Source organism: Carassius carassius, chromosome 29, assembly GCF_963082965.1.
Source record: "Carassius carassius chromosome 29, fCarCar2.1, whole genome shotgun sequence".
NCBI classification, from domain to species: domain Eukaryota; kingdom Metazoa; phylum Chordata; class Actinopteri; order Cypriniformes; family Cyprinidae; genus Carassius; species Carassius carassius.
Window position 1 is genome coordinate 19,194,543 of NC_081783.1, and position 72,089 is coordinate 19,266,631.

A 72,089-nucleotide genomic window follows, 5' to 3' on the forward strand; every position below is an offset into this window, starting at 1 on the left:
TGGTGAGGATGTTGTTTTTTGCATGGCCAAAAAATAAGATGCAATTCTGATTGTCATGTAATTCAATGAGATCTTTTTTAGAACAGTATAAAAGACTAATTCAAATATTATAATATGCATATAAAAAACAGCTGTCACTCTATCTCTCCCAATAATACTATACATCTTAATAAGAGTATGTTTAAGTGCTACTCACATTTTAACACACACACACACACACGCATACATATAGATATAATATAAAGTATGGATAATCAAGTAAACCCAGGGTGTTTCAGTCCAGTAAAATATTATCTTAAAATATGAATAACAATATAAATTTAAGTAAAGATTTGAGGAAAAAAAAAACACATTAAACACACTAAATATATAAACTGTCAATCAGATGACAGAAGGCCTGGTAGATGCTGTGCAACAAGTTTTTCAGCAATTTTTTGATTATGTTGATAGTTTAGAAGCTTCATAGGCATATATGACACAGGATAACATGCCTATTTTGCGAATTTGGCGTTATCTGGCTAGTAAAAAAAAATGCATAAAAGAAAAATTCATGTGATCTCAGTGTGTTTAAGTATCCCGCCTCTGCATACTAGATATCAGCAATAAACTTAATTTAAAAAAATAGAAATAAAACCATGTTGATTAACCACAACAGCACGGACTCCCTGTGTCCTTAGGTTAATATATCGGTGTTAAGGCACATTCTTATTTATACTGTTTTATGCAAACTCTTATTATTAAATAGCTTGTCAGAATACAACCAGTTTTCTGTTGGTAAATAGCCCATACCATACTAAAGATGTTTATTAAGTCTGCACCCTCCTTTAGAGGATTTATGAGAAATAATTGTTTATGTGAATATTAACAGGGCCCAGCGACTATAGAAGAGCTCTGTAAAATCCTGAGATCCGACAGGCATGCATGTGTTTTGGGGTGTGTAATCAGACCGGCGTGTCTTTATGTATATACGGGTCACTTACGTTAAAGTGCTGCCGGTTTTGAGCGGTTTTCTTTCAAGTTGGCTGTTTTCACCAAGAGCCTGCATGAAGGGTGGAAGCGATTATCTTCATCCTTTTTTATGGCTGTCACCTCTAACAAAGCAAAAAGCTTTGTTCTTGTTAATGGGAAATCAAGTAAATCTTCTGAAGAGTTTAATAAATAGTCGAAAAGCGACATGCGCTAGTAGTACAAAGCGCCTAGAGTAGCAGGCGCGCGCTCGAAACGAAGCTTCGAAAACGTAATGAATCTTTTGATGTTTCGAATCAATGCTTCGGAGCGCGTTTAACTCACTAAGTGACGTCATTTAAGCTTTGCCGTTCTATTGCGAAATCAAAAATTAACATCAATTTGTAACTGATCTCAAATCAGCTTCACAAGTTATGTTGATAAAAATTAAGGAGAATTTTTTTTATTACGGTCGTAAAACTCGGTTTGTTATTGTGTTTACAAGGTGTTTGGTAGACCAGACATGTTCTAAAAATGAACAAATAACTATTAATAAAGGATCTTTAATGGAACCTGCTGCTGCTATAGCAACTGATCAGTTTTAGAACGTATCTTCATAAACAATTGAATAGAATATTCTATAAAGGTCTTAACATTTAGTTTCTTAGTGTTTTCAAGCTTGCTACAAAACATATTACAAAGACAAATGTATCTTTAATCATATATTACTAATATATTTTATACTTGCAATTATTTTGCTGAACAAAAAATAAATAAATAAAAATGGAAAGACTAATTTTATTGGTATTTCGTTTTAACAATGATTTTAACAATAACAATAATAATAATAATAATAATAATAATAATAATAATAATAATAATAATAATAACAATAATAATAATAATAATAATAAAATGTCTTCCTTTTTATTGGGATAGATGTCAAGTTGCATTAAATCATCAGAATAAAGCATTCGGCTCATTATATTACTATTACATTAAAAAAAAAAAAAGATTACAGAGGACAAACGATTTGGAGAATGCATTGTTGGGTGAAGAAGCAAGCGTACTGAATAGTTATTATATGGCGTCATCTGACGGATACATCTGGTACTGAAAGCAAGAAAAAAACAAACAAAGAGCAGTTTACTTTACCACCAAGGTTGAATGCTATTGGACAACTCGTTCAAAAGCCCGCCCACTCTGCATTCTCATTCGTCCATTCAAATGTCAATCAACACGCCGGAACTACGATTAACAGGACCCTCTGTGGCGCAAAAATGGAGGATAACGTTAAAGATCTCAGCCGACCTCAGATGTATTTGTTTGGTGAGCTGAAAAAAATATCACGTTGCATAATCATATATATATATATATGCAATAATCAGTATTATGCATTCATATGACATGCGTCTGCTGCGGTATTGCAGTTCAATAAAAGAGTTGTTGCTAATGCAGCTAGCCTCGTGCATTGAGTTTGCCTTTGTTTACAGTCTAATCTTGATGTGAGCTCAAATGTTATATTCTTTTTTTATTTTAAAATAAAATGTGTTTATTATAATCTCGTGTCTACAGCCTTTGTAAAGGACGTCGTGTAGTACGTGAATGTTGTTTGAAATGCATCCACGTATACAACATTAATAAATAAAACATAATTTCTGACTTCTTCCTACAGGTTGCTCATTGAAAGCTGATAAGAAAGAGCACAGAGTTGAGGTGGATGAGGATGAGGCTGAACATCAGCTGTCACTCAAGGCGGTGAGGAAGAAGAAATGATGAAATATAATTTAACGAGTCACTATCACAGATGTTCAGTTCTGCATGGAATAGTTTAATCAGTCCTACCTCAAAGATAAATGCAGAAGTTGTGAGGTGCAGTCATAAAATGTATGAAGATTGTATTCTTACCTAATCTATTTTATTTTGATTGTCCTGTATATTTTCCCTTTCTTGTAGCTATTTAAAAATATTTGAATATTTATAATATTATTTCTTGTTCTCTGTAGTTCTATTCTGTTTTTTTTTATCATATATTATATTAAACCCCAATTAATCCTTTACTCCTGAAAAAAATGCATGATTATATATATATTTTTTTTAATGTTTGCTGAAATCAGCATGTGCAGCAAGTTATCAAAATTTTTTTATAACTCCTGTAAATCGCTAAAACTCTAAATCCACTAACCTATTATCTTTTACTTAATAGAATTAATAGTAGCAGACGATATTAGGCGTAAAATTCTAAACTGGTTTAATCACATTCTATTCTATTACATTGCTTTCAGTTCTGTATTAGGAATATTGTTGTCAGTGTTCATCATAACTGTGCTAATGAACGATGTTGTAGATGAATCATTTTAATTGCCCATAAACTCAGGTGTGTTTGGGAGCTGAGGCGGAGGATAAGTTCCACACCGTGGAGATGGAGGGATTGACTTACGACGGTAAAACGTCCAAAATCACTCTTGCTGTACTGAAGCCGTCCGTTCTGCCTTCTGTAAGTGTTGTAGTCTTCATTGTTTACAGTTTTATGTGTTATGAACAGAAACCATGTATCTATATGTCTACCTAATTATAAATATATAATAATTTATATTACAAGGCTTTGGTTGTTAATAGTGCAGTGACTGGTTTTGTTCCCTTGATTTGATTTGATTCAGTAACTCTTTATTTACAGCTGTATATTATGCATTTTCTATATATATAATGTGCCGTTTTATACCTTTATTTATAAAAATAAGGACAGTAGGTTGAAAGAAAGCGAAGTGGGTGCGAGAGAGGTGTGGACGGGATCAGTCAGGCCTGCGAGCCGGGACTCGAACTCGGGACGCCCAAAGCACAACAGCACTACATGTCCTTATTATAACCTTGTTATGCATTGTAGACATTATATTGAATTTAACAGAATTGAAAATAGGGCTGTAAAGGTCTTCACAATAGCACACACTGTACAAAGTTCTTAGATCGTGTAATCTTCAGAACTCACAACTTTCAAAGCTGTTTTATGGAGTTTTCTCTACTGAATGTTTTCAGAAAGAGGTTTAGTCTAAATCAGTGGTTTTCAACCTGCACTCAAAAAATTACTCTTTAAACTTACATAATTTAATTATGGACAGTGGTTCCACACAACCAAATTGTGTTTTGATAACATTAATGGAATTTTTTTAATCTATGCAAACTCCTTGTGTTGTGACAACACAACTGAATGAGGTAGAATCTATGTGAAATAGTAATGTCCAACCAAATCAATTTATTCACTTTGCTTTAACTTAAACCGGTTAAGTTAACTGAACATGTTTTGATTTAATACAGTCTAGCCAATTTTGTTTCACTCTATCAACATAAGGAGGTTTGTTTCAAATTACTCATTTAAATTATGGACAGTGGTTCCACACAATTAGTTTGTTACTTTAACTAAATATTTTCTATTTAAAGTTACTCCCTTTTTTTTTTCTTGTCAAAAGACAAGATGTCACAAATGATCAAAGTGTATTAGTTAAACAAGCAATAATTAATTACACAGTTAAATACACAGTACAAAATTACACAAAACACACTTTTACACACTTTTGAAAGTCATTATGTATTACTAGTACACAATTAATTTATACAAATAAATATATTTTGCACACAAAATGAGATAAGAGAGAAACTCCTATTCGCCCATTTGATTAGTTATAGGAGGAAGTAGCTGAATGACAAATTATTCCGCCTTTTAACATCTCTTATTGTAAGCCATATGTATAATAAAAGTAAAGGTAAGTGATAGGACGTTTTATTTTTGGATAAACATTTTATTAACGGACCTTTTCCATTTTTTATTAATGGACCTTTTTCTGGACTGTGCCCAGCTGGTGGAATGACCTCCCAATCTCAATTCGTACAGCTGAGTCTTTACTCATTTTCAAGAAACATCTAAAGACTCATCTTTTTTGCCTGCACTTAACCAACTAACACTAGCACTTTTCCTTTACTTGTCTTTTCATTTTATAAAAAAAAACAAACATAAAAAAAACCCTGCCTATGCGTTCTATACCAGCTTAACTGAGACTTGTCATGGCACTTGTATACTGTAGTTGTTCTCTTGTTGACCTGACTGCTTCTATTGTTCTCATTTTTAAGTCGCTTTGGATAAAAGCGTCTGCTAAATGATTAAATGTAAATGTAAATAAATACAATCTCTCTTAAAATACCTTATTGGGTTATGATAATCAAAACAGTTTGGTTTGATCTAGCGCAGAACTAAAACTTTAATTAAATATTTCCCGCAATTATAAAATGATTTTATCATTAGCTAGCTCCACACTGGAGAGCTGCTTTATAACAGGAAATCAAGTTATAATTCTAGTGACACTGACTCTGTATTTTCATGTTTAATATTGAAAAGCTATCTGTTGCATAAAGGACTGTTATATAAATAAACGTGACTGGACTTTTCTTTACTGGAGTGCCTAGAAAACCTCAGAGTTCATGCAAACATCCACATCGCTGTAATCAAATGTGTTCTTAAGAGCTGCTTTTACATCGCGGTCAGTTTTTGTTGTGTTTATGCAGTTATTGAGAGGAAGGCGTGCAGTATATATTTACATATTCATCCAAGGTTCGGATCGGCTCGGTTTCCTCAAACTGAAGTGCTATCTTCTTCTTTTGAATTGAATCAGGAGAGTGTATTACAATTTTGCGCTACAGCGCCACACTGGTCAAACTGCATTATTGCAGGCTTTCACATTAGGCAGATACGAGATCAAACTACTAATGTTACTCAAAAACATTTGCCGACAATTTTTTTTTTCCGTCAACGTTGTCGATAATGTCGACTAATTGTTTCAGCACTAGTGTATATATATACTAAAGTCAATACGTTACAGAGAGTCGTACGCTTTCACATCTCCCAACCATTCAAAATCATCTATTAACGGTGCAATAAACCGATTACACAATACTAGACTGCAAAACAAAAGCACCCAAAACAGAAACTCGAAGAGAAATTAAAGACTTTGACGTAACACAAGAAAAACTTTAGATTTTCTTACCTGACTAGTACCTCTGCTCTCCCCCGCGCCGTCATCAAATGCGTTGGAAATTGTCACTTCCGGTTTTTTTTTTGAATGACGAAATTAAACCCTTTACATTAGTTTAACGATTGATAATTAAGTAAAATTGAAAATGAAACAGTTTAAGTTGATTAAGCACAATACAATTGTGTTTTGGGGGAAAACTAAATATATTTGTGTTGTTTTAACAAAACATATCTGTGTAAAACGAACAGTGCCACAAATCAATTTTTTTTGAGTGTGTGGGCCGCGATGGTATTGCAGGTGGGCCGCCAATTACTAATAAAAGAAATAATAATATATTTCATATATATAATTAAATAACAAAAAATAAATATTAAACTGTAACTATGCTTCCACTATTCGAGCTTGCTGATTGGTTTAAGAATAAAACGCCAATTTATCTTAGATATTTTTGCTGCATATGCTACAGAACAACAAATTCAAACATGCATAAATGGCTGTCAACATGTTTCCTCCTGACTGCTTGCTCCGCTGTCTACCCGCTGCCGAGCTCTGCCTGGATCTGGTTTTCCCGTTTTGCTGAACGGTGCTAGCCCGAGTTATTTTCTGTTCATTTCCAATTCATTCTAGGGCTGTGCGTTTAATAGAAATCGTCATAAAATCACAATTTGAGCGTGCCCGATTTCTAAATCGCTTTATAGCACGATTTTCCGCGGCCTTGACCTCCCGCATTATGCTATCTGATCCAATCAGAATGCATTGTGCCTAGCGCGAGAACAGAACAGACCGGGCATATGCCTAACTCCAGATTCACACACTGTCTGTGATGCGCCTCTTTTAGCCATATTAACGGATCAGAGCGTTCACACGGCACGCGGTAAAAGGCTAGAAATAAAAACGTGCGAAAATAATTAATATCTAGCACATGAGCATAGAGAGCGTTTTGAATCCACAGGACGCAGTTTAAGTGAGAGGAGACACATTTTAAGTGCGCACATCTGAGCAGCGCTGGTTTTGTGACAGAGCAAAGGAAATCTGCGTGCGAACAGAGAGATTCGTGCTCGCGCATTATTTTAATGTGCTTTCGCATTACATTAATGCGCTCTCTCTGCTGCTTCTGCACCGCACACTCATACTGTATACACACTGCAAATGGAGTACGCCTACGTGTTAACTTGTATAATGTATCTATTTCATCACCTGAGGCACCGCAACAATTAATGAGCTCTATGAACAATGTGTGGCAAAAAAGAAAAAAAGTCCCTGGACAGGGGATTTATATATATTTATATAATATATAATATTTTTTTTTTTTTTTTTGCCAAAAGTCTAAATGTTGTTACACCTTTACTATAGTGATTATTTTGACTTATGTCTGTTCTAGAGACGTTACAACGTTTTGATAAAGCTCTGATTGGTTTTCTTTTGGAAATATGTTTCAAATTCATCCTAAATGCATTTATGACTGTAAAGTATATATGTGTGCGTCAAAATTGTGATTCAATTCGAAATAGCAAAATTGATCAAAGAAATCGCGATATGTTATTATTATTTTTTTGTCCATATCGCACAGCCCTAGTTCATTCAATAAATACAGTTAACAATCCGGCTTCTGAGTGCCAAGTTATTAACCCAACAATAGCGGGGTCAGTTAATTTTTTTTGCAGTGGGCCACGCAAACATATGTGTTTGGTTGTGTGGGCCTCGAGTTGAAAAAGGTTGGGAACCACTGGTCGAAATAATTGGTATTTGTATATTTCACACGACAGTAAAATCCATTAATGCATAATTACAAGGAATTAACCCTAAACCTAACCCTAAGTATATTAAAAGTACACACTGATAATTGACATTAATCTGTATTCAAGTCAACACACTATTTTCTTTGTCTGCCTTCCACTGGTCTGAACAACAACAACAACAAAAAACACGTTATGAGAAGCCAAATAGACCAAAATGCAAACCTGGATGGAAGACAAACAATTTTTTTGCCTGTAGGTTTCCCAAATTTAGAGACTTTCGCTTCAAATTACCTTTTGCGACATAATACGCTTTCAAGTAGTGTGGTAGAAATGCATATTTCATTTGATACTACAGGTGTACTCGAATTCGTTTTGTAAAATAAAAAGAGATTACTAGCAGCCAGTTGTTATTATGCCCTCAATAACATCTTGAATATTGATTTATACTGTGGAGGGATGCTTGTTAAGGGTGTTTTATGGTATTGGAAGAATGTGTCTAATAAAAATTCCAGCTGTGCCGAGACTGGTCAAGTTGTGATTGACAGATTGTTTTTGAAAGGGGCTGGTCCATCGTTGCATCACCAGGACAGCAGGAACAAACTCTCCATGACATCAGCACATATACGCCTCTGTTTTATATCAGCTGTGGAAAATGTGATCATTTCCAAAGAGCTCTGGGAGGAATCTATGTTTTATGGCTGAGAGCGATCAGAACGCAGGGTTCGTAACTCTTTTTGTGTTCTGATACAGTGGGTGGAGTTTTTAATAGTGGCATATTCATTTGACACTTGAGGTCACCTTTTTTTATGGACATAGCTGCTGTTTTGTCCAATTCTGTAAGCCCTTTTTTGTGCTATTTCAACCCTGTCTGTAAGATCCTGGGTTTTATTCAGTTTATTAAATTCCAAAATTAGAAAACGCTCCGGGATATCTGACTCGAGCAATAATTGTACTCTAATTACAAGGTTTGGTCTCGATCGGTCGGGAGACAATCAGCTCATCAGTCAGCATTTGTGTTGAAACAGATCATCTGAGATGATTTTGGATGTGGGGGATTGTTCGCCATTCAACGTAATTACAACAGTTACATAGCTGTCATTTAAAGCATTAAGCAGACCATCGCGCCCTCAGCTGTTTACATCTGGTTGCCATCGATGCAAGTGCCGTTGCTTGGGGCAGTGGAATGTTCATTCAGAATTTTTGGCTGTGGCTTGTATTTCGCGAGTTGCGCAATTGTGCTGATATTTAGCTGAAGGCCTGTCTCAGATGTACTGGCATGAAATGATCAGGACGGATCCCAGTCGTCAATTCTTCCTAAGAAACCAATCTTGTTTAGTTCTCATACCAGAACATTCAAATCTGTGTTTGCGCTGTCACTGACACAGAGAGCAGACATTTATCGTGTTTCATATTATCACAAAATTCTGTTATGAAAGTCTATAGTTTAGATATAAACATTGATGTCTATGGTAGCGATCAAATCCCGTTTTGAAAGTAACTGGTGCTTCAAATAACATTTGTGTTGAATGCAGTGACTGTTAAAAAAATGTCACTGAATAATTCACTCAAGAGATTCGTTCAGAAACGCTGATTGATCCAGTAATGAATCGAGTGAAGTTTTTATGAGGCTTTGAACCATCGATTCAGACCACTTTTTCGTAGTTTTACTATTAAAACTGTGTGTATTAAATATATTATTTTAAATACATCTATATGAAAAATATTAATTATGCATTCAAATTAATTCAAAACTTTTAAATAGACTTTAGCCATAACATGTTGTCACATTATTTTGTGTAGTTCAGAATTATGGGAGATTTGTGATCTCTATTTAGGACAAAAAATAATAATAATAATTGTGATACTCAATTTATCCAGAATCGTGCAGGTCTACCAAAGCTGCATTTATTGATCCAAAATACAGTAATGGTAATATTGTTAAATATTAGTACAATTTGGAATAGCTGTTTTCAATTTGAATATATTTTAAAATGTAATTAATTCCTGTGATGCAAAGTAGAGTTTTCAGCATCATTACTCCAGTCTTCTGTCACATGATCCTTCAGAAATCATTCTTATTTGCTGATTTGCCGCTCAAAAACTTTTTTTTTATTATTATCAGTGTTGAAAAACAGCTGTGCTGCTTTAGTTTTTGTTAAAGGGTACATAACATACACAGTTTCACCTAATCTCATGTTAATCTTGAGTACCTATAGAGTAGTACTGCATCCTTCATATATCCAAAAAGTCTTTAGTGTTATCATATTTATAAAAGAAAATACAGCTTTCCGATTCTCTCCGAGCTCCTGGAGCTATAATACTGATGTTTCCTGTTGTTTCCATTAACATATATTCTTATGTGCTAATTTTCAACAAAAGACAGAAATCTGATGCAGTTGTACTTACATGAATGGGATCTTTTATCACAGGGACCACTCCATTTTTTAATAGCAAACGATGTTTAATATCTCGCTCTCCTCCAGTCGATGTGTGTCGATTGTCTACGTCATTAAATCCACGGTCGAAAAAAAACAGCCGAAAATTGTACCAACCCGGAAGTAAGATTTTCGGCACAAAAATTCTCTGTCATTCTTCCAAATAATGTTTTTACAACTTTGGCCATGCTTAACATGAGAATCCATCTCTTTGACACTGTGAACAACTCTTGAGTACATGAAACACCAGTGTACCCCCCCTGTAATCCGCATTAATTAATTATTTTGGAAATAGCATGTGTTTGAAATATAAATTTTTATAACATTTTACATTTCTGTCCTGTCACTTTTGATCAATATAATGCATCCTTGCTGAATAAAAGAATTACTTTCTTTCAAAAAAAGAAAAAAAAATGTGGCAAGTTCAAGATTTTCGTTTTATAAACTATGTTTTGTGTTCTAAACAGTATCTTTTTTTTTTCTTTTTGTTCTAAAAGTAGACCATGAATAAGATGTTTTGCTTTTGTTGTGTTTGATCGTTCTCACTTAGTTTGGACGTGTGTGTCTGTGTGTTTCCTCTAGCTCAGTCTGGGAGGTTTTGAGGTCACCCCTCCTGTGTCCTTTCGCCTGCAGTCTGGAGGGGGGCCGGTCTACATCAGTGGTCAACATTTCGTCAGTGAGTACCTTTTTGTACCTTTTGAGTACATTTCCCAGATGTGTCTTTTGTCTCTCTTGTTTACTCTCCTCTTCTCTCTGATGAAATGATCCTCTCAACCTGTTGCGACATTCATGGGAGTAATCTGGCCGTCCGGAAGGGCCCTTCACTCTCCATACGGACTCAAAATGAATTAACCAGCACCATGTGACACCACTTTCTCTGATATAATCGCTTCCATATGTTTGCGCATGCTGTTCAGACACTTTCAACACGTCAGCTCTATTCTCCAGACATTTAATGAGTGCAGCATTTAGGCTTCCACTTATATATGTCAGATTGGTTTAGTCACAAAACATGGACATTGTTTTGGTTTTATTTAAAATAAAGTTATTGATTTCTGGAGATCTTTGTGGTTTGCTCAGGTGTGAAGGAATCAGATGATGAGGATGAGGAAGAGGAGGAGAATAATACATCACCAGTGAAGAGACCGTCTAACATGACCCTTGCTAAAGTGGCTCAGGTAATCTCTCACCTCAAACCACTCAACGGATAATGCAGTTTACACACAATTCATTCAAAAACTACTAAATCATGGCTGTTTTTTTGGTGCATTAAACATAAAACTCGATATAATCAGAGATGTATACTTAATGCATTAATGCAAACTTGATAGTATTGTCATGTTTTCCAGTACAATTACAGTACAGTAATTCTTAAATCAAGATACAGTTTCTTGAAAAGACAAATTATTTCAGATGTTAAGTCTTGTTTTTTAAAATTTGTATCAAAGTGAGTTCATGCTTAAAACAAGAAAGAAATCTATTAGTGGGATAAGAAAAATAATCTGTTTTTCACTTTAAAGGAAGTTTATTTCTACACCATTTTCTATTTTAAGCACAAACTCACTAAATGTTGATGAATCTTTCCGAAAACAAGACCTTATATCTCAAATAATTTTGCTTCTCAAGAAAATGTATCTTGATGTTAGTATGTTTTGATATTTGTGCTGGTAAAAAAAAAGAGATACAAATAATAAGGAAGATGATCATCTTTAGTAGTGTATTTATCGCAGACAATGTGTTTCTTTTGTAAATAAGAAAAGAAAAGGGTTTAACTAAGTGTCCAGAAATATTGAAAGAGAAACTGTGAGGTTGCCCTGTTGACTTTTGCGGAATCTCAATAAAGAGACACATTGTTCAATACACACTTAATCCTCTAGATAAGTGTCAGAGACAAGCAACAGCTTGCCATCGATGTGATACACAGAGAGTCTGTTTGAAATCTTTTGTCAGAGTGTTGAAATGATCCCTGAATTCATATTGAAGCAGAAAGCCATGAGAAGCTGTCACAGTGTTTTTACTTGGGTTAAGGGGTGTTGTTGTGATTTACCTATGATAAAATCACTGCAATACATCTTTTTAGTGGCTTAATGCTTTTATAGAATAGCAGCAATGATGAGATAAGACAAATTAATGCATTCATAAGTATAGCATGATTATACTTGTCTCTTGCTTCTCACTTCCATTCAGATTGATAAAAATATAGTTTCCAATGACTGTGTTCTGTCATTTCAGAAAAAGTTGAAAATGGACTCCGATGAAGACGAGGATGAGGATAGTGATGAAGACGATGATGATGATGATGATGATGATGATGAGTGAGAGAACAGCATGAACTTGTGCTCTGTTGAAAGGAGAGGATCATTTATATATAATATATATACATTTTTGTTTGACAAATGCATTTTTCTCTTTCTTTTTTTAGTGACGATGACAAAGAGGTAAAGGCTGTTGGAAAGAGCCCCATCAAAACCCCTCAGAAAGTAAGTCTGGGTGTTTCTTTCCATGTACACAATTAGAAAAGAGGAAATGCTGTTCATACGTTTGGGGTTTGTGAGATTTTTAATGTTTTGGAAAGGAGGGAGTTTCATATGCTCACCAAAGCAGCATTTATTTAAATATAAAGGAAAAGCAGTAATATTGTGAAATTATTATTATTATTATTATTATTATTATATTGTATACTGTTTTCAGTTTTAATATATTTTAAAATGTAATTTATTCCTGATGCAAAACTGAATTTTCAGCTTCGTTACTTCAGTTTTCAGTGACACACGATTCTTCAGAAATCTCAAGACGCATTTCATATTATTATCACAGCTAAAACTGCATTTGTTTAACATTAAATATATATACAGTACAGACCAAAGGTTTGGACACACCTTCTCATTCAAAGAGTTTTCTTTATTTTCATGACTATGAAAATTGTAGATTCACACTGAAGGCATCAAAACTATGAATTTAAACATGTGGAATTATATATGGAATTATATACAGTACAGACCAAAAGTTTGGAAACATTACTATTTTTAATGTTTTTGAAAGAAGTTTCTTCTGCTCATCAAGCCTGCATTTATTTGATCAAAAATACAGAAAAAACTGTAATATTGTGAAATATTATTACAACTTAAAATAACAGTTTTCTATTTGAATATACTTAAGAAAAAAAATAATTTATTTCTGTGATGCAAAGCTGAATTTTCAGCATCATTACTCCAGCCTTCGGTGTCACATGTAACATCCAGTCTATCACATGATCATTTAGAAATCATTCTAATATTCTGATTTATTATCAGTGTTGGAAACAGTTCTGCTGTCTAATATATTTGATGAATAAAAGGGTAAAAAGAACTGCATTTATTCAAAATAAAAAAAAATCTAATAATATATATTCTAATAATATATTTTCTTTACTATCACTTTTTATCAATTTAACACATCCTTGCTGAATAAAAGTATTGATTTTATGTAAAAAAAAAAGAAAGAAAAAAATTACTGACCCCAAATTACTGACCAGTAGTGTATATTGTTATTACAAAATATTTATATTTTAAAAACATAGCTTCTTTTTTTTTTACTTTTTATTCATCAAAGTATCCTAAAAAAGTATCACATATTCTGAAAAAATATTAAGCAGCAGAACTGTTTCCAACTTTGATAATGATTCATCATATTAGTATGATTTCTAAAGGATCATGTGACAATGATCCTAAAAATTCAGCTTTGCATCACAGAAATAAATGATAATTTAAAGTATAATAAATTTAAAAACAATTATTTTAAATTGTAATAATATATCACAATATTAAATTTTTTTCTGTATTTTTGATCAAATAAATGAAGGCTTGATGAGCAGAAGAAACTTCTTTCAAAAACATTAAAAATAGTAATGTTTCCAAACTTTTGGTCTGTACTGTACATAACAAAAAAGTGTGAAACAACTGAAAATATGTCATATTCTAGGTTCTTCAAAGTAGCCACCTTTTGCTTTGATTACTGCTTTGCACACTCTTGGCATTCTCTTGATGAGCTTCAAGAGGTAGTCACCTGAAATGGTCTTGCAAACAGTCTTGAAGGAGTTCCCCGAGAGATGCTTAGCACTTGTTGGCCCTTTTGCCTTCTGTCTGCGGTCCAGCTCACCCCTAAACCATCTCGATTGGGTTCAGGTCCGGTGACTGTGGAGGCCAGGTCATCTGGCGCAGCACCCCATCACTCTCCTTCTTGGTCAAATAGCCCTCGATGCCTTCAGTGTGACTCTACAATTTTCATAGTCATGAAATTAAAGAAAACTCTTTGAATGAGAAGGTGTGTCCAAACTTTTGGTCTGTACTGTATGTATATATATATATATATATATATATATATATATATATATATATATATATATATATATATATATATATATATATATTTACTGAAACCTTTTGTAACATTCTAAAAACCTTTACGGTCACTTTGGATCAATGTACTGCATCCCTGCTAAAAGTATCCATTTGCTCAGGAAAATCATGCTGACCATAATCTTTTGAACAGTTTTATGTTACATTGCTGCACTGTTGTCCTGAATGAAGCCAAGTGACCAGCAGGTGCCAGTCTCTGCCTGAGTCCGAGGATTTTGCATCACATATTCATCACCACTTGTTATTATCCCATACACGTTAAGAGCACATTACATTCTGTCTGTCTCTTCGTATAACACATATTCTTCCTGCCTCATGTCACCTCAGTGACTTCACATCTTTGTCATGTCTTGTTTGTGTCCTCTCTTCATCCGTCTGTATTCATAGACACTTTCTCTCTGTCTGGCTCGTAATGAACACTGGTTAGATGACTTCACCTCTCTACCCATCACTTGCTTGTTTGGGGTCAACAAATGAATGTGAATAAGAAATTAATACTTTTATTTAGCAAGGATATATTAAATTAATCAAAAGTGACAGTAAAGAAATGTTCTAATGTTACATAAACATTTATTTTTCAAATAAACGATCAAATACTTTTTTAACTTTCTTTTCATCAAAGAATCTTGAAAAATGTGTCTTGGTTTCCACAAAAAATATTAAGCAGTACAGCTGTTTTTAACATTGATATTAAGAAATGTTTCTTGAGCAGTAAATCAGCATATTAGAATGATTTCTGAGGGATCATGTGACACTGAAGACTGGAGTAATGATGCTGAAAAGTCAGCTTTGCATCACAGGAATAAATTACATTTTAAAATATATTTAAATAGAAAGTAGTTATTTTAAATTGCAGTAATATTACTATCTTTGCTTTATTTTTGATTAAATAAATGGAGCTTTAGTGAGCATTTGAGATTCTTCCAAAAACATTAAAAAAAAAAATCTTACAGACTCCAAACTTTTAATGGGCAGCGTATTTATCAGCACACACGTGTGTATTTTCAAGAATAATTAGCTGCTTCAGGTGTGTTTTATTAGGGATGTAGCTAAACCTTGCAGGACAGTGGGTCCCGAGGAGCAGGGTCGAAGACATTTGATCTAAAATGTATGTAAATTAATGTAGTTAAACTCAAAAACGCAACTATTTATTCACCATTAAAACTCAGTGGAAATCAAGTGAAATTGACAACCACAATAAAACCTAATAACCCTGCTGTGTGTACATGTATTAAAATGTTTGAGAGCGCGTGACAGTGTGTGTGTTTGTGTGTGTGTTTAGAGATCAAAGCGGGTACATACCTGCTCTGTGAGGACTGATTCCTGCCCTGAGGAGGGACGACAGACGAGCACTTTTGTCACACGCTCCACATGCTCTCTCATCCCCCCATCCTGAATGCTTTCTTCTCTTCTCACAGCTTTTCAGTCTTTTACTCTCTCTTTCTTTAGCCATCCCGAGATCTGTCTTTGAACCAACAGGTCTTTAACTCGTTGATACATTCACTGTTCATTTAGCTGGAAACACTTTCTATGAAGTCTGTTTATGATTATTAATATATACTACCAGTGTTCAAATTACACATTAGATCTTATAATGTCATATAACTTTGTTCCTGAGAAAAAAAGCAACCATATAATTATAATATGGTGATTTACATGATCAGTGTTGTTTATAAAGCCTTATACCATGTGTGTGTGTATATAGATTCATAGAAAGTGCACAGTATTTCTTACTCCCCATTCATATTTCTTTATTTCAGCCTTTTTTACTTGTCTTTCTTCCTCTGTCTGTTTTTCTCTCTGGGGTATAGAGTTGTAGAGCAGTGACGGTGTCCTGTAGTCCCATTAGGTCGTGACTAGACAGGCTACACTTTCTACAAATGACTGCTCTCTTTCATCACGGCTCTCTGACAGCTGTCTGAAATAAACACCTGAGAAGTGTATTGTGTTACATCACTGAAGAGCAAAGCGGTCACAATCACTCAATTCACAAACATTATCCGCTGTTATGATTCTAACACTGAGAATGACGGGTGACTGGAGCGGCTCTATCTTTGACGCGCATTCAATATTTTAACCTGGGATCTCAACGTCTCTCTCTTTTTTTCTGTCCATTTTTCCAGTCCCCAGAGAAGAAGAAGAGTGCAGATAAGCAAAACGGCTCTCCAGACAAGAAAGCCGGGACATCAGAGAAGCCCCAAACACAGGTAAGTTATGATTTATAAAATAAAGTTAACAATAGTTCAGAATAGATGGTATGACATGTTATGAGTAATTTTACTTCATGGTAATGATGTAATATTACAATACAGCCATTTTTGGCTGGTAAAATGGTTTTAATATTAAATATCCATGCCTATAATTAAGTGAAATGTAAAAACGTTTTTATCTTTGTTGGTATTTGATGGATGCAAACCAAAAGATAAGATTAGGTGTGGCAGTAATGCAAAACAGCTTCACATTATGTAACACTTTAGTAAAGAAAACAGACAAGTTCTTATGTACATCGAAATGTTTTTGCAGCAAAATGTGAATTAGACCAGCAGTAACCCTAAAGATAAATGTGTGTAACTGCATTCAAACCTCCAGCTTTGATTAGCTGAAAACCGGCCAGTCTTGGGAGGACACGACGATCACAAACTAATGTGGCGCACTCTGCTAAGGCACTGGTTCCGAACCTCTGAAGTCATGGGTTCGAATCCAGTGTGGTTAATGTTGGGAAGTCGTGGCCTAGTGGTTAGAGAGTTTGACTCCTAACCCTAGGGTTGTGGGTTCGAGTCTCGGGCCGGCAATACCACGACTGAGGTGCCCTTGAGCAAGGCACTGAACCCCCAACTGCTCCCCCAGCGCCGCAGCATAAATGGCTGCCCACTGCACCGGGTGTGTGTTCACAGTGTGTGTGTGTGTTCACTGCTCTGTGTGTGTGCGCTTTGGATGGGTTAAAAGCAGAGCACGAATTCTAAGTATGGGTCACCATACTTGGCTGTATGTCACGTCACTCACTTTTTATCACTTTATGTACTATCATACTGATCAGGTCTGCTTCAGGATAAGTTTATTGGGGTCACGGCAAGATGTAGGAGCCGTCTGGGTTTCAGATTTCGGTATTCAGTCCACGTCCCATTTCCAAGCCGTGCCAACCAAAAGCCAAAGTCTACCAGTGGATGCCAGAGGTAATTCTTACCAAACGTCCAGGTGCAGTTTAGGACGCCGACGACATGGCAGCCTCACAGAGAAAACCACAGGATAATGAGACAGCCTGTCTTTGTTTACGATCAGTCAACACCGCCAAAAGCAAAATGTGAATTAGACCAGCAGTACCCCTAAAGATAAATGTGTGTAACGGTATTCAAAACTCCAGCTGTGATTAGCTGAAAACCGCCCAGTCTTGAGAGGACACGACGATCCCGAAGCCATTATTTCTGTATCTTTTTTTTTCCTTTTAGAGTCAATGCACTTAATACACTTTTAATAATCAAGCATTTTAGAGAGAAACATCTTGACATTCAAAGGTCTTTTAGGTCATGGAAAAGGGCCATTGTATTTTCCCATGCAAGGAAACAGTGAAGCGCTCTTAACTAGCTGCTGGTGGCAACAATCCCAAAACGCCCAATTTGAAGGGTCATTTGTGGTCTGCTTTAAAACAACAAACTACTCACAAAGCCACGGCCTTCTGGCAGGGTGACCGATGTTGGGAATCTGAAATGCATTCACCAGACTTTCTTCTAATCACATATTGTGCACATGCTGTTGTGTGGGGTTGAATTTGCTTTGATGTCGATTTTTTTTTTATTTCGCTGTAATTGCGGTGCTGAATCAGAAAGATACAGTAGGAGTAGGAACGCTACGCACAGTAGTGTTCTTCAAAGACATCCAGAGAAATAGCAGTCATCCACACAAGAATGCAAGAACAGTGTGAACTTGAGAGAGAAGTTGAGTGCACAAATTAGGTTACTGAAGGAAAAAAATCATTTTATTTATTTGTGTGCTTTATTTTTTAATAATTTTTTTCTACACTCCATATGCCATAATGCCAAAGCAAAAGCAAAAGCCAAATTTGTGATGGCTTAAAAGAAAAACGAAAAAACTGAAATATTACTATTACACCCTTTACTATGACAAATGAAATTTTGCTTTGGTGGATCCCATTTTTCTGGATCCTCTTTGAGATGTTTCTACACATTGATTGGAGTAAATCTGTAGCAAATTCAATTGATTGGACCCGATTTCTAACAGCTGAAAATGCATATCGGAGCGAAAATCAAGCCATGGGGTCAAAAGAATTGTCTGCAGAGCTCAGACAGGATTGTGTTCACACAAATTTGGGTAAGGCTGTTGCATTAAAGCTTGCTTCCATAATTATTAAATGGAAGAAGTTAGGAACTACCAGGAGTCTTCCTAGAGCTGGTAGTTCATCCTAACTGAGCCTTCTGGGAGAAGGAAAACAGAAGAAAATCCCCAAATCTAGGAGTGCAAAGCTTGCCCCATCAGAACCAAAAAGACTGTAATTATCAAAACAGCATTATCATCATTAACTAACTAAAATTATAAAATACATTTTTGTTCCTGGAAAAAAAAAATGTTAACTGAAATAAAAGTACAAAAAAGTAAACTTACTTTTGCTAGTTTCCAAGGCATACATTTTCAGTATTAGAATAACTAAAACAAATAAAGAAAAATGGTTTTAAATGATTTTTTAAATATATATTTATGCATAGAGTATATAGAGTATATAGACATTTAAAAAGTAACTAACAAAAATGAAAATTTCAACTTTAAAGTTAAAATACAAAAAAGTAATTTAAATTATTAACAAAAAAATATATAGTATACAAGAGATACTAAAATAATAGTAAGCACCATGTTAAAAGTCTGAATACTTATGCGGTGTAATATTTTAGTGGGAATTATTATTATTATTTTTTTCTCAAGTGATTTTTCTGCAGTTTCTGATTTGATTACATTATTTTGGAGTGTTCCATGAGGGAAGTCCATGACCTTATAAAAAGACACAGCTTTGTCAAATACTTTTTCTCATCAAATAAAAATTTTTTGTGTTGTAATTCATCACAGAGCTCTAAAAACAGAAAATGAATGGAGTCAAAAATCAAACCTATGACAGTTACAAAGGGGGTGGTCACTGTTGCGCTCTATTGAGTGCTTTAGGAATTACCAGATTTAAATATGCCCAAAAATGTCAATCAGGCATTTCACACATCCCAAAGCGATTTCACAAACCAGATGACCAATTACCTAAGTGGGCAAGTTTTTTTTGCAGGTGACAAACAAAGGTGAGACTGAACTTTCACCACTTTAAATTTAAATTTGTCTGACCTCTGACCCCTGGAACACACCCCTGCAGCACAGGTTTAAACCTTTACAGGGTGACCTTTGGTCTTGGCATTCAAACCCGAACCACCTTTAACACGTAAGCACCCACACAATGTGTGAAACATCCCTTAACAATGTCAAAATGAGTTTCCCATCGCTCCCGCTGGCAGTTCACTTGACCTAACAATGTAAGACTCGGTAAGCATGTTATTAGCATCTTAGATGCCTGACGTGAGGAGCACTAATTACCTACTGTTATGGAAACACCCAGGGGGCTGTGTGTGTGTGTGCACCCACATTTGGCTAATTCCATAATGGCCATGTTGTGGTGCAAGACATGGTTGTTAAAACACCTGACAAGATTAGACAGTCAAGTAGACATCCTCCCATCTTTCACAAACTCTGGCACTTTTTACACTTCTGCATCCGGTTGGGGCACTCCTACACGTCCTTCTCTGCACCCTTGTTTCCGGTGGCCACTCCTCTTCCATTAGAAATCATTAGGGATTGGTTGTTAGGTGTCCCTGCAGGCCATGAGGCGAGCGGAAACCAAGTGCTCTGTCATTAGAATATGGCAGACGTTGCATTGCTTAACAATTTGCATTCTCCCAATGGAGAACTGTATATCTGTATGAATGCATAAAGAAAAATCGCTTGCATTTCACACTGACATGCACTAGCAGTTGTGGAATGCTCTGTGAGACTGTATTTGCGTGTAGAAACAAGTTTAGTACAATAATATGGAACTGTAAGATGCCTTCGTCTGTGAATGGCATGTGCACTGTCATAAACTGTACAAGAAAAATCATGCCTAAAGTCCAAATATTTTCATGTAAGTCAGCCACAGCTGAAACGCAAACAGACTGCTCACTGAGCATCTTATGATAAAGGCATCCTCCATCCTCTTGATTTGCTCATTTCTGGCAGTTTTATGCACATTTGTACCATTCACTTTGTGTAATTTCAGATTCACCTGCCGGTTTTGTTAAAAAGTGAATTGTGGTCTATATGTTGATTTAAGTTTGTAACATTTTAAATTAGTCTATATCTGTGGTTCCCAACCTTTTTCAACTCGCGGCCCACACAACCAAGCACATATGTTTGCGTGGCCCACTGCAAAAAAATTAACTGACCCCGCTATTGTTGGGTTAATAACTTAGCACTCAGAAGCTAGATTTTTAACTATATTTATTGAATGAATTGGGCTGTGCGATTAGACAACAAAAAAAATAAATTTGCAATTTCTTTGATCAATTTAGAGATTTCGATTTTAATCACAATTTTGACACACACAGATATGCTTTACAGTCATAAATGCATTCAGGATGATTTTGAAACATAATTCCAAAAGAAAAACAATTAGAGCTTTATCAAAAAGTTGTGAGGTCTCTAGAACCGTCATAAGTCAAAATAATCACTATAGTAAAGGTGTAACAAAATAGACTTATGGCAAAAAAAAATATTAATAAATAAATCCAGTGTCCAGGGACTTTTTTCTTTTTTTGCCATGCATTGTTCATAGAGCTCATTAATTGTAGCGCTGCATCAGGTGTTGAAATAGATTTGTTATACATTATACAGGTTAACACTGCCTACTCCGTCTGCAGTGCGTATACAGTGTGCAGAAGCAGCAGCGAGAGCGCATTATTGTAACGTGAAAGCACATTAAAATAATGCACGAGAGTGAATCTCTCCGCTCCCATGCAGATTTCCTTTGTTCTTGTGCTAGGCGCGCTTCATTCTGATTGGATCTGATAGCATACTGCGGGAGTTCAGAGCCGCTGAAAATCGTGCTATAAAGCCATTTAGAAATTGCGCTCAAATCGTGATTTTATGATGATTTCTATTAATCGCACAGCCCTAAAATTAACTGGCAATGAACAGAATATAACTCGGGCTGCCACCTCTCAGCAAAACAGGAAAACCTGATCCAGGCAGAGCTCGGCAGCGGGTAGACAGTCAGTGGAGCAAGCAGTCAGGAGGGAACATGTTGACAGCCATTTAGGTTGACAGCCATTTATGCATGTTTGAATTTGTTGTTCTGTAGCATATGCAGCAAAAATATAAATTGGTGGTTTATTACTTAGTTACAGTTTAATATTTATTTTTTTGTTATTTAATTCTATGAAATGGTTATTATGTTATGACTTAGACATTTTTACATATATTAACAATATTATTATTTATTTTAATAGTAATTGGCGGCCCACCTGCAATACCACCGCGGACCATCGCGGACCACAGATTGAAAACCACTGGTCTATATGTTAAAGTTCAAAAATTTGGCGTTAGTCGTTTAAAAAAAAACAAAAAAAAACAAGCAAGGATGCATTAAATTGATTAAAACTTACTGTAAACATTTAGAATGTTACAAAAGATTTCCGTTTCACACAAATTATTCTTAAGAATTTTTTTATCAATCCAAAAATCCTTAAATAAGGTTTCCAAATCATGGGTTCCATTTTTAACATTGATAAAAAAAAAGTAAAAAAAAAAAGTAAAAAAAAATATATATTTCTTGAGCAGCAAATCAGCATATTAGGATGATTTATGAAGGATCATGTGACACTGAAGACTGAAGTAATGATGCTAAACAATTCAGCTTTGCATCAGATATAAATTACATTTTAAAATATATAAAAATAGAAAGCAGTTATTTAAAATTGTAATAATATTTTACAATATAAAATTTTTTACTGCATTCTGATCAAATAAATGCAGCCTTGGATAGAAAAAGACACTACTTTGGAAAAAATTAAATGACTCCAGACTTTTGACCACCGGTTGTGTATTTATATTTATGCATTTGACATGTGCTTTAATCAACATTGCATTTAAGTTATGCATTTTATCAGTTAATTCATTCCCTATGCCATAAAATATAATCATTATATTTCAATCAGAATGAGAAAATGTGGTTGTTAACTGAGGGCAGAAATCTGCCAGAGCATGCAAGTATTTGAGAGTAGATGTTCAGAAGAGCCTGAGAAGACAGCTGTCTGGACACTTGTAAAATCAATTCCTTATAGGCAGCTGAGACAGTTACCTGTCCTAACATACATAAAAACTGCATTAGTGTAATAGAGCTGCAAACAATGCACAAGATTATTCGTAATGTCCCCGGTTGTTAAAGGTCAGTAAAGTTTTGAAGTTACAGGCTCGATTATCGCTCAGTGGAGTCCCGTTTTTGTTTGTGTGTATTGAGGACAGCTGATTACATGAAATGCTAGCATGCTAATGATTAAGTGCCGTCCCCTGGCATCTGTAATCAGTGTCTGGCGTAGATTAAAAAGCTCGCTGCACTCTCTGTCTGTCAGCTGTCTTGACTCTACAGCTGTCCTTTCCAAACACACAAAAACGCCCTGCTATATAATGACTGCACCACACCGGGCCTCTCTGGCCTTCTGCCAGTGTGTGTGTGTGTGTGTTTATGTGTGTGTTGTGAGTGCATTTGTCCTTTAATCTGATACCTTTTGATCTATCGCATGCTCGTCAATCACTACAGAGGAAAAGGGGATTATTTATTTTGTTCTTACAAAGAAAGACTAGAAGCCATTGTCCGTTACTTTATGTTCCTCTTGTGTTATGTTCAGTTTCTCCTTTCATCTAGCAGGACCAAATGTTCTGGAGGATTCTTGAGGGATGTTTTGTAACGACTGGGTGAAGGAGTGGCAGGAAGCAAGTGCGAGATTAATGATATTTAATGAAGACAATAATACAGACAGTACTTGAGACACAAACAACGCTGGGAGGAATGCACAGTCCAAGATGGTGGTGATGAGTGACGAATCCGGAAGGTGGAGGTGAGTAGGCAGCAGGAGAGGGTGACACAGGAACTGCGGGAAAGCGAGCCGAAGGTAAGTGGTGTTGCTTGGTGTTGGGTTGCGTAGAGTGGACGGGGTTCCAGGGAGAGATGGACATCCAACACAGAAACACACAAGAAAGCAAAGCATAGGTCATAAACATGAAACAACGCTCTCACGAACACAAGACGCTAGACAAGCCAATATATAGGGATGAGTAATGAGTGACAGCTGTTGCTGATAATTAACGGAGACGCCCACAAACTAATCAGTGCTGACGCGTAACACACAGACTTCACCCACAAAGTGCAAAAACCAGAGATCACGGTTTACCATGACAGTACCCCCCCCCCCCACTCTAAGAACGCCTCCTGGAGTTCCCAGAAGGGCCTACCTGATGATTGTAATCATCAATAAGGTAGTGATCCAGTATGTCCCTAGCAGGTACCCAACTCCTCTCCTTCAGACCGTAACCTTCCTAGTCCACCAAGTACTGGAATCCTCGTCCCCTCTGTCTCGAGTCCAGAATACGATTAACCGAATAGGTCGGTTCCCCATCTACGAGACGCGGCAGCGGGGATCCGGGGTAGGCGGATTAATACGTGAATAAAACACGGGTTTAATTTTGGACACATGGAAGGCGGGATGTATCCTCCTGTACGCTGGAGGTAGTTTGAGGCGGACTGTCACCGGACTAATGATCTTGGTGACCGTAAACGGACCAATGAATTTGGGAGCTAATTTGTTAGAAACGGAACGGAGAGGAATATTGTTAGTAGAAAGCCACACTTTTTGACCCACAAAGTAAACGGGAGGCTTTGACCGGTGGCGATCGGCCTTGGCCTTAGTCCGGAGCAGAGTCTCGCGGGCTCTGGTCCAGGTGCGGTGGCACCTCTGGACAAATGCGTGAGCGGAGGGGACCGCGACTTCAGATTCCAGACTAGGAAAAGCTGGTGGCTGGTAACCTACGCTGCACTGAAACGGAGAGAGGCCCGTGGCTGACACTGGTAATGAATTGTGAGCGTACTCCACCATAGAGAGTTGTTGGCTCCAGGAAGAAGGATTCTTGGAGACCAAACATCGCAACGTTCTCTCTTAATCTTGGTTGGCTCGCTCAGACTGCCCGTTACTCTGGGGATGATAACCTGAAGACAGACTAACCATCGCTCCTAGCAATTTACAAAATTCCTTCCAAAATTTGGATACGAATTGGGATCCCCTGTCAGAAACCACGTCTACGGGGAGGCCATGTAACCGAAAGACGTGATCTAGGACAGTGACCGCTGTCTCCTTGGCTGTAGGTAATTTGGGCAAGGGAATGAAATGTGCCGCCTTCGAGAACCGGTCCACTATGGTCAAAACGACTGTCATGCCATTATAGGGCGGGAGGGCGGTAACAAAATCTAGTGCGATATGTGACCAGGGTCTCGAAGGGACAGTTCTAATGTACTCTAAATTCTTGTGATCGGTCCAAACAATGAAAGGTACCCCTGACCCTTCCAACCAGTGACGCCTCTCCTCTAAAGCTAATTTGACGGCCAACAATTCTCTGTTACCAATGTCATAATTGCGTTCATCAGGAGATAAACAATGTGAGAAAAACGCGCAGGGATGCATTTTATCGTCCGAGGCAGCACGTTGGGAAAGAACTGCTCCTATCCCCACCTCTGATGCGTCGACCTCCACCACGAACTGCCGTGTGGGATCAGGAGCTACAAGGATGGGAGCCGAAACGAAGCGGCTCTTAAGGTTGGTAAATGCAGTTTCGGCTGCATCCGACCACCTGAACGGAGTACTGGGGGAGGTCAAGGCCGTCAGAGGGGAGACTAGTTGGCTGAAATTCCGAATGAAACGTCGATAAAAATTGGTGAACCCCAGAAACCGCTGTAGGGCCTTACGGGAATCTGGAGATGGCCAATTTATCACAGCCTTAACCTTGTCAGGATCCATACGTATTCCCTCGGACAAGACGATATACCCTAGGAAGGGGACAGACTGTGCATGGAATACGCATTTCTCCGCCTTGACAAAAAGCCCATTCTCGAGTAACCTCTGGAGCACTCGTCTGACGTGTTGAACATGTTCCTGGAGAGATGAAGAAAAAATCAGTATGTCATCCAGGTAAACATATATAAACTGATCTACCATGTCTCTCAGCACGTCATTAACGAGTGCTTGGAAAGCCCCTGGCGAGTTGGAGAGCCCGAACAGCATCACCAAATATTCAACGTGCCCTCTAGGGGTGTTAAAGGCAGTTTTCCATTCATCCCCCTTCCTGATGTGGACCAAATGATAAGCGTTACGTAAATCCAATTTTGTGAATACGGATGCTCCCTGTAACCTCTCGAAAGTTGAAGACATCAACGGTAACGGATAGGTGTTCTTTATCATGATGTTGTTCAGCTCTCGGTAGTCAATACAAGGTCGCAGAGAACCATCCTTCTTACCCACAAAAAGAATCCCGCCCCCGCTGGAGAAGAGGAAGGGCGGATGAACCTCGATGCCAAGGAATCAGAAATGTATTTCTCCATGGCCTCCCTCTCTGGAATAGAAAGAGAGTAAAGCTTGCCTTTAGGTGGAGACTTACCTGGCACTAAATCTATAGCACAGTCGTAGGGACGATGCGGAGGAAGAGAAGCAGCATGGGACTTACTGAACTCCTCCTTCAGGTCCAAGTACTCTGCGGGCACATTTGATAACACCATGGTCTTTTTCTGAAAGACAGAAACAGGCACAAAAGGACAAGCAGAAACCAGACAAGACTCATGACAACTTTCAATCCACAAGGTGACTGTGTTGAAACCCCAATCCACTTGTGGATTATGTTTGATTAACCAGGGGTGACCTAAAACAATGGGAGCTACAGGGGAGTCCATGAGGTAAAAGGATATGGTTTCACTGTGGTTGCCTGAGGTGAGCAGAGTTATGGGTTCAGTGTAGTGGGTGACGTGTGGCAGTTCCTGGCCATTGAGTGCGGTGACATGGATGGGATGAAACACAGGAAGGACTGGAAGGTTCAAGTGACGTGCGAGGAGAGAGTCAATGAAATTACCTTTAGGCCCCAGAGTCCAGAAGGGCGTGACAGTCGTGAGTGTGGTTCTCCCAACGCAGTTTCACCGGAAGGAGAGTCGATGATGTGGTTGAGGACTTCCCGGCAGAGACCCCACCCGATAGTAGCCTCAAACTTACTACTGGGTTGGCTCTTTTTACCGGGCAGGAATGGATGGAATGCTCCCGAGCCACCGCAATATAAGCATAGTCCTCGGGACCTCCGCCGCTCTCTCTCCCTCTGGGAAAGCCGAGCTTTACCCACCTGCATGGGTTCGTGATCGTCGACTGGACCGACCATGTTCTCTCGACTCGAGCGGCCCCTTTCCGGAGAGACATAATGGCGTGTAGGACTGACTTGTCTACCCAGGCGGTTAATCTGAGCGTCCACCCGGAGTGCCAGGTCGATTAGGCCGTTGAACGGTGGGGGCAGCTCGAGGAGGTAGATCTCCTTCTGAACACGGTCGGCCAGCCCATGCAGGAATCGATCCCACTGCGCCGCCTCGTTCCACTGGCACGTGGCCTCCAGGGTGCAGAACTGAATGGAATAGTCTGCCACCGATGATTCTTCTTGTTTGAGGTCCGAGAGCTGGTGAGTGGCCTCCCTGCCGGCCGCGGCTCGATCAAACACTCATTTCATCTCTTCGGAGAGGGCGTGGAACGAGGCGCAACACGGATGTTGATTCTCCCACACCGCCGTCCCCCATAAGGCAGCCCTGCCAGAGAGTAGGGTAAGAGCAAACGCAACCTTGGACTCCTCTGTCACGAAGGTGCGGGGCTGCAATGCAAAATGCATGGAACATTTGTTAAGGAAAGTCTTGCAAAAGTTTGGCTCACCGGAGTAACTCTCTGGCGCCGGAAGTCGCGGCTCTGGCCGGAAGTGGTCCTGGGAGGTCTCCCGGGGGACGGGCGGCGCAGGCAGTGCGGTGGGCGCAGTGGGAGAGGTGAGCTGATGAATCCGCTGGGTGAGCTCGGACACCTGTGTCACCAGCGCTTGGATCGCACGTCCAGTGTTCACGATGCTCTCCTGCTGCTGATCCATGCGGTTGATGCTGTGGTGAATGAATTCAGACAGTGAAGTGCTGCTCGCCTGTTCCATGTTTGGTGAGATCGTTCTGTAACGACTGGGTGAACGAGTGGCAGGAAGCAAGTGGGAGATTAATGATATTTAATGAAGACAATGATACAGACAGTACTTGAGACACAAACAACGCTGGGAGGAATGCACAGTCCAAGATGGTGGTGATGAGTGACGAATCCGGAAGGCAGAGGTGAGTAGGCAGCAGGAGAGGGTGACACAGGAAATGCGGCTAAGCGAGACGAAGGTAAGTGGTGTTGCTTGGTGGTGGGTTGCGTAGAGTGGACGGGGTTATGGGGAGAGACGGACATCCAACACCGAAACACACAAGAAAGCAAAGCATAGGTCATAAACATGAAACAACGCTCTCACGAACACAAGACGCTAGACAAGCCAATATATAGGGATGAGTAATGAGTGACAGCTGTTGCTGATGACAATTAACGGAGACGCCCACAAACTAATCAGTGCTGACGCGTAACACACAGACTTCACCCACAAAGTGTAAAACCCAGAGATCACAGTGTGACGAGTGGGGCGGGGCCGAGGGACATGGGAGCGAGGCCGGGGGAGTGATTGGAGATGAACTACACCTGTTCGTCCCACCGGTCTCGAGGCCCATGGAGGAGATGGAAGGATATAAAACTGGAGCGACGACAGTGAAGGACGAGAGAGGACCAGGCCTGGGCTTTTAGTTGTATTTTGGTTTTTATTTTATGCGCACCAGTCGTCCGTGAGGGGCTGGTGCGCTGTTTTGTGTTTATTTTGTTATTAAAATGTTTTTGATTGTCCGCCGGTTCCCGCCTCCTTCTTCCGGATGAATATCAAGGTTGATATCGTTACAGTGGTGCCGAAGCCCGGGAGAGGGAGGGACGCGCTGCTGAAGATCCCTCGCCGCTGTGGTGAATCCGCGGTGCCATCGAGCAGGCGAGGAGTGTGCCGCCATGGACGCTCGAGGCGGTGGGCTGGAGCGAGTTGCCGGGGACGGGCGAGCTCGCTACCGGCCGCCCACGATGTGGAGAGACGGCTGCCGTCCGTGAGGGAGCGGAGGAGTCGGCGCCGTTCGCCAGGTGGCCGGAGCCTGCTGCCATCCGCCGGAACGGGGAGGAGCAGGGAACGGGGGACTCCTGCCGGCTGCCCAAAACCGGAGGAGCCGTCGCCGTCCACCGGGCGGCGGAGGAGTGTCGTGCCGTCCGCCGAGGGCCGTCCAGTGCCACCGCCAGGCACCGCGGAGGAGATCACCCAGCTGGTGGAGGGCCGAGCAGCGGTGCGTCTGGGAACCGGAATTTTTTTTTTTTTTCCTCTCTCCCCTCTCTCGTCTCTGTCGCTCCTCCTTCCATCTCCTTTTCTCTCGCCTCGCCTGTCCTACCCCCAGGTTCCCGCAGGTCCCCGTGAGCGGCCCCCCCGGAGGGAGGGGGGGGGGGGGAGTAGAGCGCAGTCTCGGGAGTACCCCCCGGCCTGCGAGGGGCGATGGGGGTATGTGACGAGTGGGGCGGGGCCGAGGGACATGGGAGCGAGGCCGGGGGAGTGATTGGAGATGAACTACACCTGTTCGTCCCACCGGTCTCGAGGCCCATGGAGGAGATGGAAGGATATAAAACTGGAGCGACGACAGTGGACGAGAGAGGACCAGGCCTGGGCTTTTAGTTGTGTTTTGGTTTTTATTTTATGCGCACCAGTCGTCCGTGAGGGGCTGGTGCACTGTTTTGTGTTTATTTTGTTATTAAAATGTTTTTGATTGTCCGCCGGTTCCCGCCTCCTTCTTCCGGATGAATATGAAGGGTGATATCGTTACACACAGTTTACCAACCGTGACATGTTTACCTGTTCGCCTTGAAGCTGAACTGGTACACAAAGATGCATCTAAAGATGGTTTGGTTTTGTGGTGTTTTTTTTTTTTTACTTTTACTTTTTTGCAAGAACCAAACTCAGACACAAAAAGAAAATTCTCTGTTCTTTTTGTTTTCACACTGCACTTGGCTCTAAAAGTAGACCTTTCAAAATGTTTAAAATGTGTTTGTATGTTGATGTGTATACTGTTATTTTAGAATGATTCATATACTATTGTAGTATTCATTCATATATTTGTTAATATATAATTGTTGAATTAGTTTTATTTTTTTATATTTTTACTTTTAGTTTTAGTAAATATATATATATATTGTCACGGGGTGAAGAATCACACGACCACGAGGAGTACAAAGTAAGGCCCCGGAGGGTGGATTTATTAGGGTGAGAGAGTTTTAGTGGTCAGAAGTGGGAAGTGCTGGTGCGCTGGTCGTGGTGGTATCCCAGGTGCGGCGTGTCCGTTTGTGGGGGTGCTGATCGGTCACGAGCTTTCTGCAAGGGAACACGGAGAACAGCGTTAGCATCCAGCTAGCTTGATTGTCGGCAGCCGTGACCGATCGGCCGGTGATGATATATATATATGTGTGTATGTATGTACAGTCTTGGCCAAAAGTTTTGAGAATTACATAAATATTGGAAATTGGAAAAGTTTTATAATATCAATTTGCATATACTCCAGATTGTTATGAAGAGTGATCAGATGAATTGCATAGTCCTTCTTTGCCATGAAAATTAACTTAATCCCAAAAAACCTTTCCACTGCATTTCATTGCTGTCATTAAAAGACCTACTGAGATCATTTCAGTAATTGCCTTGTTAACTCAGGTGAGAATGTTGACGAGCACAAGGCTGGAGATCATTATGTCAGGCTGATTGGGTTAGAATGGCAGATTTGACATGTTAAAAGGAGGGTGATGCTTGAAATCATTGTTCTTCCATTGTTAACCATGGTGACCTGCAAAGAAACGTGTGCAGCCATCATTGCGTTGAATAAAAATGGCTTCACAGGCAAGGATATTGTGGCTACTAAGATTGCACCTAAATCAACAATTTATAGAATCATCATCAACTTCAAGGAAAGAGGTTCAATTCTTGTAAAGAAGGCTTCAGGGCGTCGGAGAAATTCCAGCAAGTGCCAGGATCGTCTCCTAAAGAGGATTCAGCTGCGGGATCGGAGTGCCACCAGTGCAGAGCTTGCTCAGGAATGGCAGCAGGCAGGTGTGAGCGCATCTGCACGCACAGTGAGGCGAAGATTTTGGAAGATGGCCTGGTGTCAAGAAGGGCAGCAAAGAAGCCACTTCTCTCCAAAAAAAAACATCAGGGACAGATTGATCTTCTGCAGAAAGTGTAGTGAATGGACTGCTGAGGACTGGGGCAAAGTCATATTCTCCGATGAACCCCCTTTCCGATTGTTTGGGGCATCTGGAAAAAGGCTTGTCTGGAGAAGAAAAGGTGAGCGCTACCATCAGTCCTGTGTCATGCCAACAGTAAAGCATCCTGACACCATTCATGTGTGGGGTTGCTTCTCATCCAAGGGAGTGGGCTCGCTCACAATTCTGCCCAAAAACACAGCCATGAATAAAGAATGGTACCAAAACACCCTCCAACACCAACTTCTTCCAACAATCCAACAATAGTTTGGTGAAGAACAATGCATTTTATAGCACGATGGAGAACCGTGCCATAAGGCAAAAGTGATAACTAAGTGGCTCGGGGACCAGAATGTTGAAATTTTGGGTCCATGGCCTGGAAACTCCCCAGATCTTAATCCCATTGAGAACTTGTGGTCAATCCTCAAGAGGCGGGTGGACAAACAAAAACCCACTAATTCTGACAAACTCCAAGAAGTGATTATGAAAGAATGGGTTGCTATCAGTCAGGATTTGGCCCAGAAGTTGATTGAGAGCATGCCCAGTCGAATTGCAGAGGTCCTGAAAAAGAAGGGCCAACACTGCAAATACTGACTCTTTGCATAAATGTCATGTAATTGTCGATAAAAGCCTTTGAAACGTATGAAGTGCTTGTAATTATATTTTTTAGTACATCACAGAAACAACTGAAACAAAGATCTAAAAGCAGTTTAGCAGCAAACTTTTTGAAAACTAATATTTATGTAATTCTCAAAACTTTTGGCCACGACTGTATGTATGTATGTGTATATATGTATATATATGTATATATATATATATATATATATATATATATATATATATATATATATATATACACACATATATATATGTATGTGTGTGTGTGTGTGTATATGTGTGCATATATGTATATGTGTATATGTTCAACCCTCTTGAGTCGGTAAATGCGTATACGCGTTATGAGACATTTTCTCCTGATAACCCCGAAAAGAACTTAAATTACACTTTCAGTTTTGATCAGGTACAGATTAGAGCAAAATGGAATCTGTAAAGTGTCTACTTTTATTTGTATACAGACATAACAACAAAACTGTGCACTAATAAAATAAAGATAACAAACAAGGTGTGCTGTCTGCAGCCTTTGTCTGCGCTGAACTTCTTTTACAAACACGTCATTAAAATGAACTGTAACTCCGTGAATACTCAACGAAGAGACATGAGAGAGATATCTATAGAAAGCTTGACATGTTTACTTTTAAACTAAACAAGTGCCGCCGAAAACAAATATTCTGTGTTAAAGTAATCCATATGAAAACAACGCGATGTCCGTTTTTCTTCTATTGTGACCACGCCCCCGCACTGAACGCCCTATTCAGATTCTAATGTTAAATAAAGTTTTTATTTTTATTTTACTGTTTGCTTCGCAATGAGAAGAATAAGATATAATTCACCCCAAAATGTGATTTGGTTGAGTATTTGAGAATTGGATTTCCTCAGAAAAAAAGAATGAAGCACTTTATTCAGCAGAGATCATAAACATGAGTAAGTCTCTTATTATTTATTTATATACTTGTACTAGTTTTCACATAACGTGTAAACATTTTATTAGTTAGACTTTTTCCAAACTATAATTCCTGACTAAATGTATAATCAAGTGAAACATTATGAAGTTTCAATAACAATATACAATACTATACCATTCAAAAGCTTGATGTAAATAATATAAATGTAACAAACAATGCTGTTCTTTCAATTTATTCCCCTGAAAAAAAATAAATAAAAAAAATAATAATAATATTCTCCGCTCTTTTCAACATTAATAATAATCTATTAATATGAGCACAGAGATGTTTAGTTCTCTGGTGACAAGAAAAGCCATGATTGCCTCCAAAGGCAGCATTTGTTACAAAGAGACTTTCACTGATGCACTACTTAAAAAAGCCAAATCTGCAACCTTTAACAACTTAAACAATGCAAAAGTTTAAACACTATGCATGGAAAATTATATTTAAAAATATTGTTGTTTGTTTTTAGCAAACTGATATTGATATTGATAACTGCTGGTTTTGCACATTTATTTAATGTTTTGATTTATTTATTTAGAAAGAATGTCCTCAGTTTACTTTTATTTCTGACAAGATTTTTAGGTGGAAGGAGTTTCCATGGGCTATGCCTCCTGTACAAAATGTTCGGAGTGATTGCAGTAATTGTATAACATATATGGTCTACTTGTATATGTTATTGAGTAACTAATAAATCTTAATTGGTGAAAGGATATTATGTGTATAATATGTATTATAGTGTTAGGTATCTCATAGGTTTCTCACAGGTGTGTGTGCAACGGTGGAGCATACATTGGCTGTGGGCTGTCAGGTTCTCGCGTGCATGCGGGGGGGGGGGGGGTTGTAGTACTCATAAAATTTCTTCAAGGTTGGCAGGTATGAGATTGTCTCAGTAGGGTTCACTTTAAAGGGCACTGAGGTCATTTGAAGCATTCATATATTCACATTTGCCAGATGTCTTCATGCTTTACATCTCCATTTCTTCCTTCTAGTTCCATTTTGTTTTTACTTACTGTGTAAAACAAGGCTCTGTCCATCAGTGTAACCCTACAATCAGAGTGGATTCCTGGCTGGGCTGCATGCACGGACAGGCCAGTGTGTGTCTGTGTCTGAGAGGGAGAGAGAGAGACTATTTCAGTCTGCAGAGGGATAGTATCGCTCTGCTGAAAGCTGGACACACACCTGTGCCCAATAAGCAGACACAGACACAGACCCACTCTTTTAGAGGGTGGACACCAGATTCTTTAGTGAAGCTGTAATAATACAGACATTTGCCCTCACAATCTCCCAGACCTTCTGTGCTATGACAGAGTATCAGAGAGCACGTAAACATTTTACTTTCAAAGCACCAACACAGACACCGTTTACACCTGGTAAACTTTCCTGGCTTTGAAAGAAAATTACCGTCCGATGTAGTCACGAAATCAGAGATCCGCCCTCCTAAACACGATCACAAGCGGTCACAGGAGACGCTTCTAGCATCTGCTACAGCACCTGTGTGTACTTGAGGTAAACTGACTTCAAACACGAACGGTGTCCAAAACCTTTAAAAGCGTTCACAGGGACACTCATAACCAGCCTACATTTAAATTTATATATTGAAATTGCGCACAAAATTTCTATCCATTTGGAATGCATTAACATGAACAATCGAATAACCTTAATGTGTCTTAATATTAGCCAATCCGTCATAAATGAAAGGGATAAGAAACAGGCAAAATTCATGGCATTGTTTATATTGATAATTTTCATATATTTGTTTTTATATAAATAAGCATATTTAAGCTCAGAATCAGCATAAATCTTTTAAAGGGTTAGTTCACCCCAAAATGAAAGTTTTGTCATTTTTTACTCACCCTTGTGTTGTTCCAAATCTGTAAGACCTGCGACCTCCGTTCTGAACGACATGAGGGTGAGTAATTAATGACAGAATTTTCATTTTGGGGTGAACTAACCCTTTAATCGTAAAAGCAATTACATTTAGATTTAGCATCCTTAAATATGGCTAAAATATATTGGAAAAATATGGAAAAAGCGAGATTTAGTTAAAATGTATGAGATTAAAAAGAAAAACAATATATATGTACACGTATAAACCAGGTTATTGTGTATTTAAAAAAAAAAATCTTACATGATTCTCAACAGTTTAATTAATGTATGATTACATATAAGCACCACAATGTTTGTTAAAACTGTAATCCAAATGGATGAAAATTTTATATGCAACTCGTTCAAATGCTCGTAAACATTTCTGAGTGCATTGTAAGGTGGAAATATGCATCCAATATTTTTGGATTATTTTGTGATGGAAGGATAAAAATGGCATTGGCCACATTTCCTTTTTTTTGTTTTATTATGATTCAATTTTCACCAAGAAATAAGCACTGTACCCAGTTAATATTCACTTTTCTCTAAAGCTCACTTGGATTTGTACTCACTCATTACATTTGATGTTGTGGGCCTCTGAAGTTTCTTACAAAAAAGTCAGTAAAATGCAAACATGACTGTGAAAAGTGAAGTTATGACTAAAAACCTGCAGGGTCCTTCCTTGGTTATATTAATGGATATTAATATAGTTTAAAAGTGTTTTTGTGGCCACAGTGTGTAATCATTTTAATGGTGCTGATACATTAAGTTATTGATCTCTATATAACATGAGAGTGTTTGGAAATGATAGTCTTGTCACTGAAAACCAAGTCATTTATTCTTCCTCTTGGCAGAACGTCCCCCCGCCACATCCAAGAGCTTCGGGCTTGTCTTCTCCTGCATGGAAGCAATAAAAGGATCATTTGTACCGCTTCCAAATTTGTCAAAGGGTGTTGTCATTAGTGCAGAGGTCTGTGGGCCAGACTAGGTCGCTGGTTGTTAAGGCTAAATGGGTCAAGGAGCCTGATGGTGTTAGAGATGTTAAGAATGAGAATAAACTTTTTTGATTGTACTTGGCCTTTTGTTGTCAGTATCTAGCATGATGTGTGAAATCTGATGCTATTAGATGAAAACAGAACTTGGGCTGAATGAAGACAGCTGTAGAGGTGCTTTATACTGAATTGGACTTTTTATACATCAGCAATGTTATTGAACTAAACTGAATCAACATTGAAGAGCAGAATTAGGGTTTGTGTCATATTTGATGAAGTTTCCTCTTAACTTATGTGAACTCCTGTTAAACTACTTGCATTGTATAAAGCGCTATACAAATAAAGGTCAACGTGAACTTTTCTAGATTCAAATAATTAGCATTTTTCTTATTTCAGACACCACAGAAAGTAAAAGACAAGTCTGCAGCAGGGCCTTCTGGGAAGTCTCCCAGCACTCCCACCCTCAGCGAGGTCAAAAGCAAACTTTCATCAGCAGCTAAAGAGGTACATATTCCCTTTCACATTGATATTTGTCTCTCTGCTACATGTGAATGCATTTCTTTTCTGTAATCGCACACATGCTTTAGACCTGACATACATACATACATACAAACAAACACACATGCTGTGTGTTAACAGCAATAAGTACACCGATTTAGCAGATGATGAGGAGGTCAAATGTTAATGAGGTGTCTGAGTTAAAGGCCGGAGGGGGACATATGACATCATCATATGTGGGATTATCCAGTCTTTGAGAGTCCACCTGCTCACTTCCTCAATCAGTTCCCAAATGCACCCCTGACCACTAACCTTCTTCATCCTCAGATCCATAAGAGCCTCCTGATCTTTGTGAGGAGTCTCTCATTACATCCCCATGTTTTTGAAACCAGTACTGATCCTTTAAATGTTAAATGACTGCATGCAAACACACCATGCAGTGAGATGCTTTTTCCATAATGTGAATTTACCGCATGTGTGATCTGCTGTCATTCACTGTTCAGTATGTTAAAACTAACTACACAAGGTATAAACTATGAGTCTATAATAAATATATGCACAACTCTCATTTCATCAGCACCACCTACATTATTGTTCAAAAGTTTGGGGTTGGTAAAATACATTTTTCATGTTTTTGAAAGAAACCTTGTGTTTAAAGAAGTCTTATGCTCACCAAGGCTGCATTCATTTGATCAAAATACAGTAAAAAAAGTAATATTGTGAAATTATTCAAATGTAAAAAAAAATATATATATTTTTTGGAAAGTTGTGCTGCTTCATTTTTCTGGGATCTTTGATACTCTTTGATAAATAAAAGATTAAAAATAACATTGTTTATTCAAAGTAGATTTTTTTTTTAATTAATATTTTTATTCAGCAAGGATGTGTGATAAAAGTGATAGTAAAGTGATAGTTTTCTAATTAAATGCTGTTTATTCGTATAGTTATTTTGATGATCGTTATTTTAAATAAATGCTGTTCTTTTTAAATTTTTATCAAAGAATCAAAAAATTAGCAGATTCCAAAAACATATTAAGCAGCACAACAGTTTCAAAACTGATAATAAATCAGCATATTAGAATGATTTCTGAAGGATCACATGACACTGACGGCTGGAGTAATGATACTGAATATACAGCTTTGATTCACAGAAATAAATGATCTTTTAAAGTATATTAAAAGAGGAAACCAATATTAGAAATTGCAATAAATGTTTCACTAAATCTTGCCATTTTAGTTTTTCTGTATTTTTAATCAAATAAACAGACTTGATGAGCATAAGAGACTCCATTGAAAAACATAAGAATCTGATCCCAACAATTTGTCAGTGTAGATATCTTGGTAAGATTATAAATGTCTTACTGTCACTTTTGGTCAATTTAATGTATCCTTGCTGAATGGAAGTATTAATTTGTTAAAAAAAAATCAAAAATAAATTCTTAATGCTTTTGAATTGTAGTGCACATACTTGGGGACTAGTCGACTATTGTCTGTGACAATCAACAGCAGGCTGAAAAAACTTTCTTATAGACATCTCTATGCTAGCTATACACTTCTTAAAAACGCCAGAAACAGAAGAGCGAGATGAATAGCTTGTTGTGCTGTAATATCTAGTTTAAAACTGGAAGGATAAAGCGGATGGATTGTGTAGAGCAGATATGATGATTTGTGTCCGTGTGATTTCATTCGGTCTGCTGTAGATAAGGGGAACTGGAATTACTGTAAATGCCACAAAAAATGTGAGTTCACTGAAGTGCGTCCAACACCCAACGACTCACCCTGTTCATCACGGCAGCAGCGCTCTGGCTTCGAGTCAGGATGATCTCAACACTTAGCAGAGAGACACAAGTGATGAAAAAGGGCCATTTCATTTCTACAAAAATATGTTTCTCTGAAACAGGGGAAGCCGCTTCCAAAGACGGAACAGAAGTTTGAGAACTACGCTAGAAGCTCTTTCAAGATCTCTGATAAACAAGTGAGTATCGCTGCTTTCATAAAGCACTGTCATCCTCAGGCTGGAGTATTTCTAGTGTCCGCACGTTGTGTAAAAGGCATGTATGGCCCTGACAAAATTTCACTTCTAAGAGGTCTTTTATGTAAGAAATGTCCACTTAAAAGATTAAGACCCTTCAGATCAGAAGATGAGACATTCCTCAGCCGGTGAAGAGATACAAAAGCATAAGGCTTGAAATGTACTCTGTTATGCGAAGGGAAACTTTACTATGTCCAGTTCAACATCGTTATATGCGGTCTTGCATTGCTGGAAAGTAACAACTTCAGGGCAGTGTTGTTTTAGTATCATTGAGATACTAATATAGCTTTTATTTTATATATTTTAGTTTTTTTTCTCAGTGGTATTTATTTGAGTACTTCAGGATAAACTAAATGAAAATAGAAAATGTTAACTTGGTAATTAGCTAAAAACTAATACAATTTGTATTAATTTAGTTGTCTCCTTATCATTTTTATATATTTAATATATATTCGTTTAAAAAGTGAAATAATCACATCTACATTTAACTTGAGTATAATTTAGGCCTTAGCATCTTCTGTCTTCGTGGGTCTGTTGGGGGTGGCATACTGAGATTCTCCTGCCGCTCTCCGGAGGGAGCTGTCATGCCTGACATCTTTAGCTGTGATTTAATTCCCTCCTTCACTCATTCCTCTCTCTCTGTCTTTTAGTCTAGAGTTTAGTCTTTTTTTTTTTTTTTTGCATTCGTTTGTGTCAGGCTGGGTGTTGACCTGAAATATTGCAGTAGTCTAAAGCAGCCCTCACAAATGGCCACGTTTGGCTCAAAAGAGAAAAATCTCTTTTAGCTAAAGCGCACTATCATGTCTGCTGAATCTCCTCCTTTGTCGGGATGAATTACACACGAGAGAGTGTCTGTCTGTGTGTGTGTTAGTGGTACCAACGGGGTGGATCTTACAAAAACACATCCAGGTCTCATTGTACCCTAATTTTTTATTTGTTATCTTATTTTTATGCATTTAAGCATAATTTAAATTCAATTTCATTTATTTGGCAGACTCTTTTATCCAAAGCGGTTTATATATTTCTCAGTTTCCTGGGAATCAAACCCATGACTTCGGTGTCTGCTTTTTGAGCTGCAGGAACACACATTAAAACACATGACCCTTTTTTCATTAGCCCTAAAAATCAGTTTATGTTATACAAGTACTATAACCTGCCATTATTTGTTTTATGGCATTAAAGCAGTGAAAACTTGTTTTCTTTTGCATTTACATTCTCCTGATTTATGGTCCCAGTATTTGCTGTTTCAAAACCTAGTGTGCTGCATATCTAGACAGCATTTAAAAAAGTACTGTAGATAGTTGTAGACCGATATGGATTTCTTTTGTTAGCGAATATCAGTATCATAGCGGATACAGGTTTGTTGGAAATCACGCTTCATTTCACACACATTTCATTTCAAGATGCATAACAGTTTCTATATTTACTTTAATTAGGAACAAATGTAATTAGAAATATGTTTGAAAATGTAATCAAGAATGCATCTGTAAAATAGACTGATTTATGCTTTACATAGCAACTTCTTGATTCTGTAATCCTATTATGCTCTAGTATTTTCCGAAAAATCAAGAAGCTGATGAAAAACACAAATAAAGAAGATCTAACAGCTGGAGTTTGTAGCATTAAATATTTATCAGTTAGATCAAGGTTGTTCAGTATTAAAGTACATGTTCATGAGACCACGAATGCCTGTTAAATATAGCCAACCCAAAACTAATTGTATCTCATGATTAATCACTACAGAGACATCAGAGCCAGCGGGAAACGTCAGAAGGAATGGCTGAGCTTAGGCTGCTCTCAGTGGAAACAAGATCACTGAGCGCCTGGTGAACACCTGGAGCTGCGAAATCAACATGGCAAATTTTCCAATAGGCGCTACCTTTATAAATAAACTGTGGATTTGACTTTTAAACTATTACATTCTTGTCTGAAAAACTCTTAAAACTACATTTCATGTCACTATAACAGTAATATTTAGAAAATTATGCAGGTTTTTGGGTGACGTTTCACAAGTCCGCAAGAACGGACAAGAAATATTGAGAGACGGAGAAACGGTCTGTGTGAAAATATAAAATTATAAAATACAAGGTATATATTTTCGTGTTTGCGAACTCTGATGTAAAGACAAAAACCATGGACTGTATAACACTAATGAACAGCAAAGCGGAACGAGTGAAGGAGAAGCTTTATCCCCTTGTATCACGCAAAAGTGACGATTCTAAGTCAACCAATCAATGTTCTGCAGTGAGTTTAGCTCCACCCTTTTGGTACCCTTTGCTGTGCTAGGTACCCCAACGGAAGGGTACAAAAAAAGTGGTACAGTACGGTTCGCTATTTTGGTACCATTCACAACTTCTGACAGTGGAAACGGACATAATTGCGTACTGTACTGTATCGAACCGTACTGCTCGGTGGAAACTAGCCATTATTAGACAGGACTGCACTCAGACACAGGGTTTTTAGCACCGTCAAAATAGAAGTCCCTCTTCCGACACTTATTATTGTCCTATAAACAGAAAACCTTATTGCCCAATGTTTCCCCTTATTTGAAATGATCAGCATTTGCTTTTCTGCTTGGCTGATGTGTGTCAGGAGCACAGAAACTCCCATTTTCTACATTTTCATTTATTTGCTCTCTAATATTGACCCTGGAAGTCATGGCCTAATGGTTAGAGATTCTGACTCGTAATCTAAATGTTCTGAGTTTGAGTCTCGGGCCGGCAGGAATTGTAAGTGGGGGGAGTGGATGTACAGCGTTCTCTCAACTCTCAATACCACGACTGAGTTGCCCTTGAGCAAGGCACCGAACCCCCAACTGCTCCCTGGACGCCGCGGCATAAATGGCTGCCCACTATACTTACATTTCATTTAATACCTAAAACTTATATTTTTATCCAATTTTTGTTTCTTGTTTTTTATACTCATCATATTGAGTCAAGTCTCCTGTGCACTTCACTCGAGGAGCACCATTTATATGTGTCCCTGCCTATGAAGACGGTTCCAGATCACTTCTGAGGTCCCATTTCAGTTGGGATGCTGCCTTCGAAAGTATGCTGCAAGGCAGCTCACAAGGATTTGGAAGAGAGTTTGGATGTTTTTGTGTTTTGGTCGGTAATGAGTTATGAGCTATTTGATGCATTGCGCCCTGCGAGTCTGTTCTAGAAACAAGGCTGGAGCGTGTCAGACTTTGCAGCGCAGGTGTCCTCTCAGATGTACAACGGGTGGAGCATGTGTGGATGTGTGTGTGACTGAGTTTTCAAGCAAAACGGCTTTGGGAGCACAGCAGGCAAAGAGGTGTGAGACATGTCTTTGTCAGAGAGAGGCACTAGTCATACCCTCTGGTATGTACAACGACTGCACCCCCTTCCTCTGGACTCGGTGCTGTAGTTATACCCCAGACGCACCGCTAATGTGGAGCTTTTCATCCAAACTGACTCACACGGCTCTAATTATTAAGCATCCAAATGAGTCGCTACATCAGAGAAACTCCGTTCCAGCTTCACAAACTCATCATTTTCCCCCTCCTCTCTCTCTCTCTCTCTCCCCTCATTTGTTTTCTTGCAGGTGATCAAAGACCTTTGGAACTTTGTACAATCACTAAAAAAGTAATGGCTGCTCTGCGCTCCCCTTCCCTTCCCTTCCCGTCCCGTCCCGGTGCAGCAGAAGTCTGGGCTGAGCCAGTAACGGCACTTCAGCTGTGCGATCTGGCCTCTTCCCGTCTTAACGCGATCCGCCTGCTCTTCTTTAACTTTAAAGATGGATAGAGCAGAAGGAACCTCAGCAATGGCACAGATATCATGCTTCATGTTTTGTTTTGTTTTAATTATGGATTTTTTTTGTCAAGTCCACAGTGGTTTCTTAGAAGAACAGTTAAGGCAGTTATAATTTTAAAAGCAAACTAAGGGTGAATCTCTCTACATCTTATCAAGAACTTGTGCAGGTCACAAAATAGGACATATAAATAAGGAAATATATTTTGCATGAAATAATTTAAGCCTGTTTTGGACTAAACAAATGTTTTTCATTTGACTTAAACCCATTTCCCCCAGTTATCATAATGCACAAATTTTTTTTTTAAGTATTTCTACATCATGGATTTATTTGTGTTAGAGATTATAATTTATGGTGATTAAAACATATGGTAATCATGGTAATTAAAAAATATACAGTATGAAATAAGTTTAATTGTATTAATCATCTTTAAAAATAATGTGGGGAAAAAAGTGATATTAATGCAATAATGTTAATGGTCATTAAAATAGGCTTTGTTTTTCAAATTCAAAATATAATTTCCTTTATTTTCTTTTGCTTTTTTTGGTAAAATTTGATCCTGTGTGTTTTTGTGAGCAACACTCCTAAATAGAAAACCAATGGTGCTGGTTAATTATAATTGTATTTATTTTATTTTTTTGTGAGGCCATTAAAAAAAAAGAAAGAGAAAAACAACACTTTTTCACTACCAGTCCAATACCAATTTGCTTCTTGTGTATATTTGAAACCATAATCACTGTAAAGCGTCCCCTTAATTTCTTCATATGAAGATGGCAGCTGAAGTTAATAATGTTAAAGATTCAGTCAGATTCTGAGTGTTCCGTCTGATTGAAGATTCCGTCTAGTTCACAGTATTCTGTGCACCCCTCAGGATTCTGCCTTGCAGCAATTCCAAAGACCTTCAACGTTTAAACTTTACAATTATCTTAAGTGCTATAGACTCTCCCATAAAAATCCTCTTGAGAAGCACGGCTAGAATATTATACCTTGTTAAAAAAGATGAATGTTAGTTCATGGTTTAGGTCATAAAATATGTATAATAAAAAAGTTTGTAGTTTAGTTGATTTGACACTTTAAAACCATGTTTTCGCAATTTTATGTTTTTGTCATATCAGTTGTTTTAATTTTATTTTCACTAAGCTATTTTAATTTGTTAGTGCTAATAGATAAACCCTTAAATGTATGTAGGTGTTTTTTGAAAGCAGAAGAATCAGTCCTTGAGCTGTTTTAATTATTTTTGTTCTGTGACATTGGTGATTTTTCTTTCCCTCCACGAAGTATATGCTGCAAAGAAGCAGTGCATTTCAACTAAACTGTATTGTTCCGTTATGATCAACAAAATGGTTTATAATGCATTCGCACAGTGCTGCTTGTTTTTGATGTCAATTTTATTAGGAGCAATTTGATTTTGTTGCATCATTCTGCTCGCTTGCAATTTCAGATTTGTTTCCTTTCTTGGATGGAAATGGAAGTAATCCAGCTTTAGTTAATCTGTGAAATAAATGTGTATTATAACCTTGTGAAGTTGCCTATGCTCCACCTTTGGATGAAGGTAACCAAGTGCACTGATATGGTGGTGTTGTGACTGCTAACATCGAAGGCTGGAGGCGAGAAGTTTAGACTAACACAAGAAGTATATTGTGCACCTTTCTAATCTGAAAATGTTCAGTGTAATGCTTCATGCATATGTATATTGCATCACACAGTTGCGCCATTCAGTATCTTTTTATTTTTGTGTCCAGCTATAATAATTTAATTTACAAATAACGGGGGTGAATTGATTGATTTAATGTTTTAATTGACTATTACACCTACATAACCTCTGAATGTTGAATCAAAAGCAGCTCTGATGAAGTAAATGTTTAATGATGCTCTAAATTAATGTAACGCTCGCCAGCAAAGCAAATACCATACATAGCCCAACTTTACAGTTTTGTTTGACTTCAGCATTCATTTCTCCTGCTCCTAAAAGTCTCTGACCTGTTTTTCCACCTGAAGTGTTCACCTGATTGGCTTGTTTTGTGTTCAATCACTGTCTGAAACAGAAAGAATAAAAGTGTCAGCTGAAACATGGTGTTGCATTTTCTTTTTGCAGTTTGCGCTGCTTCTGCTAGATCTGTTTTTTACTTGTATGATTCTTAATGTCTGTTGTTTGATCCTTCCTTCTAAATTCTTTCCTGAAGTTGCTTTGCTAGTTCAGTTTGAAAATTATTCTTCATGCAATCGCCACATGGTGGCGATAATGGCTTATTATGACATTGTATTTTGATTTATGGAACGTTCGTTCCCTCTATACTGTAAGGGACAATTAATCAGCCTCTCACCTGGATGACACCTCTTCATTATGCCTGCTGACACTTACCTACTTCCTGTTGTCAAGAGTCTACAGCAGGAAGTGAGCTCAGCAGACAGGGTGTGCAAGACTTGAAGTATTACTGTGTGGAATTCCCCGTTTCCCAAGTGTGAGGAATTCCAGATCAGCGCACACTCCAGGCAGAGTCAGGGATGAAGGTGAACATACAGAAATTCCACCTGAAGCTATTCCAATCAGAGGTTGGTAGAAATGAAGAAATCTTTTTTTTTTCTGATTCAGCTGTCTGACTGAAGTGTCCAGTCATGACTGCACAAACAACAGCGTCAGCAAGATCATGTTAGGAACAGAAATCATTTTGATCCCATTTAATAATGGGACAGATGCAGCTGTCCTGTTTGTTGCACGTTAGTGTTTAACTGTGCAATCATCAGCACTTTAACATCGCTATGTTCACTAGAAGATGTATTAGAAGGATTTATCAGACCCTTTTCCATGACCCATGATCTTCGACTATTCTGGTTTTGTGCATTTTAGGACATATATACTGTAAGAAACTGCCATTTCTTTGTAAATATTAGTGAAACTTACTAGAAGTTTCTACACTCTTAAAAATAAAGGTGCTTAAAAGGTTCTTCACGGCGCTGCCATAAAAGAACCATATTTGGTTCCACAAAGAACCATTCAGTCAAATGGTCTTTAAAGAACCATCTCTTTCTTACCTTTTTATAATCTGAAGATGTTAAGGCTCTTTATGGAACCATTTAGACAAAAAGTTTCTTCTATGGCATCATGAAGCACCTTTATTTTTAAGTGTAAGTGTAATTTTTTTCCTAGTTTATTTTTCCCAAGTAAATGATACTCTACTTTTTCAGTATAGGCCAATCCAAGATTCATATAAGCTCATATAAGAGGTCATATAAGCTCAGTGGAATTTAAATGCTAATTTCCTTAAAATTATTTTATGCATGTTTATGAGTGGGTTTTCAGAAATCACCCCAATTCCTCTTGTCCTCTGAAACTCCTATGATTTCTTAATTAAAAAAAAAAATCTGCATGATTGCATATGCATGATAATTATGCATTATAGGTTGGGATTTTAACTCTTGTCCCTTTGTACACTATATTTTTAGTTCACTCTTATGAAAACAATTATAAAGTGTTTTTGTTCTTTGGTTCCGTCTTTTTTTATTTAGGCATTGACTTCCAATGATGCCGCCTTGAAATAAAATTAGTGCATGATGCTCCTGCATTCAGGTATGAAAAACGGGTGTAAAATTGAGATTTTCTTGACATACTGACTATTTCAAAGAAAGCGGTATGGGAACTCTGAACATCATGCTGATTTTTTGTATGTATGTAATACTCTGATGTGCAATATACAACCAGAGCTGCATGGGAAGTCTGTGTTACAATGAAATCCACTCAACTTGACCTTCCATCCATTGTGATGAATGAACTGGAAGCGATGTCATCCGTCATCTTTAACGTCTCCTTCTTGACTCATTATTTGATCAGGCTGCCAAAAATAAGGACATTCTTGCAAAAAATTGGATTAAAATATCAGTATTGACTTCTGAGATGGTAAATAAATTAAGCATGCAACATGATGAGTCATGTGAAATCAATGTAGTGTGCTGCTGTTTGAAATGTTTATGGTTGCATACAGTATACTTTCCAATACTAGTTTCTTTTATGGTTACAGGTGCAGTGGAATCAGTTTAGTCCCTTTCTCAATGGGCAAACATCTCTTCCAAAACCTAGCAAGCTGCTTTTGTAGGCATCATACACGTCACATACACAAAAAGGGGCCTAAATTTAAGATTTGTGTATGTGAATTGCATATAAATGTTCCATCCATTTGGATTACACATTAACATAAACTAATAAACCTAATAGGATGTACTTTTAGTCACAAATATGATGTATGACTGAAGAACAGATACGATTGTGGCAACAGTAATGCACAATAACCAGCTTTACAGTATATATGCATCACCTATAAATCAAATTTGTTTCAATCCCATATAATTTAACTAATTGAATAATGCTGGTATATATTTGCATTTTCTTACATTTTACCTGAATAAATTTAATGATTTGAACAAATGTATGCATTTTGGAAATATGATTATTTAAAATAAACTTAAATATATAAACCATGATTTTGTCAGTGCAAATAAACCATGTTTTTATGGAGATTTTATAGAGTTTCACTGGAGAATGTGCATTGCAATAAGTTTAATTGTTTATGTTAAAACTCTGTAATCCAGATATGGATGTTTGATATGCAATACAAACGCATAAATCAATTTTTTATTTAAATTCCAGTGTGCTTAGGTGCAAAGGTCATGCAATACAAATATCCTACCTTCTAAAGTACTTTCTTTTGACCAAATTACATGTAAATGGAAACTGTATTTTGCCAAGCCCAGGATACCAACCAATTTAATTGTAATGTCAATTCTAAATGTATTTAATTCAATTGAAAATATAACTAAAAATAATTCAGTCTAATTAGAAAAATTGACTATATATTACCCATCAAGAACAATGTTTTTTATTATATATTGTGTAATTGTATAGAATGTCATTTTACGCTTATTAGGACACTGATTTTAGCTTAGCAAAATTAAAAATAAACCTCTATAAAGATAATACATTTTGCATCAGGAAGGCTAATTTTATAATGCAAGTTGTTGCCTGCACAGTGCGTTCCAGTTCAGTTATCATGCTCCCTTAAAAGGTAGCTGTCCATGTAGGCAGTAGATAGCTTAAATCTCACAGTAAGTTGCTCCAGTTAGTGCTCTAAATGGAAAGATGCAATGCTGAACCTCTCTGATATACCTGGGCCAGGTAAAACAAGAATTCATGCTCACGGTGGTAAAAACAGACTGCTGAAGTGCAGAGGAGACAGATTTGTAAACACTGACTGTGAGAGAGTGAAGGAATGGCAACTTGGCATGTTTATTGGGAACCCTCCGGGCAAAAACTGGTTGGATCAAGGCTGATTAAATGTTTGACGTGGCTTTAGTTTCAGCTGTCAGGAGCTTGGCAGTCTCATTTGGGTCCTCAGAGCTGTGATAATGAGTGATTGAGTTAGACCTGGACACATGTATTCATGGGAACATGGGTCAAGCGTTAGTCTATATGCCAATGTATCTGCCTTCACACTGTGTGAAGTATAGACCAAAAATTAAGTTGTTATCCATTGGTACTCGTCCGCTTACAGGTCATGCCAAGTTTGACATCAATGATGCCGAACGCCATTGTGACTTATTGTGTTGGTGCAAGTTTAAAAATGGCAGTGTAAATAAGCTATTCCTGCACCATTCCTGTAGCTCAAAGAGTAGAGCATGGCACTAAAATTGGCAACTCGAACCAAAAGTCATGGGTTTTATTCTCAAGAAATGCATGAACTGATAAAATGAATACTTTCAGTGCAATGTAAGTTGATTTGGATAAAAGTACCTGTCAAATGCATACATGTTGAGATAAAGCATAAGGCAAGATTTTAAGTCAATAAGTGAAAAACCGTCAATGTATTCATGAAACCATATCAATTGGGTTGGATTTCCTTTTATCTAGGGTAGTTTTGTTCTGATTTTTGAGGATGAGGGAATATCATACAACCTGTCCATGCTGGAGGCTGTCAATTGAAAAGATTCAACCAAGATGCAGGTGAATTTACAATAAAACCATATAATTTAATTGAACTGGACCTTTAATGTAACCAACTAAGGTTTCTTTTGCATATTAATAAGAACTAATAGGATTTAACCATTGCTTTTCCGTAATCAAACTAGAATAGAATTTGCATCATACCTATGGAAAACCACATCACCTCATGTGAGAAGTAGCGAGGTGAACTGAAACTTTTTTTTGAACTGGTTTTTCTCTTTCTCACTCTCTTTTGAGACTCTTTTGATTTCTTGATTACTGGCAGCTCTTCATTTTTACAAGGTTTTTGGAGACAAACGCAGTACAACAATACCATACAACATTTTACAGTTCATTCTTTTTTGCTGACCACAAATGTCTAACATAATTTATCATCTCCGCAACATATGTTCCATCTGTTCCATTGGTTCATTAGTAGCAAACTAAGCTCTTAACTGATTCATTAACAGTGCGAGCTTGTGGAACTGTTCACTTTCCCACAGTCTCCGGCTACGCCTGTGCTGGTGTGAACTTTCTCTCAGGTAGCATGGGCCTCTGGAGGAACACATTGCATAATCCTTTCCCCATCGATGGAAAAAAAGAATGCCTGAAGTATGAGATGGAGGGACTAATTATTCTGCAATATCACACTGGAATCTGCACTGAAGCAAGGTCGGCGCGAACGTGGCCTCGATTTCCCAGCAAATGAACAAGGTTGGCTTCAGTGCGTCACTCAGGGGGTAAGCACTCACTTTAGGAATATTTGTATTGTATGCACTGTATGTATGTTTCTGAAAGAAGTCACTTATGCTCACCGCAGTCTTATGTTATTTCTCATTTTAGTGTATATTTTAGTGTACTCTTTTCTTTCAGTGCTGCTCTGTGTGCATTTCGCTGTAAGAGGTCAGGTACATCAAAAACGACATGTTAACACACTGTCTAGATAGAGCCCAAAAAAAGCAAAGAAGCATTTCAAATATTTGTGGAGAGCTTTCAGAATGGAAGTGGAACAATACGATAGCCTGAGGGGAAAATAAGTGATCATGCTGGTATGTTTAGATTAGACAGAGAGGAAGCCATCATTGTCATTGTCAGATTTCAGTTTTTTATACTGCGTGGGGTATTGACATTCTATCCTGTTCTAATCTGTTAGAATGACATCTAAACCATTGCTTCTCTCTCTCAAAGCAGTGCATTTGCTCGATGTTGTGTTTATTGTGAACATTTGCGTAATATAAGCTTGCTTTTAGAATTTTAATTTTAAAAGTTTTTTTTAAGTTCCTCTTTTATATCGTCAAGTCTTAAAGGTGTCTGTATAGGATGGTTGCGATGTGCGCCGCATAATTCATGAAGTGGTAAAGACCGAGCTGCCAGTTTTGAGAGAGGAGGCCAAGTTTTATTAATAAGAGACAAGGTGCGCTTCCCTTAACATGTGCCAACATGTGAGTGCATTACCTTCTCGGCTGGCTATGGCAGAGATGTGAGTTGCATTTCTCTGCCCACAAAAACCCTCAGCTCTGAGCACTGGGAGGCATTAGAAGCAAGGGCCAGTTTGGAAGGGATTTCATTTCAGGTTTTAATAGCTTGTCAGTGGTTTCTTAGAAGCTGCTTTGTGGTTAGTTTGTGGTTTCTCTGTGGTTACTCCTGTAAAACTTTATGAATCATGGGTTTTTGTTAACAACCAAATGACTGTTCCTCAATCTTGATCTACTGATGGCCATTTCAAGCATAGGCTCAACTATAAGGGCGGCTTGATGGCCCAGGGTAGGTGTGAAAGTATTTTAGGTACATCACTCTACACTATTAAAAGTGAAGGGGTTTTTGCAGTGATGCTTTCAGTTACCAGTTTCAGTAACACAGTATGAAATAATCAGATAATAAATCATTTAGAAAGGACTTTTTTGGAATGAAAAGATTCCCTTAATGGTAAATTGTATTTATGGAAACAAAAAGAACATTTGGTCTATACTGATTCTTAACTACATCTTAGGTTTTTTTTTTATGCTTTGCAATGCTTTTTTTTTTTTTTTTTGCAAGAGCATGATACTCGGTGGATTTTTATACGTCACTTGTCAGCTAGCTAACACATTTTTAATGATTTGTGACAGTCTTGCAGTGTAACAAAAAATACTTGAGTAATTTGAGTAATTTTTAAATAAAATACTATATCAGTCTTTCTACTTCAAAAGTCCATGTTTAATGCAATACGTTGCTGCTTCTTTCTAAAGTAAATCATACATATTTTTTTTTCAGTGTGGAAGCATCAAACAAATCAGTAATATTTAGCTGATTATTCCATTTTTTTCTGTGAAAGTTTATAAATTCATTAACTACATTATAGGATGTTTTAAAAATGATTAAAGAAATTAGCTATTGACTATAATAGCAAACGTAGTTAATTTGTCTAATTGTTTGTTTAGTATAATATTAATAATGTTTCTACTTAGTATAATATTAATAATGTTTGTACTATAATTATTGTATTTATATATTTATTTTGTTGTTTATTCATTCATGAAAACAAATTTATATTCAATGCTCAATTGTTTTGTAACAAACAAAGTATATTGTTAAACTAGTGACAATTTTGGAAGAACTGGCCCAATCAGACGAGCAGGAGAAAGAAAGAAAGAAAGAAAGAAAGAAAGAAAGAAAGAAAGAACGAATGTTTTCCCTTGATAAATTTAGATTCATGTAAAGGAACTAAACCTACATGCTAAACCAGATCACTTTCTTAGTAATGTTATCCAGAAGTTTATGTGTGGAAGTACTAAAATATTGGGATGCTAATTGTCAATCTGTTTTGGAGAGTTGGTTTGATTCATTCACTTCTAAAATGAGCAGGACAAAAAGGCTATATATTTACCTACAAAGACCTCTTTAGCTTTTGACGTGTACCATGCATTACTGCAAACTATTTTGTTTTAGCATTTTCCAGATACATTAGCTAGCTTTAGAAACGGTGAAGCTAAAAAGGGCCATTTGTCACTCTCCTGAGTGAAATAAAGTGGGCGATACTTGTGCAGATTGCGGTCCCAGTGGTTTTTTCGGTTCTGCACTTCAAACACGCTCAGCCCCGGGTCACATGGGGCACCTGCAGCTCTCTGAGAATGATGGGATGAGGTTTGGGTTTTTTCCATCTCGAATGAGTTCTGGAGACTCTTATCGAGATGAATTGAACCCATTTGCTGCTAAATGGTGCGTGACACGCCATGTGAATTGCAGGCTTTTTGTTGCGATGCGATGGCCTCTATCTGTCGTTACAACTTGGCCAGGTTGATCCCGACAACCTGAGACTTACCATATAAGCAGTGAAACGAGAAGAGCCCAGAAATACGAATCAGACAAAATAATCATTTTAGGCTTGAAGCGGGAATGAGGTCATTCATAAACACCTGGTATGGATCACCTTTTGTTGAGGAAGAGAATTTGAACTTAATTTACTACAGTATTTGCTAAATGCAAAACTCTTGTTGGAGCTTAGCGATTAGCACACGTTCTGACATGTCATTTCACGACCCCGCTCACCCTGTTTTCTCTATTGAGTTTCCACGGTACCTCTTAATAAAAAAGCAAATAAAGAAATGCAGTACTCTTTACTAGAACGCAAAACAAAAGTGTAACAAAGTCGAATCTGTGAATATATTGCTAAAATAATGTTGCTGTGAAATGAATCCAGAGGAGACAGATTGTGATCCCTAATTACCACAATAAGTCTCGCTGCTTTGGAGAGAGAAGGGTGCTTGTTTGTAATAGTGTACTTACCGTCAAGGCCTTCCCCTTTAGCACACTTTTTAATCGATAAACCATTATATAGACTATTAAAATGAACTTCAGTTAAAGTAGAAGCTTAAATCTAATCACAGCAGCATTTCTGTAGCATCAGAGGCTTCATCTAGTCTCACGCAGCCTGACTTTTGGCTTAACATAAAGCCCAACAGTCGCATTAAAAGCAGGCCTACTCTGAGCTGTTGCCATCAGCCCACATTACTTAAATTTATCTTTTAATAAGTGTTAAACAGCATTTCTGGTGAAAAGAATGAAATGGTGGTCACATTTACCAACACTTTTGGAGTTTTGCGTGAATGCGCAAAAAGGTCTCCACTCAGATGTCCTTCATGTTCAAACTGCTCATGCGTATTTTCCACGATGACTGACAGAAAGATTATTGGTTTGAAAGTGACTTCTTTATGCCACTGACAAAAGATAATAGACCAATGGTCAATATAGCCCCTTTCACACTGCACGTCGGACCCAGAACATTGCCGGGTCGCCTTCTGTGTGAACGCAAACACGTCCCGGGATTGATTCCGTGATCGGTTCCTGGTTGGGGACCTAGTAACATTGCCGGGTTCAGTCCCTGAACGAGCTCTGTGTAAACAAAAGCCAGAACTAATGCCGTAAAGGGTGTGTCGTAGTGATGACGCACGTTATCGCGCGACTCTTTTACCAGGTGTTTGAAGGCAGTTTAGCATTCACAACAAAAAAAAAATTTGCAAACTGTAATGAAGCAGAGATCAGTTAGTTCCTCACTTTCCGCGCTGACGCTGAGATCGTTCGCTAGCTTAAATGAAAGTTAATGTGCCTAGCGTTTTCGACTTGTACATTACATGTAACATCCTGATATCACGTGTCTTTACGGGACCTTTACATGTTGTGTGTGAAAGCACGCACATATTCCGGGTAAACACTGGCAGTGTGAAAGGGGCAAAATCTAGCGACCCAGTAACAATTGCCGGGACACATTACCCGTGCATTTTCTGGAATCGCAGTGTGAAAGGGGCTTAATTCACTGAAATTTCCCTAATGTGATCCCACCGCTGATTCTGAAAGAAATCTATAAACCAGTCAGAAAATTGTATATTGTGACAAGCAAATCCCACCAAAATAAATCTTTAGTGCCCATCCACTTTCATGAAGCATTGTGAATCATGTAATTGATTAAGTCTCCATACGTGCTCTCTCTTTCTCTCTCTTTCTCTCCCCATATATATATATATATATATACAGTACAGACCAAAAGTTTGGACACACCTTCTCATTCAAAGAGTTTTCTTTTTCATGACTATGAAAATTGTAGATTCACACTGAAGGCATCAAAACTATGAATTAACACATGTGGAATTATATATGGAATTAAATACATAACAAAAAAGTGTGAAACAACTGAAAATATGTCATATTCTAGGTTCTTCAAAGTAGCCACCTTTTGCTTTGATTACTGCTTTGCACACAGGTCATCTGGCACAGCACCCCATCACTCTCCTTCTTGGTCAAATAGCCCTTGATGCCTTCAGTGTGACTCTACAATTTTCATAGTCATGAAAATAAAGAAAACTCTTTGAATGAGAAGGTGTGTCCAAACTTTTGGTCTGTACTGTATATATATATATATATATGTACATTTTGCAATAAACTTACAATATATTGTCTCTATATACATAATTTTATGCCATGCAATTGTAGTTGAAGTCATTTTTGGTCTGATTTTCATTTTAATATATATATATATATATATATATATATATATATATATATATATATATATATATATATATATATATAGTTTTTGCTTCAAATCAAATGTTGTGATTTACTTCGTAGCTTTTTTTTATTTATAATTTTTTATTCCTATGGGAAAAAAACAAAACAAAATTAATATGGAAACTAACTTTTCCTTTTCCGTTTCACAAAAGAAAGAAAGTCGTGCAGTTTTTAAACAAGTAAATGATGACATTAGCTATTCCCTTAAAATTTGTGAATCTCTCAGGAAAGTGATGTTTTCATCTGTGACCTCCTCAGAAAACATCTGCAACCGAAAGCCAGACAGGTATTTTAAGAGTTGATTGGTCATGGATGATTTTCTCTCTCTTTCTAACTCTCTCTCTCTCTCTCTCTCTCTCTCTGTTGCTGAAAGCCCAGAGGCTAGTATTTCACTGATTACAGAGTGGCCATATGTGAATGGTTGTTTGTGTATTGACAGAACAAAGGAAACGCAGGCTCTAAGGAGGTGTTAGACAGGGGAATGGATCAGACCAGCCCATAAAGTGCCCGGGAGGGGGGACTTGACTAGTCCATTGAGTTCAAGCTGGTTTCAGCTAGTTGGAGGTACACACACAGTACACCTCCAGCACACTTCTCAGAAGAGTCTTCTAATCTGAGTGTGTATATGTGTGTGTGTGTTTATACATAAGGGTGAGATGGTGTAAGAGAATACACCTGAGACTGCGTGATTTCAAACCGAAGAATATGGCTCGTTTCAGTGTTGTCTGCTTTCCCGAACAAAGCTTCTCTGTCTTAAAACAGTAAAGTGCCCTTAGATGACCTACGCTGGAAGCAAAGGTAGTGTTTACTGTAATCGGAGATACTGTTTTTATATAATTGAGCATTGTGAGGACAAGGCTTCTGTTCGGGACCAGTAGATCACACTACTTCATTGTATTTTATTAAATAGATGATGTAAACAAGGTTATCTGGCCCACATCCAGAGCTGAGTAATTCTCTGACTGACAACGCAAATTTCGTCCGTCAACACTTCAGACGTTTCGACTCTTTATTGCCTCATTGCGAAGATTGAAGGCGTCACGGTGAAATTACAGCAATCGAATCACTTACGGCATCCAATTTAGTACATTTCGCATTTAAGCCAAAGTCTTTCAATTGCAACCCAAGATGTGATTCGCCACCACCGTCCGGCCTCCGCCGAAGTGCCAAAGAAACCTGCTGTTCCCAAACCAATTACTCTCTCTGGTTTGAAACATCTACTCTATCGTGACAAGCTCTGACAGCCCGGCTCTTTAAAATCTATTAAACAGCACTCTGCAAAAACGACTGTGGAATAATTAAGGAGCGCCGAGTTCACCGAGCCATGGAAATTGATGCAGTCATGAAAATAAAAACATATGTTAGCAGCTAGTGGCAAGGGAGCCGTAGTGAGTGTTTATGACGTTGGATGGGGAAATGTAGAACAAGAGGGGAAATATCATCATTAGCGCCATGCTGCGCAGCCTGGTTGCGGGCCGCGCTAATGCCTTATATGCGCGGGCCAGGATTGCACTGACAGAGCAATTATCAACTTCAGTTGCCAAGGCAGTGTCACCTTCTCAGACCCATTGACCACGATATAACCCCCACCACCCCCCCCCCCAACCTTCAAATGCTCCTTACCCCCCACACACACTCCTGTTCCCACCCACACACCTATCCAACATCACACACGCCGCGTCCTGCACTTCAGTGAGCTTCTAAACGGATCCATGCAGTCGACGTGTGACGGGGGACAAATTAGGAATGCGTACACACCCTCAAAGCAACATCAAGGCTTTGATTCCTCCACACACCCTCTCTGTCACCTTCAGAGTCCGACACGACATGACCCTACAGCGACCTACCAGGGGTTTGAAACCTGCGACTGACCATTGCTGTGATAGATAGATAGATAGATAGATAGATAGATAGATAGATAGATAGATAGATAGATAGATAGATAGATTGATTGATTGATTGATTGATTGATTATTTCTACCTAAAGTGTACATATTAGTACCTAATGGTTCATATTATTACCTTTTAAAAAGGTATTGCTCCAGTGACAGCTTTTGTACCTTTTTGTCTGAGAGTGTACACAAATATTTAACCCACAAAGTCATGTTTTGTAGAGAATCCTTTACTCTTTCTAACCTCCAAATGTTTCCTCTAGGTTCTTAGAAGCTTCTGTTACCCCTTTCCTGGAATCTGAGCCCATTCCTCACATGCAAAATGCTTCTAGACCACTGATAATCTTTGGTTTCCGTGTTGCCAATGCTTTGTTCAAATCCCACAAAAGATTTGCATTGAGATTTGAAACTGGAGACTGAACAGGCCACTTAAGATCATTCTAGGACCAATCTCTAAACTAGGTTTTGGTAGATTTGGATGCATACTTGCGATCACTGACCTGGTGCAAGAGTCAGTCTGTACACTGAAGGTATAACATTTTCTGCCAAAATGCCCCGATACTTCTAAGAATGCATGATGTCTTTCAAACAAAAGATTTGCATTTTAACCCATTGTTAAAGGTGTTCTTCTGGTCATAAACCTTGCATAACCGCTGATCCATGGGTTCAGAAATTTCAGTTTGGTCTCACTACTCATTAAAACGTACTCGGGTATATCCAAATATATGAAAATGTTCTTGTAGCCACAGACATTCTAATGTACACTGTAAATAATAATTCAGAATCTTTACCATCCATGGGACAACAAAACATTATATATATATATATATATTTTTTTTTTTTTAACATGCATGTGGTAATTCTATGTATTTGTAGCATCTAGTTGTCAGTTTCCAATTACCTTGCTAATAAGTGATTTAAAAACAGCAATGTTGAATGGAAATTGAATAATTAGGACAAAGCTGTGTTATGGAAAACTCAAAAATACTACATTATATATTGATATCACATTTATTAATGCCACTAAATAAATAAAGATGCATTTTAAATTATTTGGATCTTAAAAGCTTACATTTGTAAATGTTTATAAAAAAGTAATAAAAATATAAGCGTATAAATATAAGAAACTATTAAAAAAATAATTTAAAATGACAGTGGAAATTATTATTATGTGAATGAACAGGAAAAAAATGCAATAAAAACGAACAATAAAATAGAAAAATGTTACAAAATTGTTTACATTTGAGTTATGCATCGTAAAAACAGGTAAGTTATTTTTGCTTTACTTTTGTTTACAGATAAACCTTTTAATGCATTGTGTGAGACACTGATAGAGTTCTTTCTCTTCACAAAAAAGCCCATCAGATATCAATCAGCCAATTAGGTCTCTCCATCACCTTCAAATGCAATAGGACACAGATGCTGTGACTCCCTCCATCTATATGTTTGTGTCAGAGATGAAAGCGGAAGCAGGGAGGAAGCTGGGTGTGTCGGAGGTGTTCTGACACTAATGTGGTATACCGGGCTTTACTTCCAGAACTGTGAAGTTACTCTGTCAGGCTTTAAAAGGTCTTGTAAAGCCTTTGAACAACTGTGCGTGACCTTTTTTGCCTGCTTTATTAAGCTTCAGGGACACAGAAGTTGCACAGTGTTGCTAACTTTCATTACTCCGATGCACCGAGGACACACTGTTTTTATTATTTTTTTAGGCCTTGGTTTTGTGCAGAATGCCTTGATCTGACATATTTATCTTTTTTTAATGCATTCTATCCTGTCATTAAGCCGCTTTGACTAATGATCCTTTGTTGTTTAGTTAAATCACTCCTCAGTCCACTTAGCCGCTGCACATACAAAGTGTGACCCACTTTAAGGTTTAGCAGTTTTTCACAAGTTTAAAGTGTGATGTAGACCTCTCCAGCTCTCCCAGGAATAACTGCTGGAATCTATCGCTCATTCGTTTTGTCTTTATTCTTCCAAGTAGTGCAATTCTAATAAATAACAAAGACAATTTAAACACAACTATGTCTATGCTTCACACTAGACAGATGAATTTGGCCCTCACTGTAGCATAAGTTGCACTTGGAATCCGCCACGTGAATAATTAATACTCTGTAAGACAGAGGTATCCAATGCTTTGAATATTCAGAAAGATCTAGCCACTTCCGAATTTGAGAGAATGCCAGAGTGTAACTTCCTATTCGTTAGATCCGCGCGTCCCAATCTCGGCCTTGTTGCAGGAAATGTTCTGTAGGTTGTCATATTGCCAAAGCCTCCCTTGATCTTTTTTGGATGATGACGGACTAATCTTTGTGTTCGCTTCTACATTGAAACCGCTTTTGTTTTGGTTGTTCCCAAATGGATAATTGTGAGCTTACAGGATGGTCCAGGTGATCCACTTCAAAGGAAATTTGCTTCACTCGACATCAGCCTTATTTATAGGTTAGTGTTTTATTTTGGAGTATAGAAGGAGATTGCATGCATACAAAAGCATGCAAAAAAAGAAAGAGCACATGCTTAAAGGAAGAAAAAAAGAACAATAGGATTTAATTTGTTGTTAATGAAGGTTTATTTTTTTAAATAATTTTTTTACTACCTTCTTAGGGCATGTGCTGTTGTAGGCCAGACTTTAAAGTAATTCACATACACCACATGCTTTGTTAGTTTGTTCGTTTTTTAACCTCATAAATCTTAGCTATGCTTTGGAAGTTAATTCTTTGCAAATGATAGATTACGGTAAAACGTAAAAGCAGTAATGTAAATTAGTAAATGTTACCTTTTTTCTCTGATCACAGCTGAGAAAGGGGCTGTTGAGGGAATAAACTTGCAGCTGGCAGGGGGCATGTTCAGCAGACCTTGTAAACACATTCACACCTCTGATGCATTTCAATGCCTGATGACTTATAGCACAATATTGAAAATTCGAGTTCGACAAGCACTTGCATTTCAATACTGTCTGAGAGGAATCAACAAACTCCACCAATAAAACACTTTCAGGTTTGGGAAGCTGACAAACGAGCTGAATGAGGGTAATCAGTGATTGGCAAGAAATACCTAAATACTTATAAAAATAATACTTACATTTTGTTGCATCATTAATTATCTTAGGGATTTCATTCACACCTCTACCTCAAACAAATAAATACAGATTTATTTATAACTTATATATACATACTGTATATATATATATATGTGTGTGTGTGTGTATATATATATATATTTATATATTTATATATTTATTTATAGATGAGAAAGCCATTTGGTTTTCATGTGATATGAAAATGGTAAAACAAAGACAGTGAGAAAATGTAATTAAGAATGAATAAATATGTAAATATATATGGTATAACTATAAAACATTTTTATATAATTATATTTTATAATAAAATATATAATATATAGTATATATAACTTTACACAACTTTCAGATTCACTAAATTTAAATAATTGTAAAAAAAAAACTTAGCATGTTTAATACCTGTTTTTTAAAACCATTTCTCCCTTTTATCATCTCTGACATCCTTATATGTCTTTGACTCAAGTATTAATTTATGATGAATTATTTGAATGATTATTAAGATTTTACTATTAAAATAATTATAATATTTTTATTTAATAATTTATTCAAACGTAATGACCTTGGCTCATATTACATTATCAGCAGCAGAATGCATTTCAACTTTTTTTTTATCTCTATACCGCGTGTCTGGTTTTGCTCAACTGAAATGCACCTGTTTACGAGTTCTTTTGTGAAATCCGCAAGGAATTCTCACAGATTCCCATCGAATCGACGACAGAGTTTAAGAAACCCCGAGAAGCGCAGAGTAAACAGTGCTCAAACACTGGAAAGGCGCATTCCGCTCACCGATGGACTCTCTCAGATCACCCTATCAGGTGCAAAACCACTGACAGGTTTCCACCCACCACCCACCACCAACCCAAAACCCCTCAGTGCGCTCCAGCCCTCCTCGGCACACATACAGACAGTCTCGTACATCACCCAACGCTCTTCCAGGATTCGCCACGGTTCTGCGCGCCTTTTATGTACAAACGACTCGGATAACAGTGAAGCAACAACTAAAGAAGAGACTTCTAACCGTAACTCATCTATCCTGACTTGCTGGGAAAGTTTTCCCTCTCCAAACAATGGACACGGGAAGCTTGGAATGATCCACACAAAGTGTACGCTTTCAGGTGACTTCGGCAGGTACGAACGGAATTTATCTTTTCATCTCGCATACTGGATCAAGAGTAAGCACTAAAGGTCGCGGATTGTTCACCGAGGAGGAGACACCCCGCTTCAGCCTTTTTTACCAATTCAATCTTTGCGCGCTTTGGCGAGAGAGCGCAGCGCGCGCGGACCGCGGGGAAGCGGGGACACTACGGGGAAGACACTGATTTGCGTTCATTCAGCTCTTTTTTAAACAAGAAACAGCCCCATGCTGCTTCCAGTGGCACATTTACACTTCCAATATCTCTCTTTTCCTTGGGATTGCACCTCTCCTCGGGGATTTTGTGTGTGAGACGGTGGCGGGGCTCCGCGCGGCACTTACTGGAGCGGCAAACGCTGGAAACAGGTGTATTTGACCAAGATGTCTGGTCTGCCGTCAAGGTTCATCTACGTGTAAGGAATATTCTTAATACTTTATTTGATTCACGTTGAGTTCGTACATTCTTGCCAATAGAAGTCGCTCAAAGCCAGGTTTAAGATGAACTGCTACATTTTTATCTCGTGTAATTGCTTGTGATTCACCCCTCCTTACTTCCCTTCTGTCTCTCCCTCTCATTCTCTCTCTCTTTCTCTTTCCAGGTGTTTACATTTTCTGGTCCTCTACTTCCAGTTGCAGGTAAGTCTGGCTGCTGAGTCTGGATTAAGGCAGGGATTATGAGGATGTGCCGACGGTGCGCAAACACAAAGCTTGTTTCATTTGTTGTCTTGAGGGTTTTGAAAACAGAGGCATGCATGGGAAATCTACAACCCAGAGGCTGCAAAAAGAAAAAAAAGAGTCTTTGGATTTGCTGTTGGTCTTGCCAGAAGAATTGAATTTCTTTTTCTCTAAAAGTCTGGCTTTTCCTTTTTTTTGTTGCTTATTTTTTCGTGTGTTTGACCATGATTCTAGTCATAAGTAGGCATAATTATTTCGTTCAGAATAGTTAGTAAACTCATGTTTTGACTGATTTCACGCTGAATACTAAAATAAGCAATATGTGCATTTAAATTTAAGTTTTGAGCGTTTTATTTGTGAACTCATGAATGCATTTGTGTGTGTAATATTTATTTCTCGGAGAAGGAACATTGAACATTTAAATTAAATCTAAATTAAATTAATTGCATATTAAATACAATTAAGATTAGATTGAATAAAAATGAATAAAATATATATTTGCTACAGCAGTATATATATATATATATATATATATATATATATATATATATATATGATTAAATTTAATTAAATAATATTTTTATAAGTATATGCATATACAGTGTACAGCAACTATCTGCGTCCAAATTAATAAATCCAAAGAGGCTAAGAAGTGGCCAATTTTTTTATTTCCTTTTAAAAGCTGTTAAGGTAAGACTAGCTGCAATCTCAGACTCTCCCAAGACTTTGAGGAAGGTGACTAATCCTTTGAATTCAACCGACAAAATATACCTAACGCATAAGTAATTAGATATCTGCAGTTCCTTAAATCCGTCTTTACTGACAGATGTACATTCCTCACGAGGCGGGAAGGGCTTATCGAGAGCCTTTTTTTTCTCCTGGCAAATGGGTCAAGGCATTGTGATTATAAAACTTGCATCAGAATTTCGTAATAGAAGGGGGCGATCACCACTCAAACCAGAAAACTAGACCCATGTTGGTTATATAATTTCTGTTCAGTTTTGTTCCAAAGCAGTTGGCACAAACAAGGTTTTAGTGTGGCAGTTATGACAGTAGTTCTTCTTTAGGTCATTGATAGACAGAGTACAAGTATCGCTTGCTTCTTCTGCTAACATTGGCCTTTGTTGTTGTTGGTTCTCTGAGAAAACAAACAAAGTTGTTATTGAGGAGATGCAGTGAAAGATGGCGTGATAAGCACAGTTTAAGTGGCGGTGCACTGAAGCGTTGTTTCCTGAGATGCATCCTGCACAGAGAGTGGTGTCTGCAGATAGGGCCTATCTGACATGCAAGAGTGCTCGGGACAGGGCCGGGCTTTTGAAGTCAGTGTGAGATTCGTGTGACTAGGTTGGTTTTGAAGGGAGTCGGGCGGCGTGATAAAAATGTTTGGCCGTGGCTCGCTCCCTGCATAGGCATGCCCTCTGCCTTCCCGCTCCCATCCGTACGCAACTGTCTACAAAACACACCTCTGTGTCTGACTAGATGGCCAGATTTCAGAGTAAACCCTTCTGAGGAGAGGCTGTGTGTGTGCGGGAGTTGTGTCTGTGTGTGTGTGCTTATTGGCCAAGAGGTTAGAAGTAAACTTGATTCTGTGTTAAACTGAGTTGTTTTTGACGTAAGAGCGACTAACGTATGATGACTCCTGTTTGAATGTAAGCTGTGTATTTATCTAGGAAAATAAAATGTATTTATACATTATACAATATTTTTCTAGAAGATGTTAGGGTATCTAACTGGAACTAATATGTTTATAGTTGTTTCACAACTAGGCTGTTTTGTGAAATGTCTTTTGGTTTGTTGAACACTAGATGTTGTCTGCTGCAGTGGTCAAATCTTTAAAAATTAGATTGAACTTTGAGGATTCAGGATGTAATTGTACATTCAAACCACTGTGAATGATCACGTTTGACCTTTTGGCATTATTCTACATGAATGCCCTAAATGCCATTGTGATTTTGTTTATTATAGCTTACATTCAATAGTTCTTCTCCAGTATATTTATCAAGAAATATATGCTACCGTTTGAAGGTTTGGGGTCAGTAAGTGTTTATTTTATTATTTTTATATTCAGCAAGGATGCATTAAATTGATCAAAAGTAGCAGTAAAGACATGTATAATGTTATAAATGTTTTTTTCAAATAAATGCTGTTCTTTTGAACTTTTTTATTACATTTTGACATTTTCAACACACACAAAAAATTAATTAGCACAACTCTTTTCCACATTGCCAAAAAAAAAAAAAAAAAATATGTGGACCCTAACAAAAAAATATGTGACTGGTGTAATTGTCTGCTGAAAATTCTACTTTGCAGTACAGGATTAAATCACATTTGAAAGTGTATTAAAATTGAGAACAATATTAGAGTATTTCTCATCAAATAAATGCAGCCTTGGTGCGCATGAGAAACTTATTTAAAAAAAACATTAAAAAAATAAATCTTACTAACTTAATTTGTTGAATGGTAGTGTTTTTATCAATATATTCAGTCTCTTATTTTGCTGTTTTATTTCTTGGGGAAAATTGAATAATTACAGTGTTTCGAAGTGATTTTCATTTGTGATTGAATAATTCCAGCATTAATGGGTTAATTTAGCCAGTTGTGTCATGCTGATGTATTTCTTAGCAGTCTTGCATTCAGCATAAATCTCTATGGAAGTTCTTTCTCAACCCCGTTTTTTTTTTTTTGTACCGTAAGCTGCGCTTTTCCCCTCATGCTCCCTAAATGTCATTAATTAGCCGAGGTTAAAATAACATGGAGTGGAAGCATGTAATGTGAGCATAATTAACCACCTGAGAGAAGCCACATAAAAGCTCATTACAGGATAATTACCCCTCGTTTCAGCCCGTGAGAGCAGTCTTGGCTGGGACAGAGATTCCAGGGTTTTTAGAGGTATATGTTTTCCTCACATAAGAATTGAAATCAGAAGAGGAGGAGGAGGAGGAAAGATATGAGGATATTGGATGAGAAGTGAATTGGTGATTTTCATATAAAGCCTCGGGTGATTGTGAATGTGAGCGACAGGAGATACCATGGCAAGCTATATTGTATTTTATTATGTTAGTGCTTTGTGTATTTGTGTGTGTGTACCAGTGCAGCAGTCTTCAGTTGTGTACAAGTACTTCCCATACTTACAGGTGTGTATGTTTGATTTATGAGTGTGATTCTTACCTTAGGCAGATATTTGTTTGATGACAGAGTTGGATCTTTCAGGTGGATAATTGCTGGAGACTTGCTTGTGGAAATTGAAAACTTGACTTCTCGGTGTAGCTCCAGGCTCACCGTATTCAGATGTTTTATTTAGTGAGAGAGAGAGAGAGAGAGACGGGCACCAAAACATGCAGGAATCACTGTGATCTGAACTTTCATTGAATTCTTTTATTGCTTGGAACTAAGTCAAGTCACCTTTATTGATATAAGACTTTGTACAATACAGGTTGTTTCAAAGCAGTTTCGCTGGAGTTAATAACAAAATCAATTATGCAAACCTTTTTAAAATATAAATCAAATTCAATTTCTGCTGTAAAGTCAGTTTAGTGTTGATTCAACATGGTATCAAAATTTGACCCTGTTTACTTTGTACTCAGTACACATTCCTGGCTCTTATTGTGACTGTTTCATGGCAGCATGTTTTTCCTTAAAAAAAGTGTTGTCATAATTTTTCATCAGCACGAAAAATAGTTTTTCCTCTGAAACGACTACCACTGTTCTGGCACGTAATAGACACTTTCCAGTCAATTCCTAATTTATGAAATCCCATCCTCTTGTTTCACATGATGAAAGTAAAATCAGTTATTAATGCTGTATGACGCACAGAGGATTTTCTTTTCGCCGAAAATGGTAGTTTATGTTGTAGCATTGGACTCAAATTTACTGACTTTGCTCAAACAGCGTATTGTAACTTCCCAAAAGATGTGATAATTTTTGTTCTTTTTTTCCCTTTGTTAAACACTTGTAGTGTTCCCAGTCAAAAATGACCAGTCTACAAAATAATGTATTAAAATTGATTATGCAATTGGATTTAATCATTTTATTAACCTGTTTTCTTTCAATTAGCACAGGTTTTGTTTTTCTTTTTGTAACTGATAGAGCTTTCAACATTTCCCAAGTTATCCACTAATAATGCTTTTTTGTTTCATTCAAAAACTGAAATGCATAAGACCAGGGATTCTTTTCCTAAGTTGCCCGTAGCTCCATTGGTTACTATGGTGCTACCATCAACTTAAGCTTTTAGGAAATGCATCTCAGATGAATGAGGCCTACAACCAATCAGTTCCAAAAAGAAATACAAAACCTGTGCAAATTGAAAGAAGATGAGTTAACAAAAAGATTAAGCCCCAGAACCGGTTGATAATATAGCAGAAAGAAAGATGTAAAAGCAGTTTTTATAAGACGGGTCATTTTTGACCGGGAACAGGATTTTACCAACAGCAGAAGAGGCATGCAGTTTTAAAACTGAATCAAGACATAGATCAACATACATTTTGTTCTTACTGGTTCTAGGAATCTCAACAGAGTTCTGCCGACTTCCGGTTCTACATCGAGAACCACACCAGAGATGATGTGAGTCGGAAGCAGGTGCGGATATATCAGCTCTACAGCAGAACCACTGGGAAACATGTGCAGATCCTGGGCAAGAAGATCAACGCCAATGGAGACGATGGGGGCAAGTACGGTACGGGAGTGTTCCTGTGCTCTGAATAAACCATGCAGAAGAACCTGTTACCTGTTTGTAGTCTGCTTTTGAACACATAAGGCACAATGATTTACAGAGATAGTTCAACCAAAAATTTAATTTCTGGTATCATTTGCTCTCCCTAATCTCATTCCAAACCTGTATGACTTTGTTTCTTTTGTTAAACACAAATGGGGAAGTTATAAGGACTGCACTGGTTACTCTTTTCCATGCACTTGCAATAAATCTTAATAAAGATGCAAAAAAAAAGAAAAAAAAACTATAAATGTGGTATATTAATAGTTGGGTATACAACTAAGCACAATAAGCCATTATTCACTGAAAATAAAGTTAACTGCTGTTGCAACATCATTGACTTTTTCATGCATATCAAATTATGTTTAAGGTCAATATTCAGGTTGCAGCCATATTCTGAATACAATATTTACTGTATATGCATAAATATGTTTACAGTATTTATGCTTATGATGTTTACATCAATATATATGGGTGGGAATCAGAATTTGAGGAGTGAGAATATTACTAAAATGATTCGGGTAATCCGATGCCGTGACTCAGTTATAATCAGAATATTGCATGATTCATATTGGGGTATTATTGTGCATGTAAATGTAGTCAGTGAGTTGAATTTGAGAATTTTAGAGATCTAATTAACCAAAAAAATTAAAACAAGTTAAGACACTTCTACTTCACTCAGTGAACTCTCAAGAACAGGTATTCAGTAAAAACAGTCTCAGTGTCTTTCTCACACTGTCAAGTAAACTGGACCACTTTTATGAAACTTTTATAATACTTTATAAAAGTTTTTTATACTTTTATACTTTTTTGTCATTTCCGTGCTTGACAGCACTCATTCACTTTTATTATATTAAAAAGAGTTGCAGGATGTTCATCAGAAATTCAACATGAGGAAATAAAGGCATACAGGTTCGGAATGACATGAGGGTGGATAAATGATTAAAGACTGTTTATTTTTTTTGAAGAACTATTGCTTTAACTCAGAAATATTCTGCCGTTGCATATTTTAAATTTTTCCTAAATGGCTTTATTTTGTAGCAATCTCTGATTGTGAGCATGCTTTAATCAGTTTTCTGATAATTATGTATATATAGCATCATTCAAGCTGCCTCTTGCGTTTTAATTGACTAAATAATTAGGCTAATTAAATGAATCCATTCCACCAACATAAAGTGTTTAGTACTCTCCATTAGCTCAATTGAACTCATGTTGCCGTGTTTAAATACCTAATTTCCTCAGCGAATTCCATCTAGGCCTGCTAATATCATATCTAAGATGAACTTCTTCTCTTTAACATCCAACCTGAGCTGTTATTAATCAAAATGTATTAAAGTATAAACAAAACAAAAAGCACAGAACTGATGGGCAGCGTGCCCCAGCGGTAAGAGTGTGAGAACAGAGACTCAGAGTGAAGATAAACACACTGAATGCTGCACTTAACTTTGCCGACTGATACAAGCATGTTTATATTTAAGCCTTGTGCTCGTTTGTGTCAGTCAGAGCCGTTCAGCATAAAGATTCCACAAGAGACACGACTCCATAAAGCTCTAGTCTTGGATTCCTATACCTGCATAATCCTGTTTCTTATGTGGCCATATTATCCTTTGGATTCCTAGTGCTCCGTTTCTGTTTGTGTGGAGTTTTAGTCTTTTGTTTGTTCTTAAAGGGATAGTTCACCCTAAAATGAAAATTTTGTCATTAATTATTCACGCTCATGTTGTTTCAAAAACGTGAGACCTTTGTTCATCTTCAAAACACAAATAAAAATATTTTTGATGAATTCCGAGAGCTCTCTGACCCTCCCATAGACAGCAAGGATCCTTACATGATCAAGGTTCCGAAATGTAGCAAGGACATCGGTAAAATAGTCCATGTGACATCAGAGGTTCAACCGTAATTTTACAAAGCTATGAGAATACTTTTTGTTTGCAACGAAAAAAAAATACTTTTTAACTATTTATAGCGTCCTGATATTGACCTTGCACATTCATTCAGAGTTATTAAGAGAACTATTTTTGTCTGATTTGTGAATGAATCCTAGAGGTTTTAAGCAACATTAGGGTGAGTGATTGATCATAAATCATAGATTTCATTTTTGGGTGAACTATTACTTTGATTCACTGTACATTTGGTCAGCAGTTTGTGCTTATATTCATGTTTTGTGGTGTTTTGGTGATCAGGGTTGGGTTCAGAATTGTCATAAATCTTATAATCTTTAAATATCTGTGCCATTAAACTGCATGATGTTGGAAAATGACAGTCGTTACCATAGAAGCAAACATTTTATGCTTGTGTTTCTATAGCATCCCTTGTGGCAATGCTGAGAATGCAAAATGTGCTTGTGTCATTCCTGGGTTTGATGAAAGGATAATAATTCATTAAAACATCCATCCATCCATCCATTTTCCATATCGCTTATCCTTTGCAGGATCATGGGGGTTGGAACCAAAAAAAAATCTAAATATATTATATAAATATTTTGTTTGCCTTCATGTCTTGTGACCATTAAACAATATCTGAGTACTGTGAACATACCAATGTATTGCAACCTGATCTGTAGAGAGTGTTGGACAGACGTGATTTTATCCATCAGGAATAAAAACTGAATATCCAGTTTCACTTTGTAATGCGTCATGTTACAGAAATAAATGGGTGGCGAACAGTCTTTCACATCGACTTAAACACAGCTAGTTTCCTTGAGTAAAGCAAAAGCAACATGAAAACAACCCTGTGTCTTATATTTGAACACACTGCTGGATCAGGTCTTGCACTCGTATGGCTCATTTATTAGCAAACACTCGCCTTCCCAGAAACATCTCAAAAATGTCTTCACTTTCACCCCTGTTTGGGATAATAAAACATTAACTTTACTGAAGGTCAGTGTGTCCGGTTGACATCTTTGCTTTAATATTAATAAGCTGCACCAGTAAGAAATCAGATGGCGTGAGAGATGCACAGATGGTGAGCTGACTGCTTTAAGCATTCGGTTTTTAGGTACCGAGTTCATTTAAATACAGGAATATTTGTTGTATTTTTCAGGCATATCTTTCAAAACGTCATGCACTTGTTAAAGCGGTCTGTGCCACTGAGGAGTGGGATCTTTCCCACCCTTATTTGATCTCAAGTGCCCTGCCTGGATTAGTCGTTCCTCTCATGTTGCCCGGGGCTGTTTTGGAAGGGGACAGTTTTGGTGTTGCTCTCTAAGCCTCTCTGCTTTGAGCACCTTTGAATAGCCCAGTGTGTTCAACAAATGGATCATCCTAACTTTTTGATTGAGTGAGCACGAACTAAAGGCAAGTGGAAACCCAATCCCTGGGGATCTGAACTGCTTCAAGGAGTTTGGCAGATTGCTTCCCCCCCAAGAGAGGGACCCTTAACAAAGGTGGTTACAGAGAGAAAGAGAGAGAGAGTTGAGAGAGTTTTTTAGGAGTTGTGAGGGAGCTGTAGTGTATGACGAATCATTACCTTTCTCTCACAGTTTTTTTTTAAATAGTTCACATGCCAAATGTAGTTTTGAATCAAAAATTTTCTTACTATGAATCAGGTGTGTTCTTAACAAATTCCCACGGAAATCGTATGTTTCTGGAGTTTATTTCTAACAAAATGTATTGAATTCTATGAGAATCATATTGCCTTCATGAACTCAAAGTAAACTGTGTTTATTTTTACCCGCAGCTTTACTTGTTGTGGAGACGGAAACATTTGGTAGTCACATTCGAATAAAAGGGAAAGAGAGTGGATACTACATCTGCATGAACAAGAACGGCAAAATTATTGGAAAGGTATGTTTACTATCACACATCAGAACTAAAAATATCTGATTCAAATAATATTTGCTGTTTTCACTGTCTTGCAAACAGGTATAAAAAACAGGTTTAGGTTAAACTACGATATGTATGTAACAAAATAGTTTTTGGCTCCTGTGTGTATGCTTTTGATTTACATATGAGCTTGTTTATAATTGCAGTTATGATTATGATTAACTCATGTATTGCATGTTTAGTGAATGTAAACTTAATACGTGAGTTTGTAGTTGGGACCAAAACCACTGCTACTGTAACCTACTCATGATGGTTATATAATGGAGCCAGTCAACACATATTTTCATACCATCTATTCAAACAAAAATGAAATATTCAGGCTGGCTGTTTGAAGTTAAAATTGTCCGTTTTTCCGTCCTTGTCCTTGTAGTCCTTGTAACTGCCATACCACAAACAAATCTTAGTGGAAAGACCAACACCCCCTACATTTGCCATGAATAGGACATTACGTGCTTCACTGGCTTATTTTGAACTGACCCTAAGCTTAAGGGCCCAATTATTGTGTCTTGTTGGCAAAAACTGGTCATTCTTTTAAAAACATTATGCTTTGCAAGACGAGTAGGCGCATATACTGTGAAATGTTAATAAATGGTATATAAAAAAGAAGGCCTTTTCTACATTTTCTTAACTCAATAGATTATCTAGACTATCATTGAGATTATTTATTTATTTTTTAAGGAAAAATACAACTTGGCTGTGTTGCTAACAGATTCTGAAATATGTTGTATATAATATATAGTAGTATCATTTTTAAATAGGTGAGCAATCATGAACTTTGAGAAAACTATGTTTTAGGGTTTATGTTTTACAAAGATGACTGACAGGTTGTAAATAAAATCACATCAGACCATTAGCTGAGGGGTTGTTCAACAAGTGGACCATTTTTCTGACACGCCATCATGTCTTTTCTCCTCAGCCCAATGGGAATAACCAAGAGTGCGTCTTTGTGGAGGAATATTTGGAGAACAACTACACGGCGTTGGTGTCGGCCAAGTACAAAGGCTGGTATTTGGGTTTCAACCGAAAGGGTCGACCCAAAAAAGGATCCAAGACCACGCAAACACAACAGGAAGTGCATTTCATGAAGCGCCACCCCAAAGGAAAAGTGGACCCTCTGGAGGAGTTCCGTTTCACGACGGTAACGAAACGGACACGAAGGGCGCGGCGTTTAAAACCCAACCCCAAAACGGACTGAGTCGCTCCCCGTGCTTCTTACCTGACAAACACCTTAATCTTATCCGAAACAGGAGAAGGAAGAGGACACACTTAAACAATGGCTACAGAAAAGAGACAAGAAACTTAAGTTCAAAGATGTTTTATTTTTATATTTCAGAAGCGTCAAGTTTCTCCCAGCTGTTCAGTGTGGGTCTTTTTTAAATGTAATTGGTGTCTGTTATTTTATTTATACTGGATTAACTAAGGATGACCTATAAGGAACTAGCGTCTCCTGATTTGACACGTTTAAACTCTGGAATAGCGATAAGAGCATACTGCACCACCTGGGAAACCTTTTATTTTCATTTGTGTTGCCCCCCAACAACAAGGATCCAATATTTTCCACTGGAATGGGCTGTCATGGAGACATAACGACAGAGCGATAACAGACTCATGTGACCTTTGCAGGCCTCCATAAGTAAACGTGAAGCTTTGAGTGCAATATTTTGAAGAGCCTCTCTGTGGGATGCCTTTCTGGTCTGAATGGACAGCAGGCCTTCTCTCGGGCCCAATGCGCAGAATGCTTCGATATTCTTTGATTCAGCTTAGATCGACGTGCTTTGACTAGCCAGATATCAGCTTTAGCTGTGGTGATAGTGTGTGTGAGAACTAACAGACGCGAGCCTGGATATGAAGGGACTGGAAAAAGGTTTGGGGAATCGCTCCAATGCTCTACATTTGGATCATGCGTACATGCAGGTTATGCAGTCTCCCTAAATGTAAGCTATACGTAATGCAAAACCAGGTATGATGCATCCCTCTTAACGTCCCGGACACTCGACAAGTGATGGATTTTGACTACTTCCTGGTCACTCAGTCAATGAAATCGGTCCACCTGACAATCAGTCATGTTCTTTGTGTACTAGAACGCTTTCTCTCAGTTCTAGAAGGTTTGAGAAGGAGGGAATCACTTCTGCAGACGCTGGACTCCAGCCACTGTTGGTGAGGTAGACTCTCCATATGGGTGTAGCTGTAGTATACACTCGTCTATACACTCATCGTCTGTCAGACGTTACTAACAATCATGCCACTCGTACGATTAAATAAATGTATGCAAAAATAATAATTTTATTACTATTATAAAATATTTATTGCCTTTCTCTGTAAATATGTCTTGATGAATTTATTTGACCTCTGTTAATAATAATAAAAAAAGAGGACTATATATGGAAAATGAATATATGTTATTACTGTTTTTGTGGCGTTCGTATGTTTGGATGTATGATGGACAATATTGCAGTGCTAGAAATACAGTACCTGCTGCTGACAGTTGCAAGGTGATTTCATAATCAAATGTGTGGGTCAAAAGACACTCTACATTTCAGTGTAATGTGTCAATGAAAACAACTAATTCACTTTCTGAGGTGTTAATAGGTTAGAAGTAACTGTCAAGCTGTAATGCACCACAAAAAAATGACTTATTTCCTCAATTTTGACAGGTACAGTATATTTTCTGTTTTTAAGAATAAACTCACTTCTTATTGATGCAATTTTCAGAAAACAGGTCTAAATAAGTCATTGCACTTCTTAAGTTAATATACCTTGATTTAAGAATGTTGAGGTATTTGTTCTGGAAAACAAAGAGAAAACCACTGAGTTAGAGAATCATTCGTTCGTTCGTTCAATCATTCATTCATTCATTCATTCATTCATTCATTCATTCGTTGCAGTGTGTTTTGTATTGAAAGCAATGGAAAACTATGGAGCAATTTCAAAGATACATGGAAAAAAAACAACAACACTGTAATTTAAATATTCAAATTTTTGTAGGTCTTTAAAAAGTATATTTCCAGACAACTGTTACATCTTTACAACCACAAACTCTTCATTAGCATAATCTCCAGATACATAAAACTGAAATCTATAGACACCGAGACAGACAGTGAGAGAGAGAGAGAGAGAGAGAGAGAGAATGTAGCAACTGGGATGCTAAATACTCATATTCAGTGCCATGATAAATAGTGTTCCCAGCCGTGATTTATTCCCATATTTTAAAAAGGAAAATGTCAGATAATTATTCTTGTTAAAAATATTCAAGAACTGTTGTCATTTCTTTATTTTTATATATTTTTTCAACCAGACCCAATTAATCAGCAGAATAATGCAATAAAATGAATCATTCTTGCATCCCAAGTAGACATAAGATTTAAGTATAAGACTGTGTAGTAGGCTTTAATTCTTTGCAAATCATAATATCTCATTAATTAATTATCAATAATTAATCAATTTACCGAAACCTAGACTTGTATATAGTTTATTAGTAAGCACTGAAGATTTAAAGATCCATATTTGGAGCCTTGCTCAATTTGATGCAAG

At 37.6% G+C, this 72,089-nt stretch overlaps 2 protein-coding genes across 5 annotated transcripts; both read left to right on the top strand.

Annotated features, from left to right (window-relative positions):
• The first annotated feature begins 2,146 nt into the window (after positions 1-2,146).
• npm1b (nucleophosmin 1b) lies at positions 2,147-42,031 on the top strand. Of its 3 annotated transcripts, none has more exons than XM_059516214.1 (11): positions 2,147-2,274; positions 2,621-2,703; positions 3,323-3,442; positions 10,723-10,816; positions 11,221-11,318; positions 12,373-12,455; positions 12,563-12,620; positions 16,661-16,744; positions 35,832-35,939; positions 37,834-37,908; positions 41,530-42,031. In XM_059516214.1, exons 1-11 carry the CDS (start codon positions 2,226-2,228, stop codon positions 41,572-41,574), a joined length of 897 nt encoding a protein of 298 aa, XP_059372197.1. In that variant the 5' UTR covers positions 2,147-2,225; the 3' UTR covers positions 41,575-42,031. The 3 variants fall into 3 exon arrangements, with proteins under 3 accessions (XP_059372197.1, XP_059372198.1, XP_059372199.1); XM_059516215.1 differs by having other exon boundaries at positions 12,373-12,449; XM_059516216.1 differs by having other exon boundaries at positions 12,373-12,446.
• A 16,798-nt stretch (positions 42,032-58,829) lies between these two features.
• LOC132109837 (fibroblast growth factor 18-like) lies at positions 58,830-70,965 on the top strand. 2 transcript variants are annotated; one of them, XM_059516218.1, is made up of 5 exons: positions 58,830-59,764; positions 59,951-59,987; positions 64,527-64,689; positions 68,413-68,519; positions 69,475-70,965. In XM_059516218.1, exons 1-5 carry the CDS (start codon positions 59,733-59,735, stop codon positions 69,751-69,753), a joined length of 618 nt encoding a protein of 205 aa, XP_059372201.1. In that variant the 5' UTR covers positions 58,830-59,732; the 3' UTR covers positions 69,754-70,965. The 2 variants fall into 2 exon arrangements, with proteins under 2 accessions (XP_059372201.1, XP_059372200.1); XM_059516217.1 differs by having other exon boundaries at positions 58,832-59,764; positions 64,527-64,698; positions 69,475-70,964.
• The last annotated feature ends 1,124 nt before the right edge of the window (positions 70,966-72,089 follow it).

Bases quoted from the DNA above. Each gene is read 5' to 3' on its own strand.
- npm1b (XM_059516214.1), top strand. From the start codon at position 2,226: ATGGAGGATAACGTTAAAGATCTCAGCCGACCTCAGATGTATTTGTTT. The intron at 2,704-3,322 runs GTGAGGAAGAAG...CCATAAACTCAG, and splicing joins ATCAGCTGTCACTCAAGGCG to GTGTGTTTGGGAGCTGAGGC. The intron at 37,909-41,529 runs GTGAGTATCGCT...GTTTTCTTGCAG, and splicing joins TCAAGATCTCTGATAAACAA to GTGATCAAAGACCTTTGGAA.
- LOC132109837 (XM_059516217.1), top strand. From the start codon at position 59,733: ATGTCTGGTCTGCCGTCAAGGTTCATCTACGT. The intron at 64,699-68,412 runs GTACGGGAGTGT...TTTTACCCGCAG, and splicing joins AGACGATGGGGGCAAGTACG to CTTTACTTGTTGTGGAGACG. The intron at 68,520-69,474 runs GTATGTTTACTA...TTTTCTCCTCAG, and splicing joins ACGGCAAAATTATTGGAAAG to CCCAATGGGAATAACCAAGA.